Below are 72,089 nucleotides of genomic sequence, written 5' to 3'. Positions count from 1 at the left end.
TTACGAGAAAGTACAGGTTTCTTCACAACAGCATTTGTCTGCCCGCTGCTGAGAATAACTTGTGGTGAATGTAAATTGTAAACATGATGGATCGTAATGTAGACGCCTCCACCCACCCCCCACCCACCCCCACACACCCCCACACACGCCCAAACCTTCCCCCCAAATGTTATTCGGACCGTTTGAATTTACAACGAAATTGACTGAAATTAAGACGGACAGATGGAGTAGATGTAATATTGTGGGTGTATTTTATTCATTTACAAAGGAATTATCATTCACTGTCTCCTCGCTGCAACGAAACGGCTAGATTACACATGGTATCATTTTAAACTCTAATGGTTGTGTGTTTTATCCGTGTAAAAGCTATTTTTTTTCTATTAAATGATTTCTGTCATTGATCACTTCCTATGGGGGTGGGTGGGGGTGGGGGGGGGGGGGGGGGATCAAATTTTCCTATCACTTGTGGCATTTCCGCTATTTTACGCCTCACGCGAAAGAGCAGGTCGGGAGGAAATTCATAGAGCGAAGGAGTGAAATAAATTGCTTGTTAAATGCAATTAAAAAATAAATGTAAATTAAATAAAGTTCAAAGCGTTTAAAATCCTACTGGGGCTTTTTTTCTTGTTATCAATGCAGATTTGTTTCAAAGCGGGTTTTCCAACGTGCCACACAACAAAGCTGCCTTGACAACAATTACCAAAGTTTTTAATTAGCCTCTTGTCATCGTTCGTTTTATTAATTTGCTGAATCTCTGCCCATGAATTATTTACAAAGTATTTGTAATTACATTTGTGAGAATCCTTTTGGATCTCAAATTGCGATACAAAAAGCAATAATTGCGATAGGTGAGTGGGGCTATGTTATTTAGTGAATAGATCCGATCTGTGGTAAAGATTATTACCATTGCGTATTTAAATAAATATATTATTATTGCTGTATGTTACTTGATATTGACCAACCTTATTTTACGTATTTTTATACATTTTCCAGCAACACTTTGTAATATGTTGGAAAGTAAAATGTTCTTTAAAAATATTTTAAGCATTTTTATAGCATTCAGTCTTTTTCTAAATGCGAAGAATAAACAGCAGATGTGCTGTGTGCAAGGTTTGTATCTGAGGATCAGTCCGTTCGGAATGTATTTTAGTATAACAAGAACGTGTTACAGAATAGTAGATATGATTCATTATGTGTTCTGCTTTTGCAGTAAAGAGAATTTAAAAATAAACCGAGAGCTGACCCTGCTTCAAAAGGTGACGTTTTAACAATAATTTATAACATGATTTCTGCCAGAAAATCCCAAGGTTCATGGGCTAAGTCTGATATCCTCTGCCGCACTGAAGCGCGTTCATCTTGTTGAACCAGCAGAGAAATTAGCCAGGGTATCAGACAAGAGGAAAAATCAATAGGATCATGGCAGTGAGCGTCTATTATTCATTTATGATGGTTTAATATAAGTTGAAACCAATTGCCGTACAAGTGTTACACGTGAATTCCACGACTCTCGCATTATTCCTGGGTGGGTCGTGACTTCTTGTTTTTGCGCAAATGATTGTATGTTAAAAGGCTGCAGAAATGAGTTTCAAGCACTTTCACCTATTCCAAACAGATCTCAGTGGGCAGTAGAGTTATTTGAAATCGAACAAAATATGAAGCTGGGAAATACCAATTAAAAGTAGATATCAACAAAGTTTTTTAGGATTTCGGTTTTGGCAGCATTGGTTCCTCCTTAATAAATATGGATAAGTGAGCTAATTGCTCCAAATTTAACTAAATCTTTAAGCGCGGATTTGCAATTGAAACAAATTCAACTTTTTAAAAATAATTTTGGTGCACTCATTTTTGCATTTCAGCAATACTTGTCACATGTGTAAAATTTCTATCCTTTGTTTTACTGTTATTTGAATTATGTTGCGGTGAAAAACATCCATATCCACAAAATATACAGTCAATTCACTTTACAGTATATTATGTGAAGCGCTTTGAGACGTCTCGGAGATGCGATAAGGCATTATATCAAATGCAAGGATTATTATTATTATTATATGTCAAATTAGACTTTTAAAAAAGACGCTCAAATAGTTTGCCCGTGTAAATGTGCAACAGTGATACAATATTCTCAGTTGACACCTTCTCTCCCACCACACACATGCTTAATTCATTAATATATTAACATAGTAATTGTTTTAGGTAGGAGTCCATCTAATACATCCGACTAACTTTTCACAAGATTATAATCATTGTAGCATTATTTCTTTGAGAAAACGAGACAACAAATGCAGTTCGTGTATTTTATATTCAATATTTTCTTTGTTTCAACAGATAACACCAACATGGTCAACGATTTCAAATGAAAGGCACCCAAACGTTCTGTAAAAGAGTTGACTTTTTTTTTTGAGTGTGCGTTATTAAATACTTCGATATTAAGCACTGACTTAAAAAATTAAGATCTTTAAGTACATTGTTTATTCTTAACGGTTTAAACGTTGAATCTGAACAGAGAAGTCTTAACCGGGATGTAAGATGAACATTAGTGGTGCAGGAGTGGCATCACAAAACGTGCCTACAAATTCCAACCACAAATACAGGGAGTGAATAACACGTAAGTCGTGTCAAGTAATTAAAACTCTTCATCACGGAATGTTGTTTTGCAGACTTGTGTAAAACTTCGTCTTTTTAAATTTAGACTTTATTCGTTTTATTTATTGTAAATAAACTTACGCAAGCAGCCTTTTGCGTTTTGGGATTTTCTTCTTTCTTTCTTAACATTTCTGATTCATTGAACGCCTCGGCTCCTTACCCGCGAGCAAATACACTGTTTTCTTCAATTCTGGTGATTTGAGTTTATAAATTTGTTGTTTCTAACCTACGTGAGTTATAAACTGTAGGAACTACCTTAAACAGAAAGTCGCGTCGATATTTGTTAAGTGGATTGTCTGCGTTTTCTTCACGGTTTTAACTCTATTTACTTACAGTTTCAATCGACCAAAAGTAACCAAAGAAACGCTACACCTCAAACACAGTTGTTTCCCTTGTTTTTTTTTATTAGTAAATGTGCTGAGACACATCTCCCTGCTGTATTTGGCTTACAGAAATAATTTAATTTAAATAAATAAGTAAATAAATAAATTTAAAAAACACAACCAGGAGAAAGCTTGGCAAATATACATTGGACAGGGATATTGACTTAAAGTGAGACTTGTTTTCTTATGATGCACACGTGGCTGCAGTTTGTAAACATACATGTGCGCAAAAAAAGTTATTTACAATAAACACCTATGTACAGTTATAAACAAGATCAGAATGTCGTGTCTAGTGAAAACAGGCAGTTAACAGTGAAATTATACCATCCACAGGGTCTATCAAGCTATTTCTATAGTAGTGCTCATTTATGTACCAATGCATAGATTGTTTGCGCTGCAAACAATAATAGAACACTTTTGTTTTATTCCATAGTCGCCAAATAGTCAGTATCCATCCTCAGCTCATGCGGTTAATTTGCTTCTGCGCACCTATGTTAGAGGAGATATTCCTACCCAAAATAGAATCAATAATTTAGTGTGAATATTTTATGCGCAAACTTTTGGTAGTCCTACAACAAGCTTTGATGCAAGCATCACTTCATATTTTGATCGTAAACCATAATACAACAACGTTTTTCCCAACCAATACAGTATACTAAATTCTGCAACATACTTTAGTGCAATTACCAAAACAGAGTGCTGACAACTAATGTCTGTTACGTACGTTAAACAAAAAAAGTGGATCTGATCAGCATGCAGACCTTTCGGGAACGATTATCACTGCGGAGTGCCAATGGTGTTTATTTTTTCGAGGAATCCCAAATGATACTAGTAATACTGCACCTTGATCCGTATTAATACTATCTCAAACAGCAAATCAGCAAATCAGGCCAGAAAGTCCACAAGTACGAATATGGTGCTGTGCTCTCAAGGAAATAAAATACCAGTCGTACTTTTGGGGTAAAACTATTATCAACGCATCTTTATCCACCGCATCGAATAAATGGCACTGCAGTCGTGAGATCTGCCTGACCTTTTTGCAACTGAGCAGTTTACCCTCTGAAACTCGGGAACGAAATAATAAAACACACCAAAAGCGTTTGGGCTCGTGGATAACAGTAAAACGTATCGAGGTAATGGTTTTAAAAATGGCTAAGAAATGACAACTTGAATAAAATATTACTGGGTAGACGGATTTAAATAATACTAAAGTGACTGAACATCAATCAACTTCCCTTCAGATTTTGTTTTCTTAAAAAGATAAAAGCCGGGTTGGCCAGTTTACAGTCATCTCGACATTTCCAACACAGAAACTGGGCGATCTGAATTACCTGTGATTTGCATACTTCACCAATAACGTGAAAAATAACACAAAACACCACGATGCCTCAGAACCCGATGATTTTGCATTACCACCATAACATGTTTCTGCCTTTTTCAAGCCTCTGCTTGCTCCACTGTACAGTTTTTTTTTTAAAAAAAGTACAGGAATTAAGTCTGAAGTCATTGAGGATCACAACTGTTCCCGATCCCCCCAAACACACACACCCCCACCCACCCCCGCACCCCCACCCCACCCCCCGACAAAAAAAATGTCTCTGCGTATCTGCGAGCAAAGGGATCCCGTTTCTTCTCCTCCAACTAGTGACTTGCTGAAAATTTCATCCTTTTCTGCTTCTGTCTCTGATTGCAAAACCATACCCGGACAACGTTCTTTTTGAGGTCCAGTTTCTCAGCTATGGCCGCGATCTTCTCCGACGATGGTCTCGGCTGAACAGCGAAATACGCTTCCAGGGATCGCTTCTCGGGGGCGGCGATGGAGGTTCTTTTCCTTTTCTTCTCGCCGCCGTTGAAGATATCGGGCTTATTCATTTTTTCCCTGTGAGCTCCCTCCGCCTCCTCCAGCCAGGCTTGGAGGATGGGCTTGAGGGCGATCATGTTGTTGTGCGACAAAGTCAAGGACTCGAACCTGCAGATGGTGCTCTGGCTGAGGGAGCCCACCCCGGGGATCTTCAGGTTGGCTAAAGCCATGCCCACGTCGGCCTGGGTCACTCCGAGTTTGATTCTCCGCTGTTTGAACCTCTCGGCGAAAGCTTCCAGCTCCCGGGGATCTGCATCCACGTCGTTGAGCGAGGGGATCCCAGAGACACCCCCGTGCCCGACCAGCCCGTGGGGGTGAGGGGTCATGTTCATGGTGGCTTGGTGGTGATGGAGGGGACCCAGGCTGTGCATGTGCGCTGCGTGAGAGTGGGAAGAGGTGGAGACAACGCCGCCGCCGTCGTGGCAACCAGGTCCTACGGCCATGGCCCCGGCCAGTGTCAGGGAGGACGAGTTGATGTGATCGAGGAGTTCCCCGGGATCCAAACTTTGGTGCGGCTGGTGGTGGTGGTGGTGGTGATGGTGGTGGTGGGAGGACAGGGCTGAGGGGTGCGGGAGCGGCACTGTCGAGGTAGAAGTGCATGGCACGGTGTTCATGGTGTGATAAGTGGCATCCGGCTTGAACGGGTGGCTCTTGCCCTGGGCCACCGCGATATCCACGGCCGCCAGAGCCTCGGCGCGGGCGAGTAAAGTTTCATCCAGACTGGCGAAGATATTGTTCTGCAACTGCGATCACACACAAGGAGAAAGGGGAGAGAAGAAAACAAAATCAACAAAGCTACCCCTCCACAGGACAATTCCACCGCTCTGCACACTCACCAAAAAAAAAACAGGTCGGCGTTCAATTTATCAACACTAACACTGGAAGGATTTGAAGTCAGAATCTTGCAAAAAGGCTCAACGACACACATTACAACCCCCCACCGCCCGCTTATGAAAAGGTGCCGAGCACCGCTACTCACTCACGACCACAACACGGGGAAAGGCGGACGAGGGAGGGAGAAGATCGCGACTTACCGGCGGCGTTGGCAGACAGGCTCTCCTTATTGCTTCCGAGCTGGAGTGCAGCGAAGTGTACTTGTGCTCAGGTAGGGAATGGTGCATGCCGAAGGCTGGCTGCTTGCTGTTCATGGACATCATATTGAACGCTGTACATATGGATTCGAGAGAGAGAAAGAAAATAATGCTGGGGCAGTATTTTTTTTCTTTTATATATATATAAATATAAAATATAAAATAAAAAAAGAAAAAAGTTATGACTCTATATACATATATTGATATATATGCATTTCTCTTTCGATATATATATATATGTATGTATGTATATATATATATGTATATATATATACGAAGCGACAGGCCGGTTGCGGTGTGCCCCTGCCTGGCTGTCTGGCTGTCTGCCTGCACACTCCGGCTATGTGTGTGTGTGTGTGTGTCTCTGAATGCTGCCTCTCTATTGCTGTTGGGGGCAGACAGATGAGCCACTTACACCTGCGCCCAAGTCTTGTCCCATCCCTCCTGCGCTCACGCGAGATCTGTGTGTGTGTGTGTGCCCCCCCCCTCCCACACTTGTTCCCGAAGCCTCCCCTCCCCCCACCCCCCTCCCCCGCCCCCCCACACACACTTTTGCTACTCGCACGTGCGCACAGACGTGAAGCCCGGAGAGGCCGAACGCGAGCGCCGCACCTGGTCCAGGGCGAGAACTGTGCGAGCAGGTGCCCAGGTACGCAGGCGCACTCCTCCCCTCCCTCCCTCCCTCCCTCCTCTCCCTCCCCCTCCCCTCAACCTCTCGCTCGTCTGTCTCTCTGGTCTCACTGATTGATGCGCTCGCAGATGGAGAGAAAGGAGACACAGAGAGAGAGAGAGAGAGAAGAGGAGGAAACTACAACTCCCACAATACAAACTTCCAATTATAAACAAATCCAACCCCCCCGTGAACTCTTCATGTAATGACACGATTGCAACATCAGGTAAAACAAAAAGAAATGCCAAACAGTAGTGGACTATTTCACTGCTGAACTGCGTAAATTACATTTCTTGCAAAGCAATTGTTCACCTCTTTTTGTAGACACTGTACTCGCATTTTGGAGGGTTGGATCAGCTACACACACACACACACACACAAACACACACACACACACAAACACACACACACACACCGATATTATTAAAATATTAACACTCCGCTCTAGTTAATAGTAAACAGTTGAGCTAAGATGCCCAAAAGTTTTCGTGTCGCATTCTATCCAGAGTTTCACATTTGATCTATTTTTGACCAACAAGAGTTCAACAAGTCTCACCTCGTCTACGTTAACGCAACAAGTACTTACAATGCAATGCAATGCAATCTACATTTATATCGCGCCTCTCGCGTTGGAGAACGTCTCAACGTGGTTCACTTAGAAACGGGAAGAGGAACCAGCATAATTTCATTGTTTAGTGGTTAAAAGTTACCAGTTTCTGCCAAATAATAGAGTCAAAGGTTAATAAACCATTCACACATTGAAGAGGGAAGGACTGGGCTTTCTGCCTTCCTTGTGTGTGGAGTTGTAATGGAGAAAGCACAACCTTCCTCTGCTCCTTGGGGAAGCGAGAGGCGAGTGTGTGAGCGCCCTCGCAGCTCCTCATTTCCTTGCCTAAGTGCAGCAGCACTACAACTGAGCAACTACTTAAATAGACGTAAACACAAAGCACTTATTAAGTTCACTGGATAAAACCTAATGTTGTACATTTGGGATCTCTCACTGCATTACTTCTGCACGTTGACACTCTAACCCTCGCTGATTCTCCGCATTCAACCTGGCGAGACCATTAACAATGTGTTGCTTACTGGGACTAATATATATATTTCAAACGATTCTGCTCCGAGTGGCCATTCGATTCAATACGTTTAAAAAATGACCAGAAAAGGTCATGTTATTACCACCATTATCCTGTAATGATGTCGATTAAGAAGCGAACAGCTTATTCTGCTGTTAGATAAATCAAGCGGTGAAAATTTAAGTGGCTAAAACGTTCCACTTTAAATGCCTCTGGAAAAGTTTCTCAAATAGTTCTCTGTCATGTGAAATAAAAGGTTCATAACAGTAAGACTGCAAATGTTTCTGAACACTTATTACTTGCACGTGAAAAACATCGACATTTCATTTATGGTTTGTACAGTATTATTTGAACCTGTGTGAATATATGAAAAGGGTGTTGTTAAATAACTAGCAGATGTATTTTCATAAACCAATATTTGACTTCGATGTTGATATGCTTCTTTTAACATAAAGGATCCTAAGTTTTACATTGCACCTCCATAATCAAATATCAATGTGAGGAACTTCAACTGTACAGTAATTTAGGAACCTGTGCATTCTTAATTCACATTTGTAGCGGAAAATGTACTGAAAACAAAAAAGCTTAAATGATGTAGTTCATTTGAGCTTATTATTACTGGTGATTTAATATTATATAGTAACTCTCTGACGCTACCCTGCGTGGAAGGCGCTATATAAGTGCAAGTTGTTGTTGTTGTGACATGTCTGCAACAGTATGAGATTGCAATACGTTGGTTTATAGGAGGTTGGTATTTCTTCAAGTTTACCTATTCCAATATTTTTAAGGATTAAAACTGATCAAGTCAACTGTTATTATGGACAATCGACGGGGAAATATTCTTGTAGAACCAACGCAAATTAAAGGTGAGCAGCATTAATGATAGTTTTACTATTATTAAACATGCAACGTTTAGAAGTTAAACGCACCAGCCGCTTGTTTTACAATCCAACCATAAACAGTGGCTGGTATATTTATGGTAAAGACTGAGTTAACTGAGTTAACTAACACCAGTATGAGATCGTGCTCTAACCTGCTGTATGAGCATTGATTGTTAAGTTTTGTATCTGGACAAATAAAAATACTGGTACCAGTATCAGCATGCTACATTTACTCGAAGGTTGTAGTTTCGGATCCTATGAATGAATAGCTGTTTGTCCAGGACTACAAAACGATCAATTGCTTGACAAACATCAGGCCTGACGGATCATAACCTCTTGTGAGGTTGCTAACAGGTAAAATCCCACGCATCGATTGGCGTTACACTATTAAATATTAAAAACGTGATAATAAATTTCCCTTTGCATCAATTAATGGAGGGGCGGGGGTGAGGAGGGGCGGGGGTGGGGAGGGGGTGAGGAGGGGAGGGGGGGTTGAAATCGCCAAACTCACTTTTGCTACTGCTCACTGCTGCTTCACTAGTTACTGTACTGAGGTAAGGTTATTGCAGATAGTCGACTGAAATCTCTGGTAGCCTTAGCTGGAACAATATTATCATCTTTTGATCATATGGGAATGTAGAAGTGCACATGTAATGGCCAGCACTCAGCTCCTACTGGAATTGCGAGTGAACCGGAATCCTACTGAGACTGATGTGCAGGAATGTGCGACTGCATTCTTATCATCGAGTTTATGATAAATTGTTTTAATGGTGCATTGCCACCTTTTGAATATGCTTCAGTGTGCATTTTGCATAGGTACCTGGCTGTTTAAAGGCGCATTTTTGAATTGAACAATGCTAAACAAGCACATGCGGTTTACACGTCTCTCAGTGCTGAGAGCTTTTATGGTCCATATGACGTAAATACAAAACGTAAACGTAATGTAAATCCCCTTTGATAACTCACCACAAGCAGAATAAAGAACCGCTTCCAGCAATTAGAATTGTATTTCGACTCAATTGTAATAGGCTGAGATATGTACAGAAATATCAACTGCCTTAGCTGGTGAGTCTGCTCTAAATACTGTTTCTATGTCTAGGTAATACACATTCATGCTGTTCTATACATCCGCATACTAAAACGCGTGTTACATCGCTTATTGTGAAAATACCAAGTTTAAAAGCACCGTAAGGAATAAAATAAATATATTTTATAACTACATTATCTACTGAACATACACATTTTAAGTTATGTAATGAGTTAGTCTGTAAACCTGTGATCAAAATAAAGTATCCGTCCCCCAATATAAACAGTTACTATCATTTCATTCTGTCCATACGCCAAAGTAGGTACAGTGAGGCTCCCAAAGATACAAAATCCATTTGTAATGACATGAAATGATCAATTAATTTCGGGTCAGTTTCACCAACTCAGAAGGAGCCAGTCCAGTGATGTATTCCACAATGATGCTAATTGAGAAACCGTATCAATACATACACCACTTTAATAAAATGCAAATATATTTTACGAGCGATAAAGATGAAGATTTTTTTATTTTTACGCAAAATGGGTCTGGCAACTTAATAATATACAGAAACTTTTAATATAGGGTTGCCTGTATTATTTTATATTTCAATTTGACCCAATAATCTGGGTCAAGACTCAATACTTTCCCTACTTAGCATACACCGTATCTGACATACAATATATTTTCAATGTGTTTTAATTTATTGGAATGTTTTTACTTGTGAAGTACGTTTCGCGAGTTTAAAATAAACGACTGAATTTCCACCATGAGAACACCACCGTGCAAAAAAAAACATCAAACGAACAATTTAGGCGCTGCCTGATTGCACAAGAAGGACTCTCGTGTCCAAATAAGTCATTTCCTCTGATCAGCAAAGAACAGCTAATTGACTGTATACAACCTGCAGTAATTCCGATTTCATCCAAAGTGTATAACGTTGTAATATTAAATATTGAAAGCCTTAATTGTGATTTTCATCCCAGGGTGCGGTGCTGGCGAAACCTTCAGGGGAAGGATAAGAACACGCCTGGATGGGATTTGCATGGCAATGTCCTGATTATCTGGAGCAGAGCTGTCTGGGCATTGCTAACTGGAGCTCTGTCACACGAAAATGAGAGTGCACGTCCTGTTTGAAATCAGAAGTCATCATTACCACCCGTTTCAAGTTCAGACGCGTTGAGAAATCGCTGTCCTGTCAGGAGCTGCTCGGCTCTGATTTATTAGAAATTTCTAACGAAATCATGCATCTTTTACAAGCTTTTAATCACTCCATGAAATTTTAATTCATGATCCGCGGTGCGTTTAAATAAATGAAGTGTTCATTCATTAGGATTAATTAATCTGTTAAAAAATAAGTTATGGCCGAGAGTAAGGCAGTGATGTACAAGTATTGATTTGTTAGCTTTCTGTATTATTGAATGACTGATGGCTTTAGAACAAGCATAACACCACAGAAAAAAAGGTTTGCGCGTTTCTTAACTAACCTCAACATTTACAAATACTTGCTGTCCAAAGTTTATGCTTTAATATATAATGGCGTATAGATAAACTGAGAAGCGCGTTTGAAAATCGAAATATTGTATTTCCTTTTATGGGTCTACGATATTCTTTTGTTCATGAGATTGATTTACTTTCAGCTTCCCTGTGCAAATATTTACCCAATGCCTTTCACTGCGTGTGATCTGAGCCTGTGAAAGACTCAAATAAAATACAGTCCATCGCCTTTGGTAGAAATTGTTTTTTTTTAGGATGAACCCTTGTTTTTTTATCGCAAGGAGGCGGTAAGACGAACAGGACTCTCCTCCCCACAGACCTGGACAGGATTCGTACGATTGAAGGCAAAGAGGAATAACCAGTTGTAAAGCGCTAACTTTAAAACTAAATAAACGACCGTTTGGCTCATTCCAGTTTCCACTATTAGATTGATTTCCAAGCTCAGTGCACGAGGCACGATCCAGTGGTAGCTCACAGCTGCGCAGGCAACTTTAAATCGATATATTCTCAAATGAAACAGAAGAATTCAAAACAGAAAGTAATTACATTCATATAAAAGGCAGCAAATCAACAATAATAAATAGTTACATTATCAACGCAAAACAATGCAATTTCCGACTCTGAATAATGAATAAGGCGTTGTCTTAGTGGCATTTTAAGACGCTTATTAGAGTGAATTGAGTTTATAGACAGATCTATACGGATGACAGCGCAGAGAAGGAAGTCCATTGGGCACAGCCGCCGAAATGCAAATAGCACAATGTGTGGTTTGAGTGTTGTTTGAGTGCCGCACAGCACAGACCAAAGTGCTCAGTCCCTGGTTTCTCGCTCCCTCGGACACTCGGTATCCCGGGACACGGGTCCCAGCCTCACTACTATCGTCACAAGCATTTGAGAAACGAAATTGCGGGAAGGTTTTTTTTGTTTGTTTGTTTGTTTGTTTGTTTCAGAGTCGTCTCTGGTGGGATTTTGCATCACATACAGTCAGGGCTGCGGTCACCCAATCCACCCGTCTCATACCTCCCCCCGAAATAAAACCTGTGCATCCATCAGAGATAAAGTCTCACCATTTGTCTGTGTTATCCGAGAAACAGAAACCTGATAACAAAGCACCGATCTTAATTGTAACACCCGATCCCATCTGACACCCGCTCCCATTCCCCTGGTCCTGGCTCCCCCCACCCTAAGCGACCCCCACCCCCCACCCCCCGTGTGCAATGATCGCGCTGCGCGGACACAGAGCCTTTCTTTGCGCAACGAATCCTCAGCCGCGCGGATCTGTCAGTAACAGAGAGAATTCACCGCGAAGGGGAGAGGAGGGCGTTCATTACAGAGGTCGCCAAAGTACTCAATGGGGTGGGAGGTGTGTGGGATGTATCTGTAATCGGGAAATAACTCCCCGGCGCACTTTGTTATGGAATAAATCCACCAGAGGGAGGATTGTGTCGAGGGGCGGGTTTCTATCATGTCACTGTAGCTAAATTATACACTACATGTTCTTTAGTCAATGCTGCAGCTGCATATGTCATCAACCACCCAAGGACACCAAATAGCGAGCTCACAACACTGGTCTGTACAGTTTAATATGTACATGTACATAGCAGACTGAGAACTCTTACTGTCTTGAAAACATTCACATTGTAACCTGGTTCTATCTTCGGAATGCTTATTATAATATTATATTTGTATCCTACAATATCAGTCATTGATTACTTTATTTTAATGGCAAAATCCAGCGTTGTTTGTTAAGATTAATGTTGACATATTTATCATCCATAGGACACCCACTGAGGACCAATGACGCATGTAAACGACCAAGTGACAGATCTGGTAATTCAATGGGCACAGCAACAGATAAATTTTGATAACAACAACAAGTTGCATTTATATAGTGCCCTTCACCTGGCCTCCTCCTTGTCCTCCGCTCCACCCTCGGCGGCCGTACCTTCAGCCACTATGCCCCGAGGCTCTGGAACTGTCTTCCTCACTCCCTTCGCCTCGCTCCTTCCCTTCCTATGTTCAGGGCTCTGCTGAAGACCTTCCTTTTCGACTGCGCCTTTGGTCACCTTCCTCCCCCCTCCCCCCGGCTTGGTCCTGGGATCCGTTACTGTGAAAGTGCTCTGAGACACTGTCCGGCTTGGAGAGCGCTGTATAAATCCAAATTATTGTTGTTGTTGTTGTTGTACCATCCTGGAGCACTTCACAGTGCCGGAGTGTGACCATAAGCACGATCAAAAGAGGTCTTTAGGCAGGATTTGAAGGTGGGGAGGAAGGGGGCAAGGCGGAGGGATTGAGGGAGGAAGTTCCAGAGTTTTGGGGCATAGTGGCTAAAAGCATGGCCGCTGATAGTGGAGCAAAGGGGGTGAGGGACGAACAGGTGCCTGGAGCTAGCTGAACGGAAACTGTGGGTGGTGGAGTTGCACATAAAAGCAAATTGGATAGGTAGGGAGGTGCAAGTGCATAAAAGGGATTTGAAAACGAGTGGGAGGATTTCAAAGTCGATCTGTTTGGTAATTGGAAGCTAGTGCAGCCTGGCAATGACTAACCCTAACCCTAACTATGTTAACCATGATTTAAGTGGCTTGTTTCATGCACATGACAGGGTTCTAACTTTCATGGTATCGATACAGTACTTATTTACTGCCAACCTTTCTACCTTATCTTCCAAAATTATGACTTTTGCTGTGTTATAGTTCCACGTTACATAATTATATAGGGAGAGGATTACATAGACTACAGCATGAAAACAGGACATTGGGTCCAACTAATAAATGCCCTTGTTTATTTTCCACATGAGCCTCCACCTTTCTAATCCCCAATGTTCCCCTCTATTCCCTTCTCCATCATGTATGCATTGAGTTTCGTCTTAAATATGTTGTTGCTATTTACTTTAACCACACCTTTAAGTTACTCCTAAACTCCTTTTGGGATCTGCTGTCTTATCTTTACTTATCTTTTTTAGACTGACCAACAAATAGAAATAGCCTAATTATGTCAACCTTATAATAATAATAATCCTTGCATTTGATATAGCGCTTTTCACATCTTCTGGACATCTCAAAGTGCTTCACAGAATATACTGTAAAGTGAATTAACCGTATATTTGTGGGCAAAATGCAGCATCCAATTGAGCACAGCAGCGTCTCATAAACAGTCGTGGATTGAAAATGACCTATTTATTATTGTTTTTTTTGGAGAATAAAGAAACTTCCCCAAGGTTTTGCCCTGCCTGGAATTGAACCCAGGTGTCTCACTTGCAAGACGAGTGTTCTAACCACTCAGCTACAGGACTCCACTTATCTAAACTTCTCAAGGCAAGACTCTGACCTATACCAACCTGTCACTGGTAAACCTGGTAATTGGGGGCAATGGAGGTGACTGGCCCCTTGGCAGCCTTCAAGTATATGTAGGTGCCTATACATCCCATCTCATCTCTATTCCAATCGCTCTCCATGCTGCCTTGTGCCTTACAAACTTCAGCACAGAATGCGACAGGTAGAGAGGTGGAGTAGGAGGTATGAGCAGTGTGGGGAGCAACGCGAAGGTAGCACCACTAATGGCCCATCACAAAACCTAGCTCTGCTACTGAGCTTCACAGCAGGCATGTCTCTGCCAAGACCTCTTACGAGGAACCGAGATTATGCAGTTCATGTTGATTAACCTGGTAACTGGCATTGGACTTGGACCTCTAGAACATTATGGCTACTTGCATGTCACAAGCTGTCCTGCACAAATTGTTTTCTGTCTAGTTTGAAGGCAAATATCCATTGAATAGTTGTCCCAAGTCTGAGACTTGGGACAACAGCTGCTGAAAGGAATTACCTGAAGTCTGGGTTCATGAACACACACCAGAACTATGAGACAGAGGGATTGGGGAGTGAGGGAGAGTGTTCCAGAGTTTCGGGGCATAGTGGCTGAAAGCTTGACCTCCAGTAGTGGGGCGGAGGTGCGAGGGACGAGCAGGCAACCAATGCCAGTCGAGCGGAGGCACCCAGTGGTGGATTGGGGAGTGAGGAGGTTGAAGAGGTAGGGAGGTGCCAGGGAGTGAATGGATTTCAACATGAATGTGAGGATCTTGAAGTCGATCTGTTCGGTGATGGGGAGCCAGTGGAACCTGGCCAAAACTGGTGAAATGTGGGTACGGAGTTTGGTCTGGGTCAGTATGCGGGTGGCAGAGTTCTGAATGAGCTGGATCTTTTGAATAGTGGAGCTGGGGAGATCGGTGAGGAGTGCATTTGAGTAATCCAGGCGGGAGGTGACAAACAATGCATGAGTAATTTGACCACATTTGGGGTAGAGTCAGAAGTGGGCAGAGGTGGAAGAAGGCGGTCCTGGTCAGGGAACAGATGTGGGGGAGGAAGTACAGCTGAGGGTCGAACCGGACGCCTAGATTGTGCATTGGTACGGCGAGTGTGAGGGAGAGCCCAGGGAGGTTCAGACACTAAGACACTAATCCAATGGCACTAAGGCGAATGTAGCACACTTAGTTCTGCCCCAGCTAAAATCAATGAACTCAGCAGAGACCACAAATCCAACCTGTGCCCTCTGGTCTATACAGATTAGTGCTGCACCAACATTCATTCAAGGCCATCGTGAGAGGATAAAACAAAACTGATATATCAGTGAGTTGAATATATTAGTCAATGGGTATTAAAACATAATAAATATGATATTAGAGATTGAATAAAGATGATATTAGGATGGGGAAAGGTAAGCTTGCTCTACCAGAAAATGCAAGGTAATTCAGTACCTTACATGCATTTCATATTCAATATTGAAGCAGAATGTTCACTACTAATTTTGCACCAGTTTTGTGTGTGTCAGCTGTTATTTTAAAGACTGTAGAATCTTTGTCGTTAATTCAACCAGTCACAAAGACAGCTATTTCAGGAAAGGATGCCCTGGAAACATGTATATCTATCGTAATTGAAAAACAGCAATGAACTGTGAATAAGAGAAGAGCTCCAACAGTACAGATCAATACATCGGGAGAAAAATAGTAACTACTTTACAATCTAGAGGATCAAGGGATTTCAATCTAACTTTTAAAGGGAACTTTTATTATACATTAGATTAATCATCATAGGACATTGCTCTGTATCAGATAATTTCACTTCAAATGATCTTCAAAGTGTGCACTATTGGTTTATTGATGATTCTAAAATAGGAGGTGATGAAACAAAAGTTGAAAATCTCCTAAAAGGTTTTACATTTTGAAATAATTGTGGGTAAAGCAACAAAAGGTGGATACTCACCATTAATTGTAGTAACTGTCATTCTTTGTATTGTGCTCTAAATGTTTAGACTGATAGCCAAACAGCAAGTAAAGTACCTGGAGTGGTTGCTACATTAAGCCAAAACTACATATTCTTCCTGCTGATATAAGGGTGACTCCAAATGTTCAGTTCTTCAAACCATAAGAAGTATTGGTTGAACACACTAAGCTTCTGTCATCAAGTGGAATCAGATAATTTACTTGCAAGGATATCCTCCATGCAGTGAGTCTGAAGACAGAAATAGTATCATATTTTTCATAAACAAAAACAGAGAGAGATGGGAAAACGTAACAGGTCAAGCAGCATCTATGGAGAAAGTGAGTCAACGTTTCGGGTCCACAACCTTTCGTCATATTTTTCATAGCTGGATTTTATGCTTGTGACTAGTGGGTCCTGAAAGTTATCGCATTGATTTTCTCAGATTTGATTTGGTGAACCATTTTTACAATATGTAACCTTTTCCCGATAAATACTTGATTGGCGAGGGGAGTATTTGTTAATGACGAGCATGATATTGATGATGATCTTGCAGTGAAAACTCAGCGATCTGAATAGATTTAAGGGCATGGAAGTTTGAGGACCGAGAATCACTGTATTGATAAATATAAGATAAGATAAATTCCAAAGTTTGGGATCTTTCATGCAGATACCATTGAAACAAGTAACAAGGCGGTTACTTTTCCATGAAGATTATGGGAAAAGATGCTTTCAGGTTGAAAAGCATCTAATTCTGAAATTTTGTTTCCTATTGTCTTGATACTGGAAGTCAAATTGACAATGCTTTAATCAACAGGGTGTCAAAGAGAAATTTGTTTGCGTCTACTCCCCGCTTAAGAAGCAGAAGGCAGACTCACTGACTGGGTTCTAAAAGCAAGCACACTTGAAATTTAAAGCCAAGTACATTAATACAATACCTCAGAGGCAGTACAAATGTCAACATGATAGGCATCAACTATCAACTGATAATAAAGGCCAGTCCTAAAATGTTATCTGTGAAAATTATTGCTCCTTCTATACAAAGACTTGAAAATTCAATGTGCTGTCTTCGTCTTTCAGGATGCTAAGCAAGTTTGGATTCACCTTAGTAACTTTACAGTCCAGTATCTATATAACACATATCACTGATTCCAGCCATTTGGAAATATCATACTATTGCTTCCTGAGCTGCCCTATGGAGTGGCTTATCCAAGATTGGAGATTCAGATGAAATCAAGTTACACACAACCTGAAGATTAGATCAAGAGTCCATTCATAAGGATCAATGGGCCAGTGTTTGGAATATCGTATCAGCAGCTTGAAGGAACCGTGTTGAGCTAGAAGAGTTTAACGTGGGTTATCCTCAGGGACCACTTCTGATCCCGTTTAGGTCAAACAATGGTGTTCACCTTGGCTGTGATAACTGCTGAGATGCCCAATTGGAGATAGATTTTCGTGATGCTAAATGTCTTTGTTTTCTTCTTCAGTCAAATACAGGAGTATAGGAGAGACATCTGTTGTCTAATTTTTTTTTCTTTTCTGGGATATAGATTACTTATTCCCTTACTGTCAGATTATTTTTGCTTCAGTCAAAGGGAAGCATTGAAATTTGTGTGGTTTGACCTACTACTGGACCTTTGATAAAATTAGAATAAGATGATGCAAAGGCAAAGTTCATTTTGAAAAAATGATTCTCTATATGCAATGCATTTAGAAATAAAAATATTCAATCCAAATCTAAAGCAAAATATGACTAAGATACTGGTTGTAAAAGAGTATTCTCACATTACTGCTCAAAGCTTGTAGAAGCGTATTTGTGCAGAAGGTATCTCACAACTTTCTGGCGTTAAAATCTACTGTATTCCACTTCTAGACTTACTTTTGTCTCTTACACATGCAACTATATTGGAAAGAAAGAAAAGGAAATCACCACAAATATTAAGAGGCGGATGATGATTTCAGATGATGGAGGAAAGGTAAATTAAAAAATTAAAGAAATTGTAAATAGTGAGATCATGTTTAAGGATACAATTTACATCAAGCAAGTTAACATACTTTTAGTGAATTAGTACATTTCACATACTAGTACTCATAGGTTTATCTGGCAGTTATAGTAAATCAAGGCTTACTATAAGTGAAGAATTTTAAAGAACACAAATCCCAACTTGTGAAAAAAGTTTTGAAAGATATCTAAACTGTTGTTTAGGCAGTATGCACATATGCCCAAGTTCAAGACTATCAAGGGCCTTCGAGCGGATCTTCTGATGGGAAAGGCATCATATAAATGTAAATTAGTATTATTGTATTGTACATGCAATTTGACTACAAATAGTCACATAGCCGATAAGTGCAAGAGTAATGGATTGAAGCGGTGTTACGAGTTAGGTGAATTATATGAGTAGTGCAAAGAAGTCTAAGTGGTTTGGATAGGAAACAGAATGGAATTCAGGTGAATGTACGATTTAGACAGTTTTACTGTACTTTATATGAGCCTTAACTACTCCTAATCCACTCTTATACGGTTCAAATAGTCACACCACTTTACAGTATATCCTGTGAAGCACTTTGACCTATTCTCTTGAAATGAAAGGTGCTATACCAAATATAAGGAGAATTATTATTCTATATTGTTTGAAATATGAAGCACTCTTAATTTGGGATAGAACACATTTGTGTTACATAAAATTACAAAGAATGTTACAGCAGACAGGCTATTCACGTCAAATAGTCAATGCTGTTTTTATTTACTGATCCTGTTGGAACCATAACATTTCATATGACAACAAAATTACATTTGTAGAGCACCTTTCACGTCGGGAGGACATCCCAAGTGAATGACTTAAGCGAAGTCAGAGTTGCAGGCAAACTGTATAAATCGTATAAAATCTGATTTATTGAATAATCTACAGTTCACATGTGTAATTCAATGCAGCCGGTAAGTGAGTATGCAGTAGTTCATCACTGCAGCCGGTAAGTGCCCATGAGGGCCTGGGTTACATTTCCCTTGATTCAATGCAGCTGGCTGGTAAGTGCACATGCGTCGATGGGTCAGGACATAATTTTCCGCAATTTAAAGTCACCGATAAGTGCAGGAGTAATGGATTGAAGCGGTGTTACGAGTTAGGTGAATTATATGAGTAGTGCAAAGAAGTCTACGTGGTTTGGATAGGAAACAGAATGGAATTCAGGTGAATGTACGATTTAGGCAGTTTTACTGTACTTTATATGAGCCTCAACTACTCCTAATCCACTCTTATACTGTTCAATAAGACTGCATTAAGTTTCTTCTTAAAAATATTTATGCTTCAACCACAGCATCCGGCAAAGAGCTCAAGTTCTCACCATCCTCTGCGTAAAGAAGTTCCTCCTAAACTCCCATTTAAATCTGCTTTTGGCTATCTTATACTTATGCCCCCACATTTTGGATTCACCCAGAAATGAAACAACCTAATATTTTAATGTCCACCACATTGTGTTTGAGGACACATTGCTTCAAGCCAATGAAATATAAAACAAAAACAAGGATTAAAATATACAACACTCAAGATCTGCCTGTAGTTTTGCCCGAGAAACATTACGTACACAAAGAAAATGTCCCATTTGCTCTTTTTGTAGAGCTGCAGGTTGTTAACAGGAAGTTGTTTTTGGTCCGATGAAATAGGTGGTCTTCATATTTTAAAAAAAGAACACTTTATTGTACAAACAAACCATTTAAAAAACAAATTATGAACACTTGCTTCCTATTTCAATCTACTGCTCTGCACACAAAGTCGGAAAATCTAAATATAAGAAACCAACAAAAATACATTTTTAATCACAAATTAGCAATAATTTTATATATTCAGTATAAATTTGGCAGATTAAAAAAACTTTTTTTTACACAAGAGTGCTCAAAATGATTAGACACAGAATACTTGACTGCATGGCAACAAAATATTCCTATTTAGAATTTTGCATATTTAGGCAGTATTAGTCTGCTAAAACAATTTGTATTGGAAAAATATTAGATGTCTCCTCATCCTCATTTTCCAAAGTCCATTTGCAAGTGGATGAGATTTCTTGTTGGCATCCGATTTTTTTCTTTTTTTTCCACTCACGATTTGTCATCCTATGCAATGTGTTGCAGATGCCCGTAACCTCATTCACCATTACCACTTCATGTTTAGTGAGAAAATGTTTTTCAAAACAAGATTCTCACTTTTGCGGGTCACTCTCCTATTAGTTTTGTGAGATCAACCGTCAAACACCCATGAAGTCTTAAACTTACAATTTGGTTAACATCTTATTGTCAAGGTCTCCACTTACAAATTCTATCAAGTTAATACCAATTTTTTAAAGAATCAATTTTGCCAAACCACATTGATAAAGTACAGGGGATTAAACATGGAGATATTTTAAGATGTGTCAAAAATTGACAAATAATAATAATCCTTGCATTTGATATAGCGTCTTGTCACGTCTTTGAGCATCTCAAAGCGTTTCATAGGATATACTGTAAGGTGAATTGACTGTTTATTTTTGTGGGCGAAATGTGGCAGCCAATTGATCGCAGCAGTGTCCCACAAACAGTCGTGGACTGAGTGACCAAATTATTTTTATTTATATTGAAGGAATTATTAACCCCGGAAAAACGATCCACCAATTGACTAACAACTGGCTTCTTACCTACTGCTAGGTAAACAGAGGCATGTGGAGGAAGGGAACTTGGCCAATGTTTCGCCATGCTGGGAATCGAACCCAGGTCCTCTTCTTGTGAGCCAAACAGTATATGCAATTTACATCAGGGCATGTTCAAAATTAACAGACTTTGCAATGTGGGGGAACAATGTTTAAAATTTACCAGATTTATGAAAATATATGCATTTTTCTTGTGATTGCCAACACACTGACTAATGTCAAAAATCAGTGAGCATCTGAAGTATGCTGTAAGTTAATCCACTCTGACCCAAAGCTGCCATTTATTAGCTAGGATAAAACTAGAGATACATTTAGTCCACTTCACAAACAAGGCACTCTGTATTACCTCAACTATTTCTAACCTGCCCAGTCTTTCTGCTGCTGCTTTAAGGCCGGTCTCAAGACCCTTCTCTTTGACCATGCCTTTGGTCTCCCTCCCACCTCTCTACCTTCCCTCACCCTACACCACCCCTCCCCCATGCTCGGGCCCCGACATCTGATCAGTGCTTTGGGACGTCCTCCCGACATGAAAGGCATAATTTTGTTGTTGTTGTTGTTGCTATTGCTCCTTACTGACTTCCTTCTTTCCAAGGTCAACTCAATTTATTTAAACCATTCAGTTTATTCCTCAAATCAGTTTTAGGTAATATATTCTGGCACTGTTTTGGAATCAATTTTCAAAACAAATGTATCTTTCTATTGTAGCATTGCTGCAAGAATCGACGATGGTGATGGTGATACGCCTGATCACATTTTGGATTCAGAAAAATGTCAAATCGCTACATGGAGTTATTCTGCTTAACTGTTGTTCACTGAATGTCTCCGTCTTGTATATTTATCAGTACACTATGAAGGCAATGCGAAAATACAAATAAACACTCACACATTTTGCACAAAACAGTAAGAACAATCCAAATCGAATCAAGGATTTCCATTTACTAATCTCTTTTTGAAGATTTTGATGGACTAGCTATATCCACATTATTCTGCAATTTTCTTTTACTGGTCTGGTTGTTATTGTTGGCTGCTCCCAGTACTTTTTCATTTTCAGGGATTAAACAGCTCTCCAATAAATATGGTTTGATTTGCTGAAAGTCAGATGTGTGAGAAGATGCTGAGAGAATAGGAGAACTAAAATCAATATGGAAGGACTTTTTTTCTGAAGACAAAGAATCTAAGGATTCTTCACTTCTACCCAAGACAATATTTTTACGACTTTGAACAAGATTAATAATATTTTGCTCTTGAAATAAATCAGATTCTTCTTTTACGTCCAATGTAATTGGCGTGACGACGGTCGATAGAACAGATTTTCTCCCCTTGCCATTTACTGATGTAATTCTGGCATTTAAATCCAAAGTGTTTGGCTGGCTCTGTCTCATCTTCTGTTCCAGTCTTTTCTCAGCTTCATTCATAAGTTCAGTACACTGAGCCAACTCTGATGTTAGGGATATGTCAAGGTCAGCAAGGTCTTCAGACACAGGAGTGCAGTGAGGATTCCTAAGGTTCTCTGTTTCATCCAGCATGAAGTCTAGCTCTGATATTTTCTCTTGATAAGCTGTATCCATTGAGGTTTCACTGGATGTTCTGGAACGGAGAACCTCAGATTCAGAAACATAAGGATCAGTGCTTGTTGCATCTAATTCTTGAAGAATTGTATTCTCTGATTTGACTGCAGACACTTCAGAATGAGAAGCCTGAAGATTTTTCCTCTCATTATTGTTACCTAAATTATTAGCAGGAAGAGATCGCTCAGCATCCCAAAATATTGAGTTAGCAGGGGGATCTATCTTGAAGTTCTCCATGTTAATGCAACCGTCATCTTGCTTCAAAAATATTCTCTTTTCATCGCAGAATCCACTTCTCCAATTAGCATCATCAAAGCAAAGTTTTCTTAAATAGGACAACCGTTTTCCTCCACTTTTCTTTTTCGTCAGGGGACTTGCTTCATCATCTGTGCTGTGGAGGTGCAGACCACCAAGTGAAGTAGATGGAGTGCAAGGACTAGGCAGTTCAAAATGTATCTCACTCTCATCTCGAGGTGGAGAGAAACCCTCCTGCTTAACATTGGTCGTCTGCAACGAAGACAAAGAATTATTCTCCACAGTTGCTGTCGTTAGAAGTCCGTTATCAGCAGGAAGTCGGTTCTTTACAACCGAATTGGAAAGCATTCCATTTAGACTTTGTTCCCAAGAGAAGCTTGAACACATTGATTCAGCATTGTCCAATTGGCTGACTGATGGCTGCTCAATTTTACTGAGGCTTCTCCTCATTGCTATGATCCTATTCTCCTTGGTAACGTCAAGAGAATTCCATAGTAATTTGCTGCTTTCATCTTCACCAGCCTGAAACAAAGGAGGTGGCGATTCTGAACAGGAATTCCCACTTACATTTTCTTTTTCATTACCCCTTTCTTTCAGCTGTTCAATTTCAAGCTCCATATCTTCAATGTACTTGTCACTCCGCTCCAATGCCCTTTTCAGCCGATTCATCTCACGTTCATATTGGTCCACCTTGGACTGAAGAGCAGCTACTGTGAACCTGCCAAATCTGCAAATATATGGAAAGGACAAACTCATGTCTTATAGCTAAATTATTTGTATAACAACAACAACAACAACAAGATTCCATTTATAAAGCGCCTTTCACGTCAGGATGACGTCCCAAGGCGCTGCACAGTTGGGTCATGACCCGAGCAGGGGGGAAATGGTCGAGGGGAGGGAGCGAGGAGGGGGGAAATGGTCAGGGTGAGGGCAGGGATGGGAGGGAGCGAGAAGGGGGAAGAGAGTCGAGAGGGGAGCTGAAGGCTCGGTCAAAGAGAAAGGTTTTGAGACCGGCCTTGAAGGAGGAGAGGGAGGAAGCAAGGCGAAGGCACTGGGGGATGGAGTTCCAGAGCCTCGGGGCTGAGAGGCTGAAGGCCCGACCACCAATGGTAGGGCGATTGGGGCGGGGGACGTGGAGCAGACCGGAGCCGGAGGAACGGAGGGTACGGGCAGGTAGGTAGGGGGATAGTAGGTTGGAGAGGTAGGAGGGAGCAAGGCCGTGAATGGCCTTGTAGGTGAGGATGAGGATCTTGAAATCAAATAAGGTGGCAAAATCTATTTACATTCCTCCGCTTCTGAGCAGACACCCCTTTACATGACCTACACCATAAAGAACATACATTGGTTTAAAAAAGTTTAAAATCAGTTACACTTATATCAGAGAATGGTTTTGCAGCGATGACGTCAAAATTTAATAAGGTTGCACTCTGATGTGGATGCAAGATAGCAGACATGGGAAATTTGGTTTTATCAACCATACAAGCTCATGCAATTTATCACAGAGCAAAATTAAATGCATCTTCATGTTAAAAAATCAGGATAATTCAGGGTACTGTATTCAGTGGTAAATTCAATTAGATCACAGACAATTCTATGATTGGCATTTGAATGCAGCCAAGGCTGATGTGATAAGTCTCCTTTTTTTGGCAGTTATGACAAGTCTTACAAGTGTTGGCTCCTATTATGCACTTGTCCACAACATAACTGACCAAAATACAATAAAGAATGCCCTGTTTGTACTTTGCCTTTAATATAGATTAGACACAAAAATGGTGTCAAATCAACATTAAAATGCAGTATGAAAGTAGCTTCAGACACACAATCTCAAATCAATGTGCATTTCAGAGCATCTTTGGAAGGAGAATAGGCTTGCAGTCTAAATGTAACCAACGTAATATTGTCATAATGTCTGCAGAAATGCAGCAACATTACAAAGGCTGCAAAGTGTTTTGTTTGCTCATTGATGCAAGCTGTGACTTCATATTGTGCCTTTTGAATTTGGAAGAAAACAGTCATTGGTTTTAAGAAGGTTGTTCACAATTACATACAGATGATCAGAATCCAGCAAATTGATTCTAACTTGGTGCAGAAAAACAATATAAATCTGGTTCCACTTGCATTGATATCAAACTGGAAGCAATATTCCATTTTCCAGTAATGTGAATGGACGTTAGATATTCAATTGAAAGTCTCACTGAGAGAAACCAGAGAATAGATGAAGCGAACGAGAAATAAGAAATGCTGCTCAGATTCTTAAATATTTGACAGGCCACAATCTACAACCACCCCCAAACCCTCCTCAGCCCGCACCCCACTCACATTGGCCTCCAAAATATCCGCTCCCTCTAAAATAAAGCTCTTGTAATCCACGACTAGCAAATAAGACATTCTAGGATTTACGGAAACCTGGTTATCCCCCGGTGACCTGTCACCATCGTCGAAGCCTTACTGCCTGGATACACTTTTCACCACACCCCCCGCCTCACCAACCAACACAGCGACGGCATGGCCCTCATCTCCCAAACCTCCCTTGGTCTACCCCCTTATTCCTCTGGCTGTTCCCCTTTTGAGCACTTCACCTTCTTCCATCCCTCCTCCCTCTCCAGCAAAATTCTCCTAGTTTACTGCCCCCAAACCTTCTGGCTCCTTCCTCGCAGGTATTTCCTCTCTCCTCTCATCTGTGTCGCTCTGCACAAAATGGGAGATTTCAATCTTCATCTTGCTGTCCCATCTCCTCTGACTTCGTAAACCTCACCCTCCATGTAAACTCCCCAACCCACAACTGTGGCCACTCCCTCAACCTCGTCACAACCCAAGGTCTAGGCATCTCTGATCTGTCCATCATAGACAAGGCCATCTCAGACCACTTCCTCATCTCCCGCTCCGTACTCTTTGGCTCCTATCAACGTCTTCTCTCTTGCAGGTTTGAACTCCTCATTGTCTCCGGGCTCTCGCTCAGACTCACCAAACCCGGGCACAACTGAGGCGTCAGGTTCGATCCCCAGCTTTCCTTTCTACTCCACATACATTCCCTGACCAGGACTACTTTTTTCCACTCTATCACATTGCCCGTCTCTGTCCGTACCTCACAACCTCACTTCCCGACTGGGCTATTCTAATGCCCTCCTCACTGGTCTCCCCAGCTCCTCCAAAATTCAATTAATCCAAAACTCCGCCACCCTGATACTCACTTGCACAAATCTCTGTACCCCCATCACACCAGTCCTTGCCAGGTTCCACTGGCTCCCAATCACTGAACAGATCGATTTCAAGATCTTCTCATTCGTTTTCAAATCACTTCATAACCTCGTACCTCCCTACTTACTCGACCTGTTTAATCCCCCCACTCCCCCACCTGCTGCCTTCGCTCAGCTGGCTCCAGCCTCCTGTTAGCCCCTCGTCCCCTCTACTCCACTATCGGCAGCCGTGCCACAGCCACTATGCCCCGAAACTCTGGAACTCTCTCCCCTAATCCCTCTGCCTTGGCCCCTCCTCCCCAATTTAAAATCCCGCTTAAAGACCTTCATTTTTGGATTGTGCGTATGGTCACCTTCCCCCTTCCTCTAACTCGGTGTCATACTCCGACACTGTTAAGCGCTCCAGGATGCTACCTCGTGTGTAGGGCGCTATATAAATACAAGATGTGGTTGTTAAATGAAGTCAAGATGTTATGATAGAGGGCAATGCCTATCCCTTCCTGGGAATGCAAACATCATGCCCAACATCATTAACACTACTAAAACAGTAGGAAGGAAGGTGCTGGGGGAAACAAAATACAATTGTTTTTCACTGTTTTACTGAAAAAGCAAATAGATTCTGTCGCTAAGGAAGTTCACTAATTGTTCCAATCAGTTTTATTTTTCAAGACTAAACTGACGATTTTCCACTTTAAAATACCTCCAAGAATCGTAACCTTATTCAGCCAAGTGAAAAAGTGAAAGCGACCTGTGGGGGCACAGGCTGAGCCAGTCAGGGAGGTCAGCAGTGAGTGCCACCATCAGCCATCACAGGATTCCTCGCAGCGGCTCTTAGAGGCCACTGACCTCACACAGGGGCTCGACCTCAGTGGTTAGAGCATTCACCTCGCAAACGAGAGACTTGGGTTCGATTCCCGGACAGGGCGAAACTCTGGGCAAGTTTCCTTACTCCACACACCTGTTTATCTAGCAGTAGGTAGGAACCCGGTTGGTAGTCGATTGGCAGATCACCTTTCGGGAATAATAATAATCCCTTCAATTGCCGACTGTTTGTAGGGCACTGCGGTGCCTACAAAATATAGTCACTACACTTTACAGTGTATCCTGTGAAGCGCTTTGAGACATCTCGAAGACGTGATAAGGTGCTATATCAATTGCAAGGATTATTTATTATTGTTATTAAAAATATTTCCATGCAGTTACTGGCCTTCAGATTTGGGCCATTATAACTGCAGCACTGCGAACGTCAGGCAGGACAACCATTTCCCCTTCCCTCTATTTCATTGAAAGTAATGAGCAAATATGGCTTTGAAAACAGGAGTTATTCATAGAAATGTATACCATGTACCGGATTACAGAAACATCAAGGTGGCATCCCTTTATTTTCCACTTAAGAATGCATATTTTAGTCAATATTCTCTTTTCATGGGATAACGGGCATTAATTGTGGATGCCATCAACAAACAATTACTATTACGTTGACTGTCCAGCACCTTGGGATGTGCTCCCAACGAAAAAGGCGCTATACAAATGTAATTGTGTTGTTGTTGTTGTATTTAAAATGCAGTTTCATAAACCACACTCAATATTCCACTCCTAAAGTAGGAGTCAAACCCTCTCTTAACTCAGCATTATCAGTGATTGACACACTGTTTCATTGCAAATTGATGAAAATCTGTTTCCTTAAGCTAAGTGATGTGACGTCACCCACAAAGTGAATTCTTGAATTATGTACATTACTACTTTTTAGAATGAAGATCAGCCTGGTTTGTTGGAAAAATATCTTGGGAGACATTTTTCAAAACTAAAATAGGTACTAAATTAAGGGAACATATTTTTGAGTGTTTGTCGTTTAAAAATGTCAGTGCGCCCAAACAAAAAATAATTAGCCAATCGGAAGGGAGGATTTAGTGCCTGGAATCACTTCCTATTGGTAAGGAACCAACTGCAATGAGTTGGCATACCTTCCCAACATTGCTGTGAAAAAGTTCCAAGGTATCACAGAACCACACTAAATGATGGGCTCTGCATGAGGACAATCATGCCAGTATTTTATTATGCATTGCACTATTTAAAACACTCCAAATCGTATGTCAAGTTTTAAACAGATGCTTTTTGCTAAGAGCACACAAATTATTACAACACCACCTTGCACTTACACTGCGCCAGTGGAGCCTGGCCAGAACTGGTGAGATGTGGGTATGGGACTTGGTCTGGGTCAGTATGCGGGCGGCAGAGTTCTGAATGAGTTGGATCTTTTGACTAGTGGAGCTGGGGAGACCGGTGAGGAGTGTGTTTGAGTAATCCAAGTGGGAGGCGACAAACACATGCACGAGGGTTACGGCTGCATTTGGGGTAAGGTACGGTCAGAGGCATGCAATGTGGCAGAGGTGGAAGAAGGCGGTCATGGTCGGGAACCAGATGTGGGGGAGGAAGGACAATTGGGGGTCAAACCGGACGCTTAGGTTGCGGACAGGTTCGGTGACTCTGAGGAAGAGCCCAGGAAGGTTGAGGGGATTCAGATCCGCAGGAGTGAAGACATTGATGGGAGCCAAAGAGTATGGCTTCTGTCTTATCCATATTCAGCTGCAGGAAATTTACACTCATCCAGGCTCTGATGTCTGCCAGACAATCTGATAGAACATCGTTGGACCTGGAGTTGGTACTGGAGGAGGCAAAGGAGATTTGTGTGTCATCCACATACATGTGGAAGTTTACCCCGTATAGGAAATATTATTACCTTTCAAAAAATACTGCATTCTGATTGGACAATCTTGAAAAAAAGGAAGTGAGCTATTTTAGATATTTTGCAACATTTCAAATTTCTGGTCATCAAAACGACAGATTGATATATTTCAAGAATACTAAAATACTTCTCCGCTGTTACATTGCTATTGTTGCAAATAGTCTTCACGGGACGTAACTTTAATGTAACCCGCCCAATTCTTTTAACATAAAAATTACATACTTATGTGGCGATCTGCTATCAACTTCAGCCTTCAGATGCAAGTTCTCTCTCACAAGATCACTATTTTGAACTCGTAGCTTTCGGTTTGCCTGAAGAAGGTGTGTAAAAAAAAATCAAGAATGGCTTAATCATTATAAACCAGCTCCTCAATATTTAAAAAATATATTTGACACAAGAAACAATATGCACAACTTTGCAATATCTCTCAGGACTCGTCAAGTGAAATGGTTCATCTGCGCCATTGAATAAACTCCAGCAGTTCCTAAGCCTTGGCTCATCGTCTTGGGACATCCTCCTGATGTGAAAGGCGCTATACAAATATAATCTTGTTGTTGGCTCTTGCCAACCTGCACCCCATACCTTCTGTCCAAGGAGAGTGCGCATTTCATTCCAGACACAAGGAGAATTCCATGTGTTAGTAGCACACATGTGTGAAACTCTCAGTCTGCTTTGAATACTCTTAATCATGACAAAGAATTTACACATTTGTCAGGCATCTGGCTGACAAAAATTGTTTTTAGATGCCTTATTAGACAATTGAAGAAATCATAACTGCAGCATCAATGACACTTGTAGTAAATCTGTTAAGGTAGCAAGACATCCAGGAGACACTAATGGTAAAATCATGTTTCTTGCACAATTAAATGAAATGGGAATAGTGTGCAATGACAGACATTTCTGTGTGTATTAAGCGATCTACCGACTCATCAGTTATTAAGGAAAGAAGGAAAAGCATTCATGTCACTACAGCGCTAAAGTCTATTCTAAAAGGAAATGCTGAAAATGTAAACACAAGTTACTTGACAGAAAACAATCTTATTGCAAGTCCCGAACAGCAAAAAGACAATATGCAACACAAGCTAAATCAAATGCAAGGATTATTATTGTGGAGTCCTGTAGCTCAGTGGTTAGAGCACTCACCTCGCAAGTGAGAGACCTGAGTTTGATTCCTGGCAGGGCGAAATGTTGGGCAAGTTTCCTTACTCCACACGCCTCTGTTTATGCAGCGGTAAGTAGAAACCCAGTTGTTAGTCGATTGGCAGATCGCTTTTGCGGGGTAAGAATTCCTTCAATGATATTAATTATAAATTGGTCACTTCAATCCACGAGTGTTTGTGGGACACTGCTGTGCGCAATACACTCCTGTGTTTTGTCCACAAAATTTACAGTCAATTCACTTTCCAGGATATTCTGTGAAGCGCTTTGAGACATCTCGAAGACGTGATACGGCACTGTATCAAATGCAAGGATTATTATTATTATAATTTCACAGAAGAAAAATGACATTTTGTACTTCAGTTCAAACAAGGCCTGATTAAAGCTATCAGCAGTACCGCAGTACCAAGTTCAGCTGTGCCAGCATTTTAGACAGAATATAGCCATCCCTAAACTTTTTTTAAAATAAAATCACCTGAAAGGATCTACGATTAACTTCCTTTTTTTGTCCATTTATTGATTTCTGGAATGGTCTTGTTTAACAAGTGCCAGGACAATGGCAAAATAGCTGGGAGGAGCTGCCAAGTATGTCAATGGAAGAGCGTTCAATTAACATTAGCAGATACAGTCCATAACTCTCAAAGCTTCAGCGATCAAGGCAAAAAGTGTTTGTCTGTTAATAAGTCTGCCTTGCAACATCTGGCACAGTAACTCCTTTCAGGCAGTGCACTCAATAATTGCGTCAAAAATATTTTAAAACAATTGGAGAACGAGGAGAAAGAGAAAAAAAGAGATGGGCAAAGGAAGAAGAGGTTAAAGATAACCAGAATCTTTTAAACTTCATTGACAGGTTTACCGATGGTGAAATAATTCTCTGAATATTAATTAGGGGGTTAGAAAATTTTGTGTGGGCAAGCCTACATAATACTATTATAATAATAAATAATAATAATAATCCTTGCATTTGATTTAGCGCTTTTCATGTCTTCTGGACCTCTCAAAGTGCTTCACAGTGAATTGACTGTAAATTTGTGGGCAAAAGGCGGCAGCTAATTGTGCATAGAAGTGTCCCACAAACAGTCGTGGATTGAAGTGACTAATTTATTTAATATTGCTTTTTTTTCTTGAGGGATTATTATCAGGTGTGCGGAGTAGGAAGCTTGCCCAAGGTTTCACCCTGCCGGGAATCAAACCCAGGTCTCTCGCTTCCAAAGCGAGTGCTCCAACCACTGAGTTATGTCAAATTGCAACAATTAATACATGAATATCATCCGGATATTGCAATGTTACCATTTGGTAGCTTTCCAAAACACAGTTCCGGTAGACATAAACCAGCATATTGATTGAAATGCTAACGCCAGCTTTGAATGGAAAATATATAATTAGAAACCGTTGTAAACCTCACCCATTCACTCAAAGCATTTTATGAACTTCAAAGAGTTCTATTAAAGGGAATATACAGTTGACCTTCATTGTACCAGGCTTTACCCATATTCCGTGAGTACGTTCATAACATGGTTGCACTGTGGACTTGTAGTAAACTAGAAGTGTGGTGGTACATCTTGGACTCCTGATGCATAATATAATAATAATAATAATCCTTGCATTTGATATAGCGCTTTTCACGTCAGGAGGACGTCCCAAAGCGCTTCACAGAATATACTGTAAAGTGAATTGACTGTATATTTGTGGGCGAACGCGGCAGCCAATTGCGCACAGCAATGTCCCACAAACAGTCGTAGATTGAAAATGACCAATTTATTATTGTTTTTTTGTTTTGGAGGGATTATTATTAGGCTCTGTGTGGAGTAAGGAAACTTATGCAGGTACACAATGACTCCTGGGCTCCCAATAACTACTAGAACTGCTCAGAGAGAGGTTGTTGGATTCCTGCTCACTGCCATTCGGTGATGTCAACACCACAATTATCAGTGACCTGAACACCCATAAGTGGTGGTGACTTACAGTCACTCTAAAACCACAAGCTTTAAATTTATTATAGAGAGCTCCAACTGTATTGCAGTTTTTCAAAAAAAGTTTCAATTTCTTCCACACCATTAGATGGGGTATAAAATCTAATCACTATCTGAGGAAACTACTGACTACTTCAGAGCACTATAGGGAATATCTTACTGAACTGTGTTCCGACAGCTTGGAAACTGCGGAATACAATTAATTTGGATTTTCCTGGAACTGAAACCTGGCAGAGAGAAGTATTTTACACCGTAGATCATTTAGCTATATATAAAACCTTAAGGGAAGTCAACCTATTCACATAAGGAAACAATTGTCAGATGAGATTTTAAAATCATGAAGCAAATTGATAAAGTGGACGCAGAGAAGTTCTTTATGCAAACCAGAAGTCAATCAGAGGCTCCCATCACTTCCTGAACCACTTCCTACTCACAGATGTCACCCTGGTACACCAGCCACCTCCGCTCCCTCAAGACACAGGTGCGTGCCGCTGATCACACCTGGCTCAAATCGAATTCAATGGTCCATCGGCAGATCTGGCTGGACCTTATCAAAACTTACTGCTCCGTCCTCACCTCTGCTAAATCGTCGTTCAACTCCAAGACAATCTTGGGAGGCCAAGGACAACCCCAAGCTCATCTTCTCCATCATCAACCAGCTCCTCCGCCCACCCTCTCACACCTCGCCCATCCTCTCCTCCAATGTCAACTGTGAGGTGACGCTGGAATTCCTCGAAACCAGTCAAGGGAATCTGCTCAGCTGCCTCTGCCCTTCCATCTACTACCACCTCCCCATCTCCCCCTCACGCTCGGCCCCAACCCTTCCCTCCCTCCACTCCCTCCATACCTTCGAATCTGTCTTTCCCTGCTCTCTTACCACCACTGTAACCCACATGAAATCAACCACCTGCTCCTTCGACCCCACCCTACCCCTCTCCTACCTCCCAGCCCCACCTCCTTGCCCCTCTACTCACAGACATCATAATAAATAATAATCCTTGCATTTGATATAGTGCTTTCCACGTCTTCTAGAAGTCTCGAAGTGTTTCACAGAATATACTATAAGGTGAATTGACTGTATATTTGTGGGCGAAACGCGGAAGCCAATTGCGCTCAGCAGTGTCCCACAAACAGTTGTGTATTGAAATGACCAATTTGTTATTGTTTTTTTTCATGAGGGATTATTATCAGGCGTGTGGAGTAAGGAAATTCGCCCAAGGTTTCGCCCTGCCGGGAATCAAACCCAACTCTCTCGCTTGCGAGGCGAGTGCTCTAACCACTGAGCTACAGGATTCCACAAATGCTCCACAAATCATAAACCTCTCCCTGTCCACTGATACTGTTCCCACTCCTTTAAAAACGGCCGTCATCACTCCTATCCGGACCCAGCCCTGCTCTCAAATTACCGCCCATCTCCAACCTTCCTTTCCTTTCCAAGATCCTGGAACAAGTCATTGCTTCCCAGCTTTGCTCCGTCCTCCCCTGCCACTCCCTACACAAACCCCACTAATCGGGTTTCCGTGCTGCCCACAGCACAGAAACAGCTTTAGTCAAAATGACAAATTACATTTTGTCCATCTGCAACCAATCTGCTCCCTCTGCCTCCTCGTCCTCCTTGACATCTCCGCTGCCTTCGATACCTTTGACCACTCTATCCTCTTCCACCTTCTCTCCTTTCACCTCAACCTTCATGGTTCTGTCCTTGAATGGTACAGATCGTACCTCTTACATTGTCTCCACTTCATCGCCACAAATGGTTTCTCATCTAGCCCCCGGACCATCTCAGAGCTCTGTCATTGGTCCCCTCCTCTTCAATATTTATATGCTCTCAACTCCAATGGCTTGCCTTGCCATCACACAAAGGATACAGTTCAAGATCCTGGTCCTCACCTTCAAAGGCCTCCATGGCCTTTCTCCCCCCTTCCTCTGCAACCTCCAAAACACCTACAAACTTGCCCGCTCCTTCCACTCGGCGGGCTCTGTTCTGCTTCACATCCCCTGCCGCGCCCACCCACCTTTGGCAGTCGGCCCTTCCGAAACTCTGCCCCACCCTCTGGAACTCCATTCCGAAGTCCCTCCACCTCACCCCTTCCCTTACCTCCTTCAAGACCCGTTTCAAGACCATCCTCTTTGACGGTGCTTCAATCACCCTCCTTCCCCTCCTGCCCTCCACCCTCCCCGACCCTGACCCCCAGCTCGGGTCTGAAGCACTGATTGTCCAGCACCTTGGGACATCCTCCCGACGTGAAAGGCGCTATACAAATGTAATTTGGTTGTTTTGTGGAATAGTCAATGGAGGAAATTGCAAGCTAAATATAAATTAGGTAACCTTCTTACCCTTGCAAGTTATTACGTTCTAGAACACACTGCCATCTGGACCTTATTAAAGTGTTCAAAAGGAAATTGGACAAATTTCTTTTTTAATAAGTGATGCAGGAAATCAGGAGCAGCACCACGGAAAAAGGGTATTAATATAATCTGTGTGAGGCCTGAATCTGAAGCTCATCATTGGGGTGAATACGAGGTAGAATAACCTGAAGTCATTGCCAATTTACTGTATAATTTGTTTGATACTGTTCTCATCATCTATTTTCATTGGCCTAATATGATTGCAATGTGCTTTACAAGGATTTAATTAAAAGAACATGCTCACTATTTTATCTGTATAACACACAGCAATTGCAAAATTAGCTGGTACTCAACAGAAATTGTATTCAATTCAGCATAATCTGCATAATCATAAAATTAGGATTTAAAATAACATGCCAAATTTACTTATTTGTACTCTACAGGTAACTTATGAAAACACTGACTATCCCATCTTTAGAATTATTCCTTTATGACATTCAAAAGATTTATTGCCAGTGAAAATGGATCATATGATCACTGCACCATCCAACAGGAAGAGTACCTTTCATATTCCCTTTTGCCATTCTTTAGTCTTCCACTGGTTTTAAGAGTTAGAAAACTACTCACTTCTTTAAGTTTATCCACATCAGCTTTTGTTTTCTTGTAGATCTCAGTAGCTGCTTTCAACTTGGTTGCCCATTCCTGCTGGGCAATTGAATTAGCTTCGCTCTCTGGTCCAGTCAAGCTTTTCTTTCTGTCTTGATCTGTGCTGGAGGATGACACGTTCACTGGATCAAGAACAGTTTTGAGTTGCGATTCTAGGCTCAGGTTTTTACTGCGAAAGTCTTCAATTTCTTTCTGCAAAGACTCGATTTCCTCCTAAAATTAAAAATATAACATCACCTACATAGAAACAAACAGCAGAAATTCTGCCAGCAGGAGCATTCTGTTTGAGACATCAAGGCTTCCAAAAGCTACTCTGGTACCAAATAAAAATTTTCCTTGCGTGAAACAATGGAAAAATGTTGATTGGCACAGCCAAAGGAAATTGAACAGAACCAGAATTAAATGCATTTTACTGGTCAAACAAACAATATGAAACACAAATATTGGTTGATGTGGGATTGTGTTCTCTGCCTGGTTACAATTTAAATAACTGGGCTTTATGTAGAATAGCATAATTTAGATTGCATTTGATCTTAATCAGGTAGCCCAATGACTTGAAATCTGTAATATATTTTCTGGTTGATAGACAATGCAAAAAATGCAAGCTCTTACAGTCCCGAAGACTTGGCTCTTGTCAAATTTATGCCTAATACTCTCCGGAAATAGATAAGCAGCGTACAGCATTGAAGTGAATGATCAAGCATTGTTTAACTGGATATTTGTTAGCTAATACAATAGGAGAAACTCCCTTCTTTTTTGAATAGTGCCAATGGGATATTTAATCTCCACCTGAATAGCCAGACAGTATCTTGATTTAACATTTCATCTGAAGTACGGCACTTCTGATAATGCAGTGACCCCCCCCAACGTACCCTGGAGTGTCAATCGAGATAATGAGGTTAAAGTCCTGATGTGGGGCATGAACCCGCAACCTTCTGAGACAGAAGCAGGAGTGCTACCACCTGAGCCACACCAACACCTGACAATAGATTGACATGTTTCAAAATAACGAGTTATAAAAATTCAAGTTGTAGCTTACTAATTTGCTTATCAACAAAATCTACTTTGCATTATTGAATCATACACTGCTATTAAGTGAAAAAGTCCAGGTATAACGCCATATTGAGAGAACAGCAATGCCTCTCCTTCCTTCAGGTAAGGAAATACCTCAGGAATGTTTGGATCGACACATGTTCCAAAACAATAGCAAAGGATTGTTTGAGTAAACTATTCCAACTTCAAACCAAAATTAAAAAAGTTGATTACTTCAAGTACCAAAATAATTTCATTGTAAACAAGCAATATAGGATTATGCTCATATATACAAACACTGCCAAAGGTTACATTTCATTCTACCAGAATTTCCTTTAACTTACTGATTATCTTTTTCTATCCAAATTCTTTCTGAAACTGTTTAATAATATCTAATAATAATAATAATCATCATCCTTGGATTTGATACAGCATTTTATCACATCTTCGAGACGTCACAAAGAGCTTCACAATTGAACAAATTTATTTTTTAATAACTGATGCAGGAAAACAGAATCAGTACCATGGCAGAAGGGATATTAATATAATCCGTGTGAGGCCTGAATGTGAAGCTCACCAATGGGGTGAATACGAGGTATACTGTAAGCGTAGTGACTATATTTTGTGGGCGAAACGCAGCAGCCAATTGCGCACAGCAGTGTCCCACAAACAGTTGTGGATTGAATGAACAAATTATTATTATTTTTTGGGAGGGATTATTTATCCTAGGTAAAGTGATCCACTACTCGACTAACAAGCGGGTTCCTACTTACTGCTAGGCAAACAGGTGTAATAAAATAAAGCCATCCTGCTAACACATTACCTCATATTCTTTATGCAACAATTCAAGCCTTGTTTTTCGAAGATGTCTCTTAGTTGAAGGATTGTCACAATTTTCTGTTCCATCGGTTCCTCCTAAATGGAAATTAAACAAGGACTTTCATAGAAATGTAATAAATATTATACACGTGCCCAGGATTAGGAAGTCCAATTTTTCAGTGCTTGGTTAAATAAGGTATAGCTATTAAAACTCTATTCTATATGGATTTATCCATCTGTAACTGCCAAGGTAGTTTCTTAACTAACCACTTACATGAAATCTTCTGAAGCACGAAAAAGAAATGCAGAATTGAAATAAAATTGAAAAAATCTTTCCAAATTTTGTGTGATCTTAAATTTAAAAAATGGATTTTAGGCTACGAACAGGAGAAATTTGGGGCTTCTGAAGTGTTAAGGGCAAAAGCATTTGGTCTTCGAGTGTTACTTGTGATATCCCAGATCATTGAGTATTTTCAAGTACAAGATTTATGAGAACTGTTCACACACGAGGGTGAGGTGTTTACCGCAAAAGAGCATCATCAAGGAAAAAAATATGAACCCTCCCTTTATATATATATAATATATATATGTTCGCAGACATACTCATACAATGATTCCTTTGATAACTAATTCCAGTGGAGTTGAACAAATTAGACTTTTTAAAAAAAAAGTACATACCAGTTTCATTTAATTTAGTTCCATAAATAAAAGCTTTTTCTGCCAGTTCACTTGTTATTTGAAATTTTCTCCACATTTAAAATGTGAGAGAACGCTTAGTGTACCCACATCAGATAACTATTTCAATACATATATGAAGCTATTGCATAGAATACATTATGTTATACTGATGATCACATAAATCAGAGCATTGAACCTTGAATGCTTCCCTTCCTCACAGAGTACAAATCAATCCTTTTAAAATCAGAGAAGTTGATCAGCACCCAAAATCCGTTCATTGATTTTCTTTTTATCTTTGAAAATGCGAACTACAATTCTTAATGGAATTGAAGAGAGGAAGGAAGGGTTTACAAGCAAACCACCGCTATATGGCAAGAAGCAATGTAAATAATCCTCAACAAACCTTACCTAGTACTTCCTTGACAGGGTTTTCAGAAGTGATTGGAATTCTACAGGTAGGGCACTGGCTACTGTTCTTCAACCAAGACTGTATGCACATGGAGCAGAAGACATGGTTGTTCGAACAGATAACTGGGTGACGTACCTGAAAATAAATGCAAAGGTGATTAACTAAATACAGTCAGAACATGCAATAATTCATTGCAAATGCCTCTTTCCAAACTAACTTTGAAATGCACTGTTTAAAAAAAGTAATTCAATCCAAGGTCCCTTTATTACAGACAAGCCTCTAAAACTCAATATATCTTCCCATTTTTGCACTTGGTTTCAGCACTTCTCAGCCTCTTGGCCAAGATCAAGTGTAATATCTGTTCTTATCAATTAACCCTTAGACTGCACCTCTCCGTTTGAGGCCAGCTAATATTTTTTCTGTGTAACATTTTCCACATCACTGTGAATAACTTAATATCAGATCTTTCCCCCATGTACACTTTAATGCACATTGAGAAGAAAATAAAGAATCAAAGAACGGACTCTCTGACAAAGATTGACCAACAAAATGAAACTGTTCTTGTAAAAAGAACTTATTCTGCGAATATTATTGTTACAAAAGTTACAAGATTCGGAATAAAAGAAATTGCTCCCATTTTTAGAATGTTGATAGATAATAAATAAATCCTGGCATTTGATATAGCGCCTTATCACGTCTTCGAGACGTCTCAAAGCGCTTCACAGAATGTACCGCAAAGTGAACTGACTGTGTACGTTGTGGGCGAAACGATTTCCAAAGTACAATCAAAATTAGATATTCAGAGAACAGGTCACCGACGAATTGTAACTGTAAACCCAGTATTTTGTTGTTTAATAAGAATAAAAACGAAGCAACATTGTTCAACACCCCCAACCCCAGCCCCACCCCCAGCCCCGTCTGAGAATAAAGTGTGCGTTGAAGGGTCTTGCAAGTAAAGACAGTGATGGTGAAAGGGTTAAAGTGGGGCTGGTCTGTTGCTGAGGGCAGACATCAGTCACCAGTAACATTAACACTGCGGCGTTGTGATCATTCAGCCACAGAGTGATGCGGAAGTGAGGTGGAGCAGAGCCGACCAATTCCCTTCGTGTCTCTGCAAAGCAACTAACTTCAAATGGCTGATGTGTGCACTATTTAAACAGAGCAAAGAACAGACACACAACACACAGTCTCACTAACTAACTAAGCCCGAGACTCGGTCCTGAGCCACACTCTCCCCCCCTCTCCCTCCGCACTGCTGACAACGACTGGAAACCACTTACACCCACATCAGTGGTTGTCACTGAATGTAATAAGTGGAGGGAGGAGAGGTACCCGTTATATGCTCTCCCCCCCCCCCCCCCCCCCGTTACCCGGGCTACACCAGTGCAGGTGCAGGCTGGTGGGGACGGTACCTTGCCCAGGCAGATGTGGCAGGAGATGGGCAGAGTGAGCGCCAGGGTCACACTCTGCACTTTCTGCATTGTCCCGGAGCACAGGGCCTGTCCTGGAGCCCCGGAGCACAGGGCCTGTCCTGGAGCCCCGGAGTACAGGGCCTGTCCTGGAGCCCCGGAGTACAGGGCCTGTCCTGGGGCACAGGGCCTGTCCTGGAGCCCCGGAGTACAGGGCCTGTCCTGGAGCCCCGGAGTACAGGGCCTGTCCTGGGGCACAGGGCCTGTCCTGGAGCCCCGGAGTACAGGGCCTGTCCTGGAGCCCCGGAACACGCGGCACAGCAGACGAACCCGCCGTACAGCGCCGAGCGCGCAGGCGCACTCTCTCTCCATCCCCAGTGTTTTTAGGTTGGGCGGATTCCCGCCCAATTGGGCGTGTTTTCCCTGTGTTTTGGGCGGGCTGCCTATTTTTTTAAATTTTAATTTAATAAACCTGCAAACGCGTTTTTTTCCCCTTGAAAAAAAAATTCTTACACACACTTTTCGAAAGCTCCCGCTGTAACCAGAATTAAACTAAATGTTTAACCACAGAATCACAAAAATACAGAATTTTAATCCTCATAAAATTGCATTGTGACACAGTATTTTCTTTTAAAATAAAATTCCAGGAGAAAGATAAGCCTTAGAACTGGTGAATTTACAGTTGATTGAAGAATCACTTCCCAAACTTGTAATGTTCCTATATTCCCAGCAATTGTTTAACAGTACACATTTTGTGCGCATTTCGCCCATGACATATTCAGGCAATTTACTTCACAGTATAGTCTGTGAAACACTTTGAGACGTCTAGAAGACATGATAAGGCACTATATCAAATGCAAGAACTATTATTATGAGGGAGAGAAGTTAACTCCTTGAAAATAACTTCTTACTGCATCTGATTATAACAACAAGATTACATTTGTATAGCGCCTTTCATGTTGGGAGGACGGCCCAAGGCGTGGATAGAGTACAGCATTTCAGACTTGAGCTGGGGTCAGGGGGGGAGAGGGGAGGGGATGGGGTGTGGCCAATGGCATGGTCAAAGAGGAGGGTCTTGAGGCGGGACTTGAAGGAGGCTAAGGAGGGGGTGAGGCGGAGTGACTGGGGGATGGAATTCCAGAGGTTGGGGGCAGAGTGGCTGAAGGCTCTCCCGCCAATGGTGGGGCGGATGGGTCGGGGGACGTGGAGCAGGCCAGAGCCGGCTGAGCGGAGAGAGCAGGCGGGTTGGTCGGGGGTTAGGAGGTCGCAGAGGTAGGGTGGGGCGAAGCCATGGAGGGCTTTGTAGGTGAGGACCAGGATCTTGAACTGGATCCTCTGAAGGATAGGGAGCCAGTGGAGTCGGGCGAGAGTGAGGGAGAAGGGGTCACAGAGTTTGGTGCGGGAGAGGACATGGACTGCAGAGTTCTGGATTATCTGCAGCCTGTGGAGGGAGGAGTTGGGAAGGCCGACAAACAGGGCGTTTGCATAGTCGAGCCTGGAGGTGATGAAGGCATGAACAAGAGTTTCAGCGGCTTGAGGGGTGAGGTAGTGGCGGAGTCAGGCAATGTTACGGAGGTGAGGGAAGGCAGAGCGGGTCATGGTTTGAATGTGGGGGAGAAAAGACACTTGTGGGTCGAACAAGACCCCTAGGTTCCTGACTGGCTGGTGAGTTGTAGTGTGCAACCATGGAGGTTGATGTTGCCAGAGCCTGAGGTGCTGAGGCGCTGGCGTGAGCCAATCAGGAGGGCCTCAGTCTTGTTCACATTCAACTGTAGAAAATTTGCCCTCATCCAAGACTTGATGTCTGACAGGCAGTCTGTCAGGACAGCAGTGATCCTGGAGTTGAGGGTTGAGGCAGAAAGATAGAGTTGGGTGTCATCTGCATACATTTGGAAGTTGACCCCATATCTGCGGATGATGTCACCAACAACAACAACAAGATTCCATTTATGGAGCGCCTTTCACGTCAGGAGGACGTCCCAAGGCACCAAGAGGGAGCACGTAGATATTAAGGAAGAGAGGGCCAAGGACAGAGTCTTGGGGATGCCAGACGTGACAGTGCGGGGGCTGGAGAAGAAACCATTAGATGCAACGAAGTGGAGAGGGTGAGAGAGATAGGAATCAAACCAGGCAAGGGCAGGTCCATGAAGATTGAGTAAAGCGGAGAGGTGGTGTATGAGGATGGAGTGGTCGACAGTGTCGAAGGTGGAAGAGGGAGCCCTGATCACAGATGTTCAGAAAGTCATTAATGACTTTGACCAGGGCTGATTCCGTGCTGTGGGCAGCATGAAATCTGGATTGGAGGTGTTCAAAGAGGGAATGGCGAGAAAGAAAGGAGCGGAGCTGGGATGTGACAACTTGTTCCAGGACCTTGGAGAGGAATGGGAGGTTAGAGATGGGGTGGTAGCTGGAGAGGAGGGATGGGTCCAGGGAAGGTTTTTTCTAGATGGGTTGATGACCGCTGTTTTTCTGGGGGTGGGAACTGAACCGGTGGACAAGGAGAGGTTGATAACGTTAGACAGTAGAGGGGCCAGAAGGTGGAGCTGGGAGATGAGGAGAGAGGTGGGGATGGGATCGAGGGAGCAAGTGGTGGGTTTGAGTTTGCGGACAGTCTTGGTGAGGGAGGAGGGAGAGATAGGGTCGAAGGAGTATAAGGGGGGGATGGGTGAGGGGTGTGTCATGAGGAAGAGGTGATGTGGGGTTGGCTGTGGACTTGGCTGAGGTGGCTGAATGTTTCCCCTCGATTTTAGATTTGAGGAAGTCCAGCATCTCCTCACAGTTGGAGTTTGAGGAGAGGATGGGTGAGGTATGGAAAGGTGGATGGAGGAGACGGTTGGTGGTGGAAAAGTGAAGCCTGGGTTTGTGCTTTGCCTCCAAGATAACCTTGGAGTAGAAGGAGGATTTGGCAGAGGCAAGAGCGCAGCGGTAGGTCTTGGTGTGGTGAAGCCAAATCTGCCGATGGACCATTAGTTTGGATTTGGTCCAGGCGCGTTCGGCAGCTCGCACTTGTGCCTTGAGGGAACAGAGATGGCTGGTGTACCGTGGGATTTACGGGAGTATGAGGCAGTTCGGGAGGTGAGGGGGGCAAGGGAGTCCAGAATGGAGGAGAGGGAGTTGTGGAGAAAAGAGAGTGAGGAGGAGAGGTTGGTCAGTGAGGGCCAGAGGTGTAGGAGTTCGGATGACTCCAGGGCAGTGGAGAGGGAGGAATTTTTTTCCATGGACGGTATGTGATGGTGGAGGGTTGGGAAAGGGGAAGGGGTACGGAAGTGTTGAGGGAGATGAAGTGGTGGTCCGAGATGGCTTTATCGATGATGGTGATGTCCGAGAGGAAGGTGGGGGAAGGTTTGGGGGGATGGTAAACAAGGAGGATTTTGAGGGAAAGCCTGGAGGGGTGGTAGAGGGTAAGGTGTTCAAAGGAGGGGAAGGTTCCGGAGGAGTAAGGGGAAAGACCAACGGGGGACTGGGGAGATGAGAGCCACACCACCACCATGGCAATTAGGCCGAGATTAATATTATTTGCCCAAAGTAAACTTTTTCCCTTTTATAAAATTGTTGTGATTTCCAAAAAATGGAAGGAGGAAAATGCTGTTGGCTCTTAGACTACTGGTAGATCTACAGAAATTATTGTCTGTATGGGACATCCGATTCTCCAAGTTTTTAACTCACCCACTGTGACACTGAAAGTACTAATACTACAGAAATAAAACTTCTCAAACATCAGGAAAATGTTTTGATTCTTAATGTATAGAAACAGTGTTAAAATAGTTTTTGTCTTTGTGTCTTTTTGACTTTTTCATTTTCAATGTTTCTGCCAAACTGGTTAATACTGGCTGAAATTACAACCAATGAAACGTTGAGAAAACAAAGCTTGAAATGTGCAGGTCAATGACTGAAAAGGAAAAATCACATTAAACCAGGAAGCAGGATGTAGGAACTGTGAACAGGTTAACTCATTTGTTCTTGAGAAGGAACTTAGATCTGAGCTTCATTTTTAAAATAACATCTTTGTGAAGAGGCAAAACAAAGAGATATGTGATTGATATTCTGGCATAAGTTACATGACACTGAACAACTTTTTGAAAGGATCATAATTGCACTTTTTTGATGTATTGCAACCTAGAAAAGAAAAAGAAGTAAACTGTTGAATAAAATGAGGAACTTGAAGCAAATCTAATGTCTAAGGGTGTTTAAATTTCCTGAAATAATTTGATGTATTCAAGATATAAACTCCTGCCGAAACAATCTATACTCATGTATAAACAAAGGAAGCTGAGCCAGTTCATTAATGAGCCTCCTGAGTGACACTCCCTCTGGACAATTCTATCTTATGCACTAATGCTGTAAGTGCCCAGTAGTGCAATTTTCCCCTACTCAGCGGTCACATACAGGAACTTGATCTATGCGCAGATAAGCCCTGCTTTATAAGACCTCTAATTCCCAGAATGCAGAATTAACATAAAAAAGACAAGCCTAAATTGAGTCATATCTCTACGTACAAGCCATTTACAAATTGCTTTGCAAAGTGCTTTTATTCTAGTGGGGGCATTGGAACTAAATTCAGGAAAAGTCTATTAGATCCAACGAGTCAGTCTCTTGAATTTTCAAGCTCACCTCCCCGCTTTCTCATCACGTTCCTCAATTCCTTCTCTCCAGAAACGCCTTTTCAATTAATTTATGCAACTCACTCCAGTGATCTTCTCTGACGATCCACGTGTCTGCTCTTGACTGAGAAAATTTGTTCCAACTAATATGCTAATCGTAACATGTATCTTCTTGTAATTGAACCTTTCACTATACTGAACAATTTGTCTAAAACATTGTCAATTCCCTTTCATAATGTTGAAAACTTTAATTGGGTCATTTAAAAATCTCTTTCCAATGCAAGAATAACATCAACAAAAACAACAACACCCTTCAGCCTGGGCAGCATCTCGGAATGCTTGAATAGATCAAATGAGAGTGATCATGGCTGTGAAACCATATCACATTGGAGGAAAAATGAGTCACTAGAAGAGGAGGAGGGCAGAAAATTAGAGAAGAAAAGTAAGTACTATTTGCACCAGACTTGAGATTGTATTTCTGGTGTACTGGACATCTGTTGTGCTATATTCATTATGTTCTGGTGTATCTATATGGTAAATACATTTAGCGTATCAGGATGTCAATAAAAGGAGTGAAAAACTGCAACCAATTCATGGACAGCAATGACCCACAAGCAGCCATGAATTGACTGACCAATATTTTTTATTTGGGAGATTGTTGACCAGGAGACCAAGAGAAACTCCTTTCTCTTTCCACTAATGCCATGGAGTCTTTAATGTCCATCTGCTATAACTGGAATCCCGAAGGTTTAAGACAAACTGTGCGTATATTGCAATAAAGATCCTGACTCCACATCCCCTTGTATGTATTCATCAGGATTGATTTAGGGTGAGTGATGATCACTGCAGAATTATCAATGCCAGAGCACAATTTTCTGCACGTGCACACACCTTGATTCTGAACAACAACAACGAGATTGCATTTATAGAGCGCCTTTCACATCAGGAGGACGACCCAAGGAGCTGAATACCCCCAGTTGAGAATCCATTGGCTATAGGGATGGTCATTGCAATACTCCCAGCTAAAGTTGCAGAGGCAGCCTACAGTTGTTGCACAATCTAGAGAGAGATAGTTGTGACCTAAATGTTGACCGTTGGACAACCTTATGAAACAGTGGGAAGGACTATAAATGATCTTAACCTGGAGCTGCTTGATTGTAAAGCTGATCATCATTAAAACAATCTCCCTCTTTATGAGTGGATCACCAACTGATGGAAATGCTGCTTTTTGGACTTTTTGGGGGTGATTCTCTGATCGTCAATAAATGTACTGACATTGGTAGTTAAGAGATGTTTTATTCTCCTTTGGTTGGCAATTACACAGACGAATGGAGAATCCCCTCCTTTGTGTCTGCATTGAATTCTGTCTGCCAAGAGCACCAATCTAAGGTTCAGAATTTCTTCATTATGTGTAATGTCATTGATGAATTTGAGTATCTTAGTGCATTAGTTTAACCACAAAGAGTATTTAACTGACAGGCTATACATTTCAAAATAACATCAGATTAACTATTCTTATGCACCACAGGGTATACTAACTTAAACTGTTAAAACCTGTGGTGAAAACTGATTTTAAAAGTATAAGAGTAGACCCATCATACCTTTTGCATATTTTATGAATTGTCTGGGTTTTTGGCCTTGATTATGTGACTGGCATTAGTCTGCCTCATTTTTAATTTAGCTAGGATTATGAGTGCAGCAGTGTGTTCTGGGACTTTGAACCTCCTAAAAAACAAATTCATCTGGCAACAAAGTACATCTATGGCATGAATTCTAACAGGTGTCTGAATAAATGTAGTACTGGATTAAAAATTTAGATGAAGGCAGTCTGGTGCTGCAGTGCATTGGGGGGCTGCATCAGGGACTGCAAGGCCTGTTTGAATCCCAGCATTGGCCTGTTTGTGCACTTGGGTTCCTTCCCCAACAGCATGTTGCCACTGTTATTAGGCACAACACAGAGCAAAGGCAAGGTTCCTGGCCGCTGAGAAGGAGGGAAACTTGGCAAGAGTTCAACCCTGGGCACTTCTGTATGAGCTGCTCACAAAGCCACACTGGGCAGGGCTCTGCAGATGGGTATAGCCATTCACCCAACCTCAGCTGAAGCTCAGTTTGTGTGGTCTGTGAGCTTCCCAGTGGGAACGTACAGTATGAGTTAAAAGTAATACAATGAAACTAAAGTGTAAAAAACAAATTTAAAAGATGATATTGATTATTAGTGGGCGAATACAACAATTATAGTTCAGTATTACAACATAAGAACACAAAATCCTTTTGGATGAAGAAGGCTTTCATTCTTCCAGAATACCTACCCTAATGTCCTCCCTTCACAAAATCAAACTTTTTTAAAAAAAATGAGTCCAATGTCTTGGCATCACCACTTTTCCTGCTAACCTGTTTCAGTCATTAATTACCCTCTGGAAAATAAATACTTCCTGGTGTCTGTCCTCAAATTGCCCTTTGCAATCCTTAAACCTGTGTCCTTTTGTTCTGTTGTTTCTGTGCATATGAAAATATAGTTCTGGGTTCACTTTTTAAATCCTATTTAAAATCTGAGAGTATCCTATCAAGACTGAAGAGCCCTAGCTTGTTTAATTTTTGCTCATTGCTCATTTCACCAACACTGGGAACCATCCTTGTTCCTCTTTTCTGCATTGCTTCTAGCACCTGGATTATGTCACTATGACCAGAACTATGTGCAGTAATCTAGGTGCAGCCTGACACAATATATGTTGAAAAGTAAAATGTTCCAGTGTTCTTGTAACTGGTATAAGAGTGAGAATCCTCAAGCAAACTCAATTTTATTTATCTACATTGGCAGCCTCTGTGTCACGCAAAAACTGTGTCTGCCCAGTAATGGAATATTGTAGGCCTATTCGACAGGCTCCAGAGAGAACCAATTCAGATGCCTAGACCTCGTGCAGTCCAAAACCTTTGTGCCAAAGTTCATCCTCATTAATACAAGCAGTACCAAAGGAATTCCTGACCATTCAGCCAATACTTCAATATTATGCCTTGAAGAACATAAGAGCTGCTTCAACTGTTCCTCAACATTTTGCATCAATCCAAAACACTGGCACAGGATTTCAAGTGTAGAATGAAATTGGTGAAGCAGGTTTGTTTAAGTTTACAGTTACCCACTGATTTCCCAACCCAGACTCACATCCTGACGATGCATGTCCTTTTGGAGTCCTGTAGCATATTGTTTAAAGCACTCCCCTCGCAAGAAACAGCACCCGTGTTCGATTGCCAGGCAGCGCGAAAAGTTAGGCAAGTTTCCTTACTCCACATGCCTGTTTACCGAGCAGTAAGTAGGAACCTGTTTTTTAATCGATTAGTGGATTGCTTTCCGGGGATAAAAATCCCTTCAAAAAAATAAAACATTTGGGACATTCAATCCATGACTCTTTGTGGGACACTGCTTTGTGTGTAATTGGCTGCCACGTTTCGCCCACAAAATATACAGTCAATTCACTTTACAGTGTATTCTTTGAAGCGCTTTGAGATGGCTCAAAGCACTGTATCAAATGTAAGGATTATTATTATTGTTGATAAAGGTACATCTGACATCACTGAAAACAACCCTTGAGGGGGAGGTAAGTGTGGTTTCTTTGGAGCTGAACTGGGTCCAAGTTGACATGTTTGGCAACACAATGCCAGTATCAATCCAACCCTCTGTGGTGGTCTCAGTAGTCCAGTTCCTGAGCCAGGCGGGTCTGCAGTACTCCAAGACACGGCAGGACTTTGGAAGGACAGACCAGTCACTGGGGGCAGGAAATCCTCACACTCAGTTCCTGTTAACCCTGCAAGCCAAAGCCCCAATAGGTAGGGTGATCCTAGCTGGACAAGCAGCAGGAAAGCTTGCCAAACAGTGCTTTCAATGGCAAGCAATGTGATTTTAGCTGGATTGCCTCCAGGAGTACCCCAACACATGCTCTGGGATTCCCAAGCCTTGGCTCTTGCCAACCTGCACCTAATACTTTCCGGAATTAGGTAAGCAGGATGAGTCCCTCCAAATTGCACATTTCATTGTAATACACATGTCTGGAATTTCCATGTGTAGGCGAGATGCATGGAACTCTCAGTTTGGGGGGTTTGAATACTCTTAAGCATGGTGATGGGTTTCGGCATGTGTAAAAGACACCCGGCTGAACAAAAAAAAGAAACGTAACAAGAACAACTTGCATTTATATAGTGCCCTTCACACCAGTCAGCGTCTTGGAGCAAGGATTTTCAAAGTTATAATGAATAATAATAAATAATCTTTACATTTAATATAGCGCCTTTCCCGCCATGAGGACATCTGAAAGCACTTCACAAGTGCATTATTGCAAAGCCGAGTGTATTTTGTGAGGGAATGCAGCAGGCAATTTATGCACAGCAATGTCCCACAAAGAGCCATAAAGTGTTTGGAAGGTTGTAGGCCAGGACCCTAGGAGAAACTTCCTTCACCTTTTGAATAGTATGGATAGTGTTTTCCTAAATAGATGGATGGGACCTTTTTTAATGTCTCATCCAAAGGAAGGCACTTCCAACAATGCAGCCCAACTCCAGTTCTATAAGCATAGAATATACTAGCATCCTTCATACAGGGTAGCATCTTGAAGCGCATCAATACTGAAAACAATAAAAAGGAGAAATAATGACACAAAGGTTTAATCCAAATCCACTAAGATCTAAGGCGAGCAGCATCTCAGGCAATGCTAAGGCTTGTATCCCTTTAAAATGTCAAGCCATTATGTTTGAATGTTATTCTGTCAACAAGCATTAATCTGCAACAGCATAAACCATATTTACAACCTCACATCTGACAATGCTTTACTGAAGTCCCATTATAGAGGGGCTTACTAACAATGAACATGTTCAGAGAAAGCTTCTGGCACACCACCAGTATGTCAGGTGGTGTACAATACTACAAGTGAAGGAAGTTGTCTAAGTCTGCACTTTGACTCTGACATGTTTAAAGCTAAGATACATTTTTCACTCATGTAATATTTTATATCCTTTAATCTGCTCTCTTAAACGTTGTCCTGTGGAATTAGTGCTATTCTTGCTCTTTAAAACAATGTTAAGTTGCTTTGTTTTATTTTGTCTTTTGTCTGTATTTGCTTATTAATCTCAAAAATGTCACTTTCATTTTACTTTGATATACATTGAGTGCTTTGGATATTGAATTTGCAGATCACAGATGTGGTGTTCCTAATGAACCTCTGTTCCATATGGTGAGAGCAAAGATGAAACACTCGTACAGAAGTGATGAGTCTCTTAGCTGCAATTTTTTTTTCCTTTTTCACATCTAACCACGGAGAGGTTTGGTTGTTTCTGTACAATTGGCTGGTGGTCATCATATTCATCCCTTCTGGGAATTTAATGCCCAATCAGCAAGCAAAGGACAGATGTCAACATCCCATTGAAAGCAGGGTCTGGCAGGATTGCTTACTTGCTTTCCCACAGGCTTGTGGATCAAAGCTATCAGTGACAACTGTATGCATTTATTGGCTCTCACTTTCTTCTCACATTTTGCTTTGCCTTAAGCAATGCTGAGCTGAAATGCATTCATGTGTATGCGGAAGTACTAGCAGCGGTGAATGGCTGAATCTGCCAACCCCCTGTTACTGCTGGCAGGTCCCTACTGTGTCCTGGCCCAGGGTACTTCTTTTGCTCTCCTGGAGATTTTATTTGCTGATCATTAACAGTACGAACTGCGGGAGATTGAAAGGCACAGTATGGTGTCTTCAGATCTGACTGTTCAACTGGCAGTTCTCTAAAAGCAACAACTAATATTCTGTTCATTCTGTCCTTTATAACTGTTGTAAAATACAGAGTCTGAAGTGGAAAGGAGAAAGGGTATATTTATGAGGGTCAAAAAATGAGCGTGAAAATTCGATATTAAGAATGTGCTGCAAAAAGTGTGTGAAATGATTATCAGTGGTAATACTTCACTTGCAAAAAACCAGTCGCACCACATTGCAGTATATTCCGTGAAGTACTTTGAGATATTTTGACAATGGCTGAGGTTCTATAGCAGAGACAAAGATTATTATTTATTGTCGTACAATAGTTAACTTTTTTTAAAAAAATCTCCTCTCCTCTCAATTCCTGAAGATACACACAAACATATACAGGCACAAACACATGTAACTCATGCTGGAGTATGCTTCTGCAGGTGGGTCTCCAGGACCCAAGTACACATTCTTCATGTGGCAACTCATAGCATGAAATACCATGTCATGTCACTGGGATGAGGACAGTGCTCACCTGCTGATGTCCACATGCTCACACCACCAGCAGGGCATTAGTTTATCAGGATCAGTCAATCCCCTCCCTAGTTGCTGGACAGTAAGGTCAATGGTCATGTTATCTCATTCTTAATGGCAGTGATCATTATTATTTCTAAAATACTAATACACTGTATATGTCATATAACTCTGTGGCCGAATGCACTCTGACTGTTAAAACTAGATTTTTATAATGAATTTGCTAGTTAAAGAGTTAGCAAAAAAGATTGTTTTTTAGTCATCCGTGTGCATAAGACCACATTCTTTTCATCTAATGTTTCATGATTGATGACAATTGACACCATTTCCTCTCCACCCCCAACCTAAGCTTTTACTTACTTGTTATTGTAACATACGCAATCTCAGCCCACCCGAGATAGACTGATGCTTAACGCACATGGAGACAGGCTAAGTTTATGAATCAAGGGGTTTACTGACATAGAAAAAAACCTCCAGTGATGCTAACAGTCTTGATGCTAACACAAAACCTCTGACAGAGCCAGAGGGGTGCAGGCACCAGGCTTGAATCGATGGTCGGTATCCTGCGAACCTTCTTACAAATCACTCTCACTCATGGATCACATTCTGCTCAGGTACTAACTAAGATGGTCTCTCAGGCACTCAATCAACAACCACGTGCCTTCCCCACACTAACCCGGAGTCTGCCAATGTGGCCAGGTCTCAGGCTTCCTTTGTTCTACCTGACTGTGCTGCTGAATTGAGATGAAGAACTATCCGGCTTTTGGTTTTGGAGCCCCATGGAAGGTTTCCTTTGTAAGGAATCCGAATGCAGACTCATTCCAATAACTTGAAGTATATCACACAAACTCCTCTCCTAAAGTAAATTGTGTTGGAGTAAAATTTCCATGATTCAGAGAAATGTAACTCTGGTTTTCTTATTAAATAATCCTGATAGAAATTGTCATATGTTAGACCCAACTATGTATAATTGTAATATGAAGATGTTTTGATTTGGGACCTGTGTAATTTGTCTGCTCAAGACAAAATATTTGACCTTAATAATCAGTCTACGACTCTTCACAGACCGTAAGAGAAGACAAGCAATTCCTTCCCTCACACCCAATTCTGGAGGGAAAAGTGACGCTTAGTTACCTCTTCTCTGTAATAGATCAGATACGGAAACCTTTGTCCTAACAGATCAACTGCCAGTGAACATGAAGGCATTGCTGCCACCTGGCCTACCAGGAAAGTAGATGTAAACTAGAATGTCAATGGATTGGACACATTAGGCCACCAAAGATAGAATATAGAACACTATACTGTCATCTAACCAAAATAAATATTATTGTTACCAATTAATTTTGTTTCTGTGATTTCCTCAACAGGCATTCATTCACCACCGTCCTGGAGGGTAGCACACTAACAATGGAATATGATAGCCACAACATAGTTACATTTTGGTCTGTTATATGTGAATTGGAATACTGTTGAGGGGATACATGTCAAAAATGAAATGATCTGACTTTTGTGGGTACCTGTAACTCAATGCAAAATAACCAGATTAATGCTACTTTAACTAATGAAATTGGTTTACCAATTGTTTCACATTTGATCTTCATCATCACCACACAAAATTAAAGGTACTGCAATAGGGTTTAATATGCAATAATTTCTAACAGATTTCCTTTATAAAGAATCTGAATTGGTACTTATTCTAGTAACCAGATATATGTACCTTAGTGGTTAGAGCACTCACCTCCAAGCGAGAGACCTGTGTTCGATTCCTGGCAGGGCAAAACGTTGGACAAGTTTCCTTACTCCACACGCCTCTGTTTACCTAGCAGTAAGTAGGAACCCAGTATTAGTCAATTGGCAGATCAATTTTCCCGGGATAAAAATTCCTTCAAAAATTTTTTTTAAAAAATAGAAAAAAAATTGGTTACTCAATCCAGGACTGTTTGTGGAACACTGCTGTGCACAATTGGCAGCTGCGTTTTGCTCACAAAATATGGTTAATTCAAAGTTCGGTGGGTTGGGTGAAGTATTCCAATTTCCTTATCAAAGAATCCTGTGAGAAATTGCTGCACATTCGACACACATACGTATAATTCAATTAGCTGGTAAAATCAAGTTTCAAGAGACAGGGTGAAGTTTTCTCTTCCTATCTGGGCTTCCAATCACAGATTTTAGGTATACTGTATTGAGGTCCAACTTGCAGTTTGACACAACAACCCACGTGCAAAATGTACACATTGGCAAACCAGATGCAATTGCATACTTATATAATTAACACCCAGTATAAAACATCACCTGTATATTACACAATTAAATGGACCAGCAATCTTCTTTGTATAAATGTATTCCAACATGGTTAACTCAACCTTCAAATTTTGCACAGTGGTTGTTAGCTTGTAACTTGTCAAAATGTTCTTTCAGTGCTTTTAATTGGAAATAATTATTTCTATAAACTTGCAGACTTCAACTCAGTTTAAAACATTTAATATCTATAATTTTCAAATGATCTGTTATAAGCAGATTGTTAGAGATAATGCTGATAATCTGTGATCATTAGTTGTCAATCTAGCTGCACCCAAAGTGACACATTGATTTACTGAAGTCTCCGCTTGTCGGCTGGGCAATAGGAGACACAAAGCCAAGTGTACCCAGACCTGTTTTTTCATTATGCTCAGCATTGCAGCTTTGCTCAGTCTTTTTTTTCTGATTTCATTGTTTAGCAATCACAATTCACCATTTCATCAATTTTGCAATCTGATATTTGTAAACTAGAAATTGCAATTAATGTAGCTTGCAAATATTAGATTTTAGACCCCAATAGATGTAATTGTGTTCCCAAGTGTACTTTATTCCACTCCACATAACTTACTCCACACAATGAATCTCAATCGTATTTCTTACTGAGACTAACTGAGTTGAAGTAGTGCAATAAAATTTACCACCACAAAAAAGCTCAAGAGCTCTTGATGTGTTGTCAGGAAAAAAAGAGTAGACAGTGTTTTCAAGAGATAAACTGCTAAATAAATTACAACACCAACAAATTTTATTTCCTGACCTAGTTTATGTAAGATCTAGCCATGAAAGTGGAAATTGATTTGGTCTGACCTTAGTGCAAGTCTCTGAAGCAAATAACATTATAGTGATGTAGCATGTTGCCTGCATGCAGGTTACTACTTTAGAACTTTAAGGGTTAAAAGTATTGACATGGAATACTCTCATCCTCTTCAACCTTTCTCTTTCTTTTTGCCCCACAGGCTGGTATTGGTAAATATGTCAAGAGACGGTTCTCCAGCTGAGGCCCTGCAGAAGGCAATAGAAGAGCCTTGTACACCCGAGAGGGCTCGTGGGACCTGAGGCAGATTATTATGTTAATATCAGAGTCTGCTGCCCCCTCTTTCTCACAGCTGGGCTCCTCCTCTGATTAAGTATCTTTTGCAAAGATATTGAAGCAATATACTTCATGAATTAAAGGTTGAGTCCGGGGAGCCAGGGGTGGGGGGGTGGGGGCGAGAGGAAGAAGCACAGCAGCCACCTTCCTCAAAGTAAAACATTTAACAGCTGGTGCACTTATAAAATGCAAACTTCAGTCAGTGTAGTCGGCAGCTCTTCTAAAGTGCATTCAGCATCCCTCCTACTTCTGAGCCAAATAACACAGTTACTGAAAATTCATGGGGGGAAATTCCACCTGAGGCTAGATTTACTCTGGTTATGTAGTGTTTTAGAGCAAATTGTCCAACTCAGTCCTAATTTTGAAGCTGGTTTTGTATAAAATAACTTGCATTCTGGATATTCTAAAATCCTGCAAAAAATAGGGTGAATCTATTTGTGGGGGATTTTCTCCTCATCAGTGTTTAAAATGAAAAAATCGAATTGTTCCAGATCAGGGTTTTAAGCATTGAGTTTAATATTTCAAGTGAGTAGGTTGTTTCTTAATAAAAGCTAATGAAATTAATTCACTAATTGAAGAAAATAATTAGACTCATGGCAAAGATACGAAATGTAGTTGTTTTTAATCATTATGATGACTGTACTTTCTCGACATGCATTTCCTATATTACACGGAAGGGCCTAAAAAAAATTCTCTGACGCCTTCTTGGAATGTGGTATGTGTGTGATCTGACTGACTGCCAACTGAACTGCAACATGGCTGGTTTCTATGATAATAGCATCTGTGTGACATCAGGTACGCCAAGGTCACAAACTCCTGCCCCTAGCACATTTAATACCACAGGAACAGCCAATCACAAGTATTGTAATCGCTTGTGTCATTGTGTCAAAGTTTCACAAAACCTTTACTTATTTGGCAAATCACCATGCCTAATCTCAAGGTCTTGTCGCACATTGATTCCAATCCTGCAGCTAATGAACTCAACAATCTCTCCTTTGTTGCTGGAGAGGGAACCTATCTTCTTAATGTTTTACTTCTTTGTCAGATGAAGTAACCATTCAATCAAATATAGTAGATTCACAATAACAGCTGTGGAGATACTAGGCTTGACATTCTGCCCAGCCCCAGCCTGCAAATTAATTTTGTCTGAAAATTTAAGATGGCATAGAATTGTTCAAAATTCTTCAATACTGTTTAATTTTGGAAACCTGTTTTCCACAGTTTTTAAAAATAAACAGCTTCCAAATTGAGATAAACATAAGAATTGCCTACAAATGTGTGCAATCTTAAATTCTGAGGAAAAATTACATGGAATTTAGGGTCTACCGAGTCCTACATATAAAGCACGTGTAATCAATCTTTTTGAAAGAAAAGTTTGGATCTTGCAAAACAGCAATCTAGCTCATTTAAAACCCTTTGCTTTAACATTCAAGATCCTGTTTTAAAACAGAATCCACATATTCAGACACCATGTCTTATTAATCCATAGTCCCATGAGGACACTGAAGTACTGCTTCAGAATAAAAATAGAAGAGTGTTAGTTACAAATATTCCATGAATATTGAGCTCTATTGGACACATCATCACCCACTAAGCAGGCAAGTTTTAATGTGGAGAGTAAGAATAGACAGGAAATGTATATAGAAAATGTGCAAAGTAGTAATACATTGTGCCAGATTTGTAAGTAACTATCATGAACCGATGGCTAAAATGGCAATCTTTTGGTTACTTGTTAACAATAGAAATTCACATACAATTAAAGATAAGATCACTTTTAGTGATCAGTGGCTTCTACTCCATTTTACATTGGGTTCACACAGCCAGAGGGCACTTGTGGCAAATTGACATTTTATCGCTCTATGATATTGACTTCCTCGTGCTTGAATAAAATGACATTAGAAAACTATTTTCATGATTTCTGCTATCCAAATAACCGTAACAGAAGCCAGGAGATACGTCTGAAAATCAAGCAATTTTGCCTCTGGGCTTTTTACAGTTACACTGCCAATATTTCTAGTGACGTTTTGAAAATGCATGGAACCTCCTTGGGTCTGGTGGCTCCAGCAACAATCCTTTCCTTTGTTCCCAGTCACCCTATTTTGTGACCCCTCTGAGTGAGACTGCCAAGTAAATGACCCTTTTATGGAGACGGATTTTCTCTCTGAAGAGGCAATGGGAGATCTGATTCCAAATAGGGTTTCCCAACTTCACTCAGCCGTTTTTCATTATGAGTTTGCTCCAGAGGCAGGTTTGCCGCAGGAGGCAACTCATAATGTAAAAGCAGCATAACATTCTCATGGTAATGAGCTCAAAATAAATCACCAGAAATTTAAAACCAGACTCCCTCCGTTCCTGGGGTCTATCACGGCCTGATCACTAACACTAATGAGCATTTTGTTACGTGTTTGGAATGGGGAATCACTAGTGTTAGCAACCAGAGTGTGATAGACCTTTCCCCATCACGTAATTAAATTACAGGAGAGTAATTTGATCACAAGTGACGTCTCACTCTCCTTTCGGTCATGTAATACTACTTCAAGATGAAGCTGACGGCAGCAATTTAATAACTAAACACATGGTGGAAATAACCAGTTTTGCAAGTAAAAGGGACACCAGCACTAAACAAAGCTATCGTCACTGGAGGAGCATGAGAGCAGTTCATGCCTGTGCAAAGGAAAAACATTCTGAAAAAAAATCACTTGACCTGACTATCACACAACGTGTACTTCACTGCTCACAGGCACAGTGGAGGGAACATTCCACTGGCAACTGAATGGTGCACCAGCCAATTTTAGATTTAATGTAAACCTCAACTAATGGAGACCTGGAAGTGTTTTTTTTGAAGGCACCAGGATGTAAATTAGAATTTTACTGATTGCAAGCTTTACAGTTTGCAATGCCACCAGAACCCCCAACTCTATTGCAATCATCTTCTCACCCAGCCACTCTGACACATAAACAGGTTCAAATATGCAGTATTTACTTCCTAGATTTTCTAATAGCAACTCTTAGTCATAAATAGAGACCTCTGCTGGTACCCCAAAGTGTGTCACCCTGATCAACGGCAACTATGCTCTGATATACCAACATGTTAATTTCCGAATTTCTGTATGACACCTCTTCAGGTTATCAAGAGGAGATAATATTTGCTGGTTGAAGTTACTATCAGTCAATAACACACATTGATCCAAACAAATGTTTTATGAAGTATTTATCTTTCAACAACATTGCCAATGAAAGTCCTGTGACTGGCAGAGGTGTTCGAGGATCAAAGGGTTTCTATCTCTGAAGGGGCAGAAATTCACTTCAAGAGTTATTTTTTTCTCAGCTCATAAGTAGCCATATAATAATAGTAATAATAATAATCCTTGCATTTGATATAGCACTTTTCACGTCTTCTAGACGTCTCAAAGTGCTTCACAGAATAGACTGTAAAGTGAATTGACTGTATATTTGTGGGCGAAATGCAGCAGCCAATTGCGCACAGCAGTGTCCCACAAACAGTTGTGGATTGAAGTGACCAATTTATTATTGTTTTTCTTAGGGATTATTATCAGGCGTGTGGAGTAAGGAAACTTGCCAAAAGTTTCGCCCTGCCAGGAATCGAACCCAGGTCTCTCGCTTGCAAAGCGAGTGCTCTAACCACTGAGCTACAGGTAAACATGTAAATATTGCTTCCTGATGCTTTTGGTTTATAAAGAATAATTTTAGGACAGATACCAAGAAATATTTCTTTGCACAGAAAATATTTAACAGCTGCATGAGAAACGTGGTAGAGATTAGGGCATTGGACTCAAGAAACAATTTTATGCTCTTATGGGAAAATTACAGGATAGATATTCTGTAAGGATAAGATTAAAATGAGCCAAATGGTCTTCTTTATCCAGACCAAACCTCTTTTGTGAATACTGCAATAGGTAGGCAGCATTTTTCATCAAATGTTGGATTTTGGTAGAAATATATTCACGACAATTATTTTTCTCAGTCTATAAGGTAAGAAATTATTGCAAAATAATATTTTGCTAAGTTTTATGTTTTGTCAGTGTGAACATTAAATTACTTTGAAACATGTTAAAGCAGACTATTCATTTGAAAAGAATTTCAGTTTTGGTTTTAATAATGTAAAATATGAGTCCCAGACTGTGCTAAAGGGAAAATGCTGCTATAAATCAATAATTCCTTATTAGTTAAGTTAAGCTCCATTTAAAACACGCCAATTGGGAAAGATAATAAGCATGGATGCCTTTTTCTTTTACCTTATTATGCTTGGCTAACCAAATGTACAGCCAATAACAATTCTGTGAACAAAGCCAGGGTGTTTTTTAAATCTGTTTTACATCTAACTACATGGTTTTCATCATTTAGTCACATTATACATCACTCATTTTTCTATGTTATGAAGCTAGTATGTCAAATAACCATATATTGATCTCTAATCCCTCCGTGTTTTGTATTCCAGACTGTTCTCCTGCAGTACTGATAGTCATTCCCATTTATTATCATTAGATTTACAATCATAGTTGAATCTTACCTATCTTGTTTATGTATTTGTACATTTACTTCTCTTTTGCATAGCTTATTAACTAAGGAAATAACCACCTTTAGCTTTTAGTCTTTAAAGTGGTAGTCGTTGTGTGGTCTTGTTGACTGAAATGCTTCTCCTCCTAACCCCCTCTATCTGCTACTCCCACTCTGTCCTTCTCTTCCATCGCCCTGCCCGCTTTCTCTCTCTCCTGGACCCCACCATTACCTCCCTCTGCTCCAGACTGGGCATCCTCCGGCGAGCCCATCGTAGCTCCTGGCATTGGTTGCCCCAGAACAGCCACACCAACTGTTCGATTACTCTCTCTCTCCGCACCAACCACCTCCGAAAGACAAACACCCCTTCCCCCTCCCTCATTCATAGCCTCTCCAACTCTCCCTCCTCCTCAAACTCCACAGTCATCTCTCCCCATTTCCCAAACCCTCTCCATACTACTCTTTCCTCCATCGCCCCTCACACCAGCAAACCCGTTGCATTTCCCTACAAAATGTCCGCTCCCTCTCCAATAAAGCCCTCACTATCCATGACCTCATCCTGGATGAGCACATGGATATTCTCCGGCTTATGGAAACCTGGCCCTCCCCCAGAGACACCGTTCCACCTAGTTGAAGTCTCTGCTCCTGGCTACACATTCCACCACAGCCCCCGCCCAAACCAACGCGTAGGAGGGGTGGCCCTCATCTCCCAAGCTTCCCTTGGTCTATTCCCTTATTCCTCTGGCTGCTTCTCCTCATTTGAGCACCTCACCCTCTACCATCCCTGCAACACAACAACAACAACAACAACGTTACATTTATAGAGCGCCTTTCACGTCAGGAGGATGTCCCAAAGTGCTGGTCTCTCTCACTCAAAATTCTCCTGGTTTGCCACCCCCCAAAACTACCTGGCTCATTCCTCTCCGATATCTTCACTCTCCTCTCCTCCCTTTCCCTCTGCTCAGAATGCCTGCTCATAATGGACGACTCCAACCTCCACTTAAACTCCCCTTGCACCACATTCTCAGATTTCACTGCCCTCCTCTCCTCCCTTAACCTCACCCTCCACATCAACTCACCGACCCACAATGTGGCCATCCTCTCAACCTCATCATCACACAAGGCCTTGACATTTCCGAACTGTGCATCACAGACAAGGCCATCTTGGACCACTTCCTCATGTCCTTCTCCTCTTGCATCCCTCTCTCCTCCATCAAGCCCTCAACCATACATTTCCATCCATGGAAAAGGTTTCCCCCCACTCCGAGACCCTCACAAAAACCCTCTCATCCTCAGACTACCTATCACTCTGGCCTTCCACCCCCAGTGACCTTGAAACAGCTATCAAGCTGCTCCATGATCGCCTCTCCTCCACCTTCAACTCCCTCGTCCCACTGATATCCAGGACCATCTCCAAACCCACCTGCTCCCCCTGGTACAACAGCCATCTTCGCACCCTAAAATCTTAAACCCGGTTGCTCAAGTGCAGGTGGCAGAAATCAAGCTTCACGGTTCACCACCAACTGTGGCTCGAGCATCTTCACATCTACCACCGCTCCCTGTCGCAAGCAGAAACTGCACACTACTCAAATATCATACTGGAGGCCAACAATAACTCCAATATCCTATTCTCCACCACACACTGCCTCCTCAGTGCGCCCCCTCATACACCCTCAATCATCACATCCAATGCCAAGTGCGAAGAAGTCATAGACTTCCTTACCTCTATAATTGACAACATAATAATAATAATAATCCTTGCATTTGATATAGCGCTTTTCAAGTAGGGAGGACGTCCCAAAGTGCTTCACAGAATACGCTGTAAAGTGAATTGACTGTATATGTATTTGTGGGCGAATGTGGCAGCCAATTGCGCACAGCAATGTCCCACAAACAGTCGTAGATTGAAAATGACCAATTCATTATTGTTTTTGGTTTTTGAGGGATTATTATTAGACGTGTGGAGTAAGGAAACTTGTCCAAGGTTTCGCTCTGCCTGGAATTGAACTCAGGTCTCTCACTTGCAAAGCGAGTGCTCTAACCACTGAGCTACAGGACTCCAAATGGCTGCTTCAACTTTCTGCCCCATGTCTGCTACCACCATCCCCATTCTGTCTCCCTCATCCACCCACCAGTCAGATCCTCACCTACATTCATCCTACCCCCATCCTACATTAATTTGCCCCCATCTCTCCTTCCTCCCTCTCAGGCACCATAACCACAATGAAACCCACCACCTGCTGCCTCAACCCCCTCCCAACCCAACTGCTGATCACCTTGAATCCCTCCAGTCTGGTTTCCGCCCTGCCCAAAGATAGCGCTTGTGAAAGTCACAAACAATATCCTCTCCATCTGTGACCAAGGCTCCCTTTGCCTCTTTGTTCTCCTGGATCTTTCCACCGCATTCGAAAAAGTCGATCACGCCATCCTCCTCCACCGCCTGTCCTCCATCATCCACCTCAGTGGACCACACTCACTTGGTATGAGTCCTACTTTACAACCCGCCACCACTACATTTCTGCAATGACTTTTCTTCATGCTTCCACCCGGTCACCCGATCCATCCTTGGCCCCCCTTCTCTTCCTCATCTATATGCCTCTCAGTGATGTCATCCACAGACATGGGGCTAACTTCCACATATATGTAGATGACACTCAACTCTACTTTTCCACCTCCAGTTGCGACCTCCAGTGCCCTGATGTTTGGTCAGCTTGTCTGTCGGACATCAAGAACTAGATGAGCCCAAATTTCCTGCAGTTGAACGCCAACAAGACGGAAGCCATACTCTTTGGCTCCCGTATATGTCTTCTGTCCCACAGTTTCAACCTCCACAACCTAGCTGACTTGTCCTTAAAACTCTCCAAACCTGTGTGCAACTTAGACATCAGGTTTCATCCCCAGTTATCCTTCCTTCCCCACATCCGATCCCTGACCAGCAATGCTTTCTTTCACCTCGGCCACATTGCCCATCTCCAACAATTCCTCACCCCAAAGCTGCTGAAACCTTTGTCCATGCCTTTGTCACCTCTCGGCTGGACTACTCTAACATCCTCCTCGCCGATCTCCCCTCCTCCACTAGTCACAAAATTCAGCTCATTTAAAACTCCGCCGTCCGCATTCTTACCCGCACTAAACTCTGTACCCCGATTACTCCAGTCCTTGCCAAACTCCACTGGCTCCTTGTCACAGAGTGGATCAACTTCAAGATCCTCACTCTAGTGTTTAAATCCCTCCATGTCTTGGCACCCCCCTATCTCTCCAACCTCCTCTCTCCTCACTGTACTACCCGCTGCCTCCACTCTACTGGGTCCGGCCTCCTCCGTGTCCCCCAAATTCTCCACTCCACCATCTCCAGCCACTACACCCCGAAAGTTTTGAACTCCTTCCCACAACCCTTTTGGTTCGCCCCCTCCTTCCCCATCTTCAGGTCATGCCTGAAGACCTTCCTCTTCGACTGCGCCTATGGTCAGCTTCCCCCTCCCCCTGACTCGGCCTCAGTCTCCGCCATTGTTAATCGCTCTGAGATGGCGTACGGCGTGGAGGGCGCTATATAAATGCAGGTTGTTGTTGATGTTGTCTGTATCGTGGATCAGAGTGAGAGTTAATAAGGTTCAATGGAATTTATTGTAACAACTTAACCTTTGGTTTCCAGCTCTTTCAAACCAATCCTAAAAGAACACTACAATCTGCAGTACGGTACAATGGGGAGTCACATTCTAAATGTATTAGCTGGATGCATCAGGAGTTATTCTCTATTTGTCGGTAATTTACTGGCTTTTGGTAGCGAGCATTTATTATTCTCCTCTTGTCAGTTGTGAAATAAGTTGTACAAGCACAGTGCCGAGTTGAGGTAGCAGGAGATCTTCCGATTTTGCTTGGAGTTTCTATTCTACGTTCAGTTGAAATGTCAACCTAAAGTTGAACTAAAATGATCCTGCTGCCTGTGTGCTTATTTCTAATGTATCTACAAAATACTGGAATTAACATAGATGTTTTCTGCAACCAAATCATTTCAGTTTGAGTCTGTTTAGATTTCCATCCAGTTTTTTAAATGTCCCCTCTAGCTCCCCCCAAAGTCAACCCTCTCAATACGATCGGGTCACTACTACTAGTTGTATTTGATTGTCATCTATCAGGGTCAAGCACAGGTCACAACATTTTGTTGGCAGTATTGGTGAGCATCTGTTACATATAATGTGCTATTCTAAGTTTCACTATAGATGACATTTCCCTAAAGTACTGTACTTCTGTCTCAAAATAAATCATGTACTTAACAGACAAATTAGCTACAGAATAGTGGGTGGATGGAGTTAATTACAAGATAGTAAGGTCATGAACACACATAGCAGATAAATAGTAATGTAACCAATAATGTATGATATTTCTACCAGTTTGTATGAAAGGCTGAACAGCCTTTATCTAATACATGAACAGTTTTTATTTGGTCTTGTCTCCATGGTGAAAAATGCTATGATTGTAGCTTGCTGAGTTAAGTTAGATGAGCGAGGAATCAATCTATAATAAAGGACAATGGGGAGTCACATTATAAATGTATTAGCACTGAGGTAGGAGGTTATTCTTTTTCCCATTACATTTACTGTCTTTGATGGCGAGCACGTTTTATTCTCTTCTTGACTGGAAATTTATCAACCTTTGGTGGTACAATCAATTTCCAACTATATTATACATAATGTACATGATTTCCCACCATACTATAGGTAATGTACATTATTTCTTGGTTGAAGCATATTGAAGCAAATGGTTGGACCATTTACTTATAAACAGAAGTGTCACACCAGAAAACGTATACAAAATGAACTGTGGGGGTCAGAATTCTGATTTTCTTAAACATATCCCTTAATTAGGTATAGTTATTAGTTCCCGCTCTATAATAAAGAAAAATCAACTGGAAACTGTTCATAATGATAGCCTTGGGACTGAAGCTCCTCTGATTTCAGAAGACTTGTTTCTCATTCAGAATTTCAGAATGGCCATTTTAAAAAAATAGTGATTGACACTTTTCATTGTTTGTAGCTGCTAGAAAAACATTTTAATTCAAACGTTTTAGCTTTAAAATTATTTTCAATATAGTATCTGCCAAAGAGATGCAAAATCTATGTTTTCCGCAGTCAATTAACCAATATAAAATTGAGTGTGGATTAAAAAAAATGTCTTGTGTTTGGCTGCAGAGTATGCAGATTTTTTTGTTTTTTTGCCAAGTACAACTGGAGTCTGAGAAGCTTTTGAAATAAAAATATTGCTCTTTTTCACCTCACCTGTTGGACATCTGATGGATGATAGTATCCAAAAAAAATCTGTTATCAAACGAATAAGTCATTCATACAGATAAGACTGCCAAAAGTGCAATTTAGAACCATAACAGTGTGCTTAGCAGTAAATGCCTAGCAGTTGTTAGTCGATTGGCAGATCGCTTTTCCGGGGGTAATAATTCCTTAAAAAAAGATTGGTCACTTCAATCCACGATTGTTTGTGGGACACTGCTGTGTGCAATTGGCTGCTGCTTTTAGCCCAGAAAATATACAGTCAATTCACTTTACAGTATATTCTGTGAAGTGCTTTGAGACGTCTCGAAGATGTGATAAGGTGCTATATCAAATGCAAGGATTATTATTATAACATTTTACAGTACAGAAGAAGGCTATGCCAACTCCAGAGCAATGCTTTGAGTTCCACTTACCTGCCCTCTTCCCATACTAATGTGTAGCTGATTATTTTTAAGGTATTCGTCTTGTTCCCTCTTGAAGACCAATATGGATTCTGCCTCAATCACTGTTCCCAGCAGGGCATTCCAGATCCTAACTCTTCTGTATGTGAAATAATTTCTTCTAATCTTCCCATTTGCTCATTTGCTATTTTAAATTGATCCCCTCCAGTTACTGACTCACTGACTGAGTTATTTATTTGCACTTGTGATTTTATCTGGCCTTGGTAAAATAAGTAGGGTGAACTAGTTTGTGGAGTGTAATGATTTACATTGTTTACACGGAGAGGCGAGGAATTCTGTAAAGTTATTCTTGCTTCAGGTGCAACCGTTCACTCAAGATGAATATTTGTACTGAAGCACACAGAGGAGGACCAAGAAGTCAATATCATTATTATAGTGTAAAGAAGTATAGGCTGCAAACTTTGTAACTTTGTTTTTTTTTACATTTAAAGCCAGCCACAATATATTTAGAAATTATCTGTAATGGCATAAGATCTAACTCTGTGGCAAAACTGTAATCTTTGACTTTTTCCCAAGTGATACAAATTGACACTTCCATCACATGGCTTGAGACCTTTGAGGACAGGAACTGGAGGCCTGTGTTTACAATCCTGTTCTGTTACGCCCTGCCACAAATGTTGTGGATGTGAATATTGGGATTTATTTTATGCTTATGGTTAAAGATCCCATAACACTATTTGAAAAGAGAAAGGAGATTCTCCTGATGTCCTAGCCAACAATCCTCCAGACAAAAACAATCATTCACTTCACGGCTGAAGTCATGCTGAAAAAATCACAATAAAAGGGGACTCCTGAGTATTTCAAAGAGAGAATGAATGCACAATAAATTTAGTGACAGTTGAATGTACTTGGCTGGTTGACGTAAAACATACGAACACGTATGACAAATGGACATTTAATTAATACTGGTGTCCATGGAACTGCATTCCAGCATTGAATTATTAGGAGGGGAGAAAAGGACAAAAATAAAAGTTGAAGACAAGACATATAATTTACTCAGGGAAAATGGCAGTGAAACTGATACCGTGCAATACTAGCCGTGTTCGTGGTAAGTAGGGCAGAGGCATTGTGTGAGTACTGTGATTAACCCTTACGCTTTGGAATGAACAGGGACACCATGAGGTTAGGACTACAAGTGGTACAATTGGAGCCATATGGGTTAAATTACAATCAATTTTGTCTCATAAGTTATTTGAACTCGGCAGCAGTAATCCTGAAATACAGGCACTCCAATCTTTCATTTAAAAATCAGTGGACTTATTTATTAGTTTGTTGATTTCATATGGTAAAGGTTGACTCATGCACTAACTTCCATTATACAATCCATCACTCACATATTGTAAGGAACTAGAATCCATAGCGAAAATGAGAATAAAGATTGAAATCTGTAAATTAATTACAAAACATAACTTACCACTTGAAATTAAACATTTAATTGTGTTATTGATTATACTCTCCTTTTAAGACTACACAGTCATGCGTAGGTTGGTCAGTAACCTTGCAAGTGCTGTATAATATTACAAAAGATATCTCACTGACAGATCCACATTCAATCAAAATCAATTATTCTGCACTGACAAAAGTGGGCTTTAATTCAGGAGTGGTCAAAATGTAATAGAGGTTTCTCTGGGGAATTTGAATGGCTTAATTATTCTGAATTTAGAAGGAATTACTAAATGCAGTACATTATTCTTTCCCATTTTCAGCCATACCATGAAGACATAAAAGCAACTTTCATTAGCAATTTTTTGAACTCTTCTCACCATTCAGTTTGATTAAAATAAAATATCTTTTAGGTTTTAATAAAATGAATAGACTTCAAAGTCAATATCTAAAGTGGTTTCTTAATGTCGAGATGCACTGGAGTTGAAAGTTAGGGATCTGAACAAGTTGGTTTCAAAATTCCTTTGGATAGGTAAGAGGCCCTAAACAAAGCCAAAACAGCTGCAAATCCAAATAAGAAACATATTAGTTTTACTTTATCAATGACACCAAAGTACCGCTGCAATCTTACATATTCATGTGCAACATGTTTAGTGCTTTCTGTCAACAAATATGTTCAGTGACTTTTGATGTGGCTAATTTAGCACACAATAAATTCCAGTTTTCTTTTTATACTGTTGCAGTTTCCATTTTTGACAGATTTGGATGTCAAGAGAAATGACACTTTGAGTACCTCTGAAAGCTTCCTATTGTGTGGCAAGATGCTCCAGGGCAACATTATGTGACAAATGAGTTAATACTTTTCTGATAGTGTGATATTCTTTCAAAAAGATTTGTTTAACAACTTCCTATTCACCTCACAAAACACAAACTGTTCCAATATCCAGCACAGTAATGTTCACAATGTCAAGATTTCTGCTCAGTGTGAGGCAGTTAGACAATCTCGAATAGCCTTTGTGAATGCAAAGCTGGTTATGATTCTTCCTTATTGTTATGGAAAAAATGTTGGAACTAATATTTGTGAAAGAGCAGGAGCTGAGAGGCAGCAGGTAAGACAATAGCATGAATGTTTTATATATACAATATTTATATATAAAACATATATAATGTGCACAATAATCCTCCAGTTGATTAGCTATTATTAGATGTGATCTTTTCCCCATGTTACGTAGTAGCACACCTGTATGAGGGGAAATTGCTTATCTTTGACTTCTATGAGCACTTTGATCATATTCTGATGCCCGTAACATCTGGATACAGCATTAAGTGCACCTGGGATAGCATTGCCGCTTCATTCATATGACAGAGTTCTTGCCGAAACCAGGGCAATGAGATGGTACCAACTGTATTTCACAATGGAAGGTTGATACATGACTTCCTATCCTCAATCCCTGTAAACCACAATATTGCATAGGAACCACATAGCAGGGTTCAGTAAGTCAGCAAATGGGGGAGGGGATTGTGGATAGGAATTCATATATCAACCTTCCATTGTGAAGTCCAGTTGGTACCATCTCATTGCCCTTTCTGTACTGATCTTGTTGTAGGATGTTTGTGACTGNTTTTTAATCTGAACAAACATGGTGGAAAGAGGGCAGTGATAAAAGCATTCATAGGCACTTAAGACATTGTGTTTATAAGCAAGACATGGTCACTCTCTGATCATAGGTAAATTTACAACCTTGGTGGGAATGACCATAATATGGGAATGCCACTATATTGCTCACTTCCAATAAATCAAATGAAGGCCCTCAACTGACCCCTTTTATAACAATGTGTTAGTTTACACATCCCAGCTTGTAATTTTCACACTGAGTTTTCCATTATAAAGATGGAATGAAAAGAATGCTATTTTTAGAAATTGACATATAATGACCTTTTTGTTGCAATAGCCTGACTTTGGCATGAATGTGGAAAAAAATAATTATGACTCTCACTGCAGTACGTAGGCACCACATGAAATCAGTGTCCTTAGTAAAACTGGCAATCAAAATGGAAGTTTACGTTCATAAAATGACAGGATTAGTTTGAAACAGGTAGGCCATACTATCCATTTGATCTCATCCTTCCAGAATAGCCACCCTATCGTTTTCCCATCACATCATCAAGCTGCTTTTAAACTTGTCCAGTGTCCTGGCCTCAAACACCTTTCCTGGCAGCCTGTTCCAGTCACTAATTACCCTCTGGGTAAAGTAAACCTTCCTGGTGTCTGTCTTGAAATTGCCCTTTGTAACTCTAAACTTATGTCCTCCTGTTTTATTGTCTTGGTGTATTCTAAAGTATTGTTCTGGGTTTACTTTTTAAATCCCATTTAAAATTTTGTACATTTCTATGTGGAGTCCTGTAGCTTAATGGTTAGAGCACTCGCCTTGCAACCTGGGTTTAATTCCTGGCAGGGCAAAACACTGGGTAAGCGGATCGCTTTTCCAGAGGTAATAATCCTTCCAAAAAAAAATAATAATTTGGTCACTCAATCCACAACTGTTTGTTGGACACTGCTGTGTGCAATTGGCTGTCGGGTTTTGCTCACAAAATATACAGTATATTCTATGAAGTGCTTTGAGATGGTCTCGAAGACATGATAAAGCGCTATATCAAATACAAGGAATATTATATTATTATTTCCCCTTTAAGACGTTTTCTCTCAAGACTGAAGAGCCCTAGCTTATCAAATTGTTGTTCAAAGCTCATCCCCATCTTCTTTTTATTCTACGATCTTGTTTTAAATCCTTAATGTAGGGTTAAAATCAATGTACAACCTTTTTAAACTAAACTCACGGATATCAAACTCTTCTTGGTTTGAACCTCCAGGAGGCAAGCTTGAGCGATGAGATTCTTTTCTCTCTCATTTGTCCACCTCCTTACCCTTGTGGTAGACTAACTCTGCTACAAAACATCTGAGTACAAATCTCAGCTATTACTAATATCGAAGTTCATGTTTCCCAGCTGGAGGTCAAATGCTTATGGAACCATAATTAACAGATTGCCACAATAGTGAACGTTTAACATTTAAAATTTTTAAGGTTAAAGCAGCTCATCTCGCTGACATTGACCTGTGTTTAATATACAAACAGAAACACATCAGAACAAAGAGTGAAAGGTATTTTCACTGTGAGCAGTGCACGTATAATTCCTGCCAATGGAAAATTATGGCAGTCTGTTGCTGTTAGTTTTCCAGACCTGATGGCAACAACAACAACAAATTGCATTTATCCACTGCCTTTCACATCAGGAGGACGTCGCAAAATGCTGGACAGTCAAGTTTGCCCCCTAAGAGGAAGATCTTGAGACGAATCTTGAGGTGAGATGTAGGGACTCCGAGATGGAGTTACAGAGACTGGGGACATAAAGACTGAAGACCTGACTATCAAGGTTGGATGGGAAGGGCGTGGGTCATGAAGCAGGCCAATGCCTGCTGAGTGGAGTGAGCAGGTGGGTGATAGGGTTTTATAACAGGGGGTAGGGTAGGGCAAGACCATGGATGTATTTAAAAGCAAGGATGAACATCTTGAACTTGATCCTCTGGGGGACGGAGAGCTAGTAGAGCCAGGCGAGGATGGGGGTGATAGGCTCACAAAGCCTGTTGCGGGAGAGGATACGAGCTGCAATGTTCTGGATGGTCTGTAGGTTGTGTAGAGAAAAGTTGGGAAGTCCTTCAAGCAGAGAGTTTTTGGTTCCATCAAAAAATGGTACAGGAGGTTAGTTTATGTCATGGTAAGTTACGGCAATACAGTCCATCCAAGAAATCCCCTTGTCAAGTGGTTTGTAAACATTGTAAACAGGTTCATCCATTGTTTGAAGAAAAGAATATGAAGAGTTAACTGAACTATTAAACTCTTCAGAAAAGAATCATCTACTGCAATTTCATCATGATATTGTGAGACTGTGGTCTGTGTATTTCCAGAAAAGGGTCATATTGCAATCCTCATGTGATACTGTGAGACTGAGCTGCATGTTTTGTTAGAGAGGGGTCACATTGCAAGCCTATGTGACATTCAGAAATTGAACTGTGAACCTTTCCATAAAGGGATCAAATTCAAACCATATGTGCTTTCAATTAAAGATTAGTCTATTAAAGGGGAAGAACATTCATTTGAATTCCTTTATTTTTTGGGTCAGCCAGGTGCCTGACACAGGGTGGAGGGACTGCAGGATAGAGTTCCAAAGTGGGGCAAAATGGTTCAAAGCTCATCTGCTGATAGTGGGGCTAAGATGGGGTATTTGAAGGTAGGCTGTTGTTTGCTGAGTGGAGGGAGCAGTTGGAAATGTAGGGTAGCAGGGTAATGCAGAGGTAGAGTGGGGTAAGGCTATTCATGACAGGAAGTTCATGATGTTATGACAGGGAGTTCATGATATCGGTGAAAGAGAGATCCTATACATAGTAGATGATTCTCTGATCATCATAAAATATATTGACCTTAGTGAATAAAACTCTCTGATTCTATGCTGGTCATGAAATTGACCAACTTTGGCTGTGTACTTTTTATTGGTTAGAGGTTCAACTGCACAATGCAGATTTCCCTCAATCGAGAACTTTATAAGAAGGAAAAAAGAGCTGCACATCTAGATCTCTTTGCAATGATTAGGATCATGTGATATATCAGAAAAACACATTCTCCAGAGAGCATTTCATATAGTCTTCCTCTGATTTGACTGCATATTTTTTGGGTGAAACGTGGCAACCAATTGCACACAGCAGTGTCCCACAAGCAGTTGTGAATTGAGTAACCAAATTTTTTTTTTTTTTTGAAGGGTTTATTACCCCTGGAAAAGTGATCTGCTAATCACTAATCGGGTTCCTAGTTAATCCTAGGTAAACAGAGACATGTGGAGTAAGGAAACTTCCCCAACATTTCACCCTACTGGGAATCAAATCCAGACTCTCGCTTGCGAGGCAAGTGCCCTAACCAATATGCTACAGGACTTATTATTTTGTAGCAGCCTGTCACAGGGCAATATCAGAGATCACATCAGTAATACATGGGAGGATTTCAGAAAATTATTGTACAAAAAAGAAACATGTAAAGAAAAGTCTCACTGGCAGTTGTAATGAGAAATACTTTGTACAGATAAGACAAAAGATCAGAGCTGTCATTTGGATAGTTATCTGGATTTGGTTATAAGTAGTGAAAAGGTTTTTCAATTAGTTTGCCATCACTCTGACATGCCTTTTATTGTTTGCTTTCCCTTCTCTCCATGAAGACATTGATTTTTGGCAACTCATTTGCTGCATTTTCCAGGATTTTTAATATTGTTCTTCTTCTTGATTTGCAGGATTCAGAGTTTAACTGATCCAAATACACTTGATGTACACAAACGTGCTGACAAGTATTTTTTTCACTCCCAAAACATTGCACTTGGATTCCTATTTGAAGATTGCTCTTTTGAAAATTCACTTTCAATAGTTACAGATGGTCTTCTCCCAGTTGCACTGCATTTGACTTTCTTCACTGAGCAATTTAGCTTTTATTGTCACATTAAATGTAATGTTTTATAATTTCAGTGACTCCAGCTCTGAGCACTCCTATCCTGGTTACTGCATTCGGTCTCTCAAAAATGTAAACAATTGCTATTTGTGAATTTCTATTCCAACAATTATTTAAACAGAAAGGGAAATTTGTTCAAAATAATAGTTACAAGATTTATTTGAACAAAATATGTTTATGAGTATGTACTAGAAACATCAATCTCTTATTCCATGTATCTTATGTAAAAATTACAGCAGGAAATACTAATCTATAATTATTTTCAAAAGTAATTAAAGTGCGAACATTTTAATTAACAACATGTTTGTTAAACTACAAACACATATAGAATATCGTTGAGCATAAACCTCTTTGTTGCATCCATTGGCTCAGGATGTGGTGTTTGTTGAGACCAGAGACACTTGCACACAGATCCAGGTCGGATCTTACAGCCAAATTCACAAGGGGGAAAGGGAAAGGGAGTTTGCAGACTCTGGGACAATCATTTGTTAAAAATAACCCATTCAGCAACTTGCTCCCAGAATAAACAAATTGAGTAGTTAAAGGAAAAGAGCACCATTGGGAGTCAAGTTATGGAACGGGGAATCAGTGTGGAAATGTCACCGACAGGTAGGGGAAGAGTGGAGAGAAAATTAATCATTTACAGAACAGCATCTGAGACTGACAGGCCAATGAATAGATGAGCAAATAGACATAAATGGTTATATAGACATAAATGAACACAAGGTTTTCCTGTATGAGTGGAGCGATGTCAAAAATTGATTAGGGGACATATATATATCTGCCCTAAATCNTTTTTTGTACCCCAAACTAAAGGTATATTTTTACTACATTGAAAAGTTACTGGATAGGCTCAGTTCCCCAGCAGCAATGCTTCACTTCAGCCATGAGATGCTGTGCAAGTGGAGGCAAATGCTGTACCTGTATTCTTATTGAAAACAAAAGTGAAAGGAATAGATTTATAATGCCAGTGCCAGATATGACCGGCAAAAATGTAATCCCATAGCTGATTGTACTGTTGCTTCTTGTATACATAAAGATACTAAATTGTACTCCAAAGCACTTTGCTCAGGGCAGCATCACCCCTTTAATGTAACCAGTTTAATATCCATACATCTTTTGGGTTGACAAACTCAGTACGATCGTGTTATGTAATTGTTGAAATACTAATAAAAGGGCCAATTAAAAAGCAATCATCCTAATTACTTGTATAAAGCAGAGTTGATTCACAGACTTTTTTTTAACAGATTGAGGCACACTGACTTAGATGTACTTAAGACCTTGCTGTCAATCCCAGTTCTCTGCTGTTGGTGGCTTTGAAATCCAGCGCTTGTCTAGGGAC

The 72,089-nt window shown here is 41.0% G+C and overlaps 2 protein-coding genes and 1 pseudogene across 2 annotated transcripts; 1 reads left to right on the top strand and 2 right to left on the bottom strand.

Moving 5' to 3' along the window:
- Positions 1-4,640: 4,640 nt before the first annotated feature.
- Positions 4,641-6,044, bottom strand: pou4f1 (POU class 4 homeobox 1). The gene is made up of 2 exons (XM_007902571.2): positions 5,922-6,044; positions 4,641-5,630 (listed from the first exon to the last, which is right to left on the bottom strand). The coding sequence occupies exons 1-2, from the start codon at positions 6,042-6,044 to the stop codon at positions 4,668-4,670; spliced, it is 1,086 nt and encodes a 361-aa protein (XP_007900762.1). The 3' UTR covers positions 4,641-4,667.
- Positions 6,045-21,581: 15,537 nt separating this feature from the next.
- Positions 21,582-39,449, bottom strand: obi1 (ORC ubiquitin ligase 1). The gene is made up of 6 exons (XM_007902570.2): positions 39,318-39,449; positions 37,905-38,040; positions 36,823-36,914; positions 34,929-35,180; positions 29,044-29,132; positions 21,582-23,605 (listed from the first exon to the last, which is right to left on the bottom strand). Exons 1-6 carry the CDS (start codon positions 39,384-39,386, stop codon positions 21,994-21,996), a joined length of 2,250 nt encoding a protein of 749 aa, XP_007900761.2. The 5' UTR covers positions 39,387-39,449; the 3' UTR covers positions 21,582-21,993.
- LOC121848964 lies at positions 38,225-38,361 on the top strand (annotated as a pseudogene).
- Positions 39,450-72,089: the final 32,640 nt, after the last annotated feature.

Source organism: Callorhinchus milii, unplaced genomic scaffold (genome assembly GCF_018977255.1).
Source record: "Callorhinchus milii isolate IMCB2004 unplaced genomic scaffold, IMCB_Cmil_1.0 Scaffold4, whole genome shotgun sequence".
NCBI lineage: Eukaryota > Metazoa > Chordata > Chondrichthyes > Chimaeriformes > Callorhinchidae > Callorhinchus > Callorhinchus milii.
The sequence above is the reverse complement of the archived record's forward strand: the minus strand, read 5'-3'. Positions and strand labels throughout refer to the sequence as shown.

What these genes read in the sequence shown, in the direction of transcription:
- pou4f1 (XM_007902571.2), bottom strand. Translation starts at nt 6,044, where the DNA reads ATGATGTCCATGAACAGCAAGCAGCCAGCCTTCGGCATGCACCATTCC. An exon ending in CCTGTCTGCCAACGCCGCCG is followed by an intron (nt 5,631 to 5,921) that starts GTAAGTCGCGAT and finishes GTGTGATCGCAG; the next exon opens with TTGCAGAACAATATCTTCGC.
- obi1 (XM_007902570.2), bottom strand. Translation starts at nt 39,386, where the DNA reads ATGCAGAAAGTGCAGAGTGTGACCCTGGCGCTCACTCTGCCCATCTCC. An exon ending in TGTTGCATAAAGAATATGAG is followed by an intron (nt 35,181 to 36,822) that starts GTAATGTGTTAG and finishes TTTTAATTTTAG; the next exon opens with GAGGAAATCGAGTCTTTGCA. An exon ending in ATGTGGATAAACTTAAAGAA is followed by an intron (nt 29,133 to 34,928) that starts GTGAGTAGTTTT and finishes CACCTTCTTCAG; the next exon opens with GCAAACCGAAAGCTACGAGT.